Raw genomic sequence first — 70,532 nt, 5'->3', positions numbered from 1 at the left:
AGTCCGATGTTGAATCCATATTTCTTCAGTTTCAAACCTGCGTTGAAAAACACTTTGAACACAAAATTAAATCTGTCTAGTCAAACTGGGGCAATGAGTTTTGCCGTTTAAATAACTATTTTAAGCAAACTGGAATCAATCACAGACTTGCTTGCCCATATACTCATCAATAGAATGGTTCAATTGAGAGAAAACATCGACAAATAGTTGAAGTTAGTTTAAGCATGCTTGCTCACTCTAACTTACCTCTACTTTATTGGGAAGAAGCTTTTCAGACATCCATGTTTGTCATTAATAGACTCCCAACCCACTCTTGAAGCAAAAGCCACTATATGAAGTTCTATATAATCGTATGCCTCACTTTTCCTTTTTGCGTGTCATCGGTTGCACTTGTTGGCCTAATCTTCAAGCTTATAATCCAAACAAACAACTTCCGCTCCAAAACATGCATCTTCATTGGCTATAGTCTTTGTCATCATGGTTACAAGTGACTTGATCTTTCCACTGGCAAAATTTATGTCTCAAGGCATGTAATTTTTTATGAAAATTTCTTCCCCTACGTCAACACACATACTTCTTCTTCATTTAATCCGCCATTTGTCTCTCTTCCTTCCAATATATGTGTCTTGCCTCCAACCAGTTTTACTAACTTGCAACCTAACCACAAACACTCATTCAATGACAACAAGATCCAAGATTAATATCCACAAGCCATGCAAGCAATCAAATGATTATGTTAGGCATCCCCTACCTCGTGCATTACTGGCCCAAAGCTCTCCCGAGAACCCGGAGTCTAGTTGATTTACTGAAGCCTCAAAATCATCTCTGTGGTGTGAGGCTATGAACAAAGAATTTAATGCATTGCTTCAAAGTGGTACTTGGTCTCTGGTTCCACCCTCACCAGATAAGAATCTTGTGGGCTGTCGTTGGGTTTATCGAATAAAAAAAAAAGTTGATGGGACTATAAAGCGTTACAAAGCTCGCCTAGTCGTCAAAGGCTTCCATCAATAAGAGGGAGTTGAGTTTTTTGAAACCTTTAGCCCTGTTATTAAGCATGCTACAATTAGATTGATATTTTCAATTTCAGTCACTCATGATTGGCCTATTCAACAAATTGATGTACAAAATGCATTCTTGCATGGTGATTTGCATGTAGATGTGTTTATGACACAACCATAAGGTTACACTCATCCTCAATTTCCAAATTATGTTTGTAAGTTGAACAAGTCTCTATATGGTTTGCGGCAAGCTCCACGAGCTTGGTTTTCAAAGCTATCCGACAAGCTTAAGTCCCTCAATTTTCATGAAAGCAAAGCTGACACTTCATTATTTGTTCTCCAGTCCAAAACTGCAACTATTTATGTTTTAATCTATGTGGATGACATTTTAATTATTGGATCTAATTCAGCTCTTATCACCAACGTCATTCACAGCCTCAAGAAGGACTTTGCTGTCAAAGAATTGGGACATCTTTTTTCCTTGGTGTAGAAGCACTAAGATGCAGTGATGGAATTTAACTTACACAGAGAAAATACATTGTCAACTTGCTCAAGAAAAGCAACATGACTCAAGCTAAACCTTGTAGCAGCCCTATGGCTTCAACCTGCCATTTCACTTCCACGTCTAGCCAACCTTGTGTTGATGCCAACCTCTATCACAACATTATTGGTAGCATGCAATATCTTGCATTCACAAGACTAGACTTGGCCTTCGCAATTCACAAAGTTAGCAAGTTCATGCATAATCCTCTTGAAACACACTGGCAAGCCGTAAAGAGAATTCTACGCTATCTTAAGTTTTCGGTTTCAACAAAATTACTCATCTCCAAAGTAGCAAACTTTTAATTTCAAACTTTTTCAGACTTGGATTGGGCAACCAACAGAGATGATAGACGATTTGTAGGTGCTTATTACATCTATCAAGGTTCCAACTTGATCTCCTGGAGCTGTAAACAACAACCAACAGTTGCTCAAAGTAGCACAGAGGTTGAGTATAAGGCTCTGGCAGATACTGCAGCCACTATTTTAAGTTTTGTACTGTACCGGCTGGTACGGCCGATATTTGCCGTACCGACCACTAGGCCGGTACAGGTACTATATACGTTTTGTACCAGCCCAAATACCAGCCGGGCCTCAATTTCAGCATGTACCAGCCTATATTTCGACCTTCAATTTTGTTTTTTGTTTTTTTTTTTTCAAACTACAAGTTTATTTTTTGACCCTCAATTCAGTCTAGGCTATTTATAATTTATATATATATATATGTATTTATATATAATTTATTCATATATAGACTATTATTTTAGAATATAATTTATATATATATTTATATATATAATTTATTCATATATCGATTATCCCGAAACGGTACACGAAACGGTACCGATACCGAAATATTTCGTTTCAGTGCCTTGATCGGTTCGGCTTCCGGTATGGTATTTAAAACATTGACTGCAGCTAATCTAATATGGCTAAAGTCCCTCATCTCTGAACTTGGCATCTCTGTCAAGCAGCCACCTGTTCTCTGATGTGACAATATCGGTGCCACCTATCTAGCTTCATGCAAGAACAAAACACATCAAGATCGATTTTCACTTTGTTCGGGATCAAGTCTACCGTAAGGAACTCAAGGTTCAATTCATCTCCAGTCGTGACCAGTCAGCTGATGCACTAACAAAACCATTGCCACTAAAGCATTTTCAAACTATCAGAACCAATCTGAATGTCTGTAATCTACCCTTCCGATTGAGGGGGCATGTAGAAGATCAAGTGATTTCAAATGAAATCATTACTGAAGATCAGGAGCATGATCTTGCCGAAACTCAAGCAGATTGATCCTACTATAATAGATTTGCTGCAATCCATCAATACCAAAATTCAAGCTGAAACTCAGGAATGAGGAAGATACGATTATGAGGCCTTGATATTGTATAGCTATACATAGTTTAAATTACAAATTTAAATGTTGTTGATTTTTAGCAAATCAGTTTTAGATGCACTTATATATACTGCATGTATACCACAAGGGAAACATATGAAAAATAGAATTCTTTCAAACATCTTTATCTTCTATTTTCTACAGTACAAATCTCAAATAGACAAGCCATTGCCAAACTATGATTGTAAAAGAGTGGACCCCACATTGAAAAAGTATAAAAAAAAATCTTTCTTTTTTACAGAGGGTCTACACGGGATTTGTCTATTTGGAGCATATTATACCTAGCATTAGTACTCAAATATGAAAGACAGTACCAACAAATCACACATGGGACTCATATAAAGTTTGTAGATGGTCATAATAAGCAAATTTTAAAGATCTACGACTAGTAGAAACTAATAAATCAGGGCATGTAGCTAGGGGTGAGCATTGACTTAGTCGGAGTTAGACTCTTCTAAATCCAACTCTGACTTCGATTTTGTCAAATTCAGGGTCTGAGTAGAGTTGCAGCGAAGTCGGATTTGGGCTTTCAACTTTCAGTGTTCTTTTTAGCTTCATATTTAGCCAATTTAAAAATAAAATAAAATTTGCAGGCTTTCAAATTTCAATTTTTCGAAAAAATTAAAAACTAAAACTAAACTATTTACTGCTAATTTACTTTTATACTAATATCTATTTGATTTTTATACTAGATTTATACTATAGTGTCTAGTTACATGTTATCATAATATAGTACAACATATTATTTAGTGTTTAGTTACATCTTATTATAACTTATTATAATAACATATTTATTATATTAGTGTCTAACTTATTTATAACTTATTTCTACAATAGACTTATTTCTGTGTCTAATTACATGTTATTATACTTTAGTAAATTAGTATGTGTTATTAAGCGTTGATTTGGATTCAAAGATGAGAAGAGATGATTTTAGATAAAATATGAAAATTGAAAAAAAATATATTATTAGAATATTATTTTTTAATATTATTATTGTTTTAGAATTTGAAAATTTTGAATTGAGATTTGAAAAAGTTGAATTGTTTATTATATTTTGTGTGAGAATTTAAAAAAGTTGTAATGATGAGATGAGATGAGAGACTTTTTGAATCCATACAGGGCCTTATACTAGACTTATTTAAATATTAGTGTCTAACTTATTTATGCTTGATTGTGTATGGTAGTAATACTATGATATTTACATATACTAAACTATCATTAGTATAAGTATATTATTTTAGAGCTACTAGTATATTATTGAATTTAACTATATAAGTTCTAGTTATATAACTATATAACTATACTAGTATATATAATAAATATATAGATAAATACATATTTTATAACATCTATGCAATATTAGAGTCAGAGTTAGAGTCGGTCTAGCGACACTTTCGACTCCTACTCCGATTGAAAAACTTAAAAAAAAAAAAAAAAAAAAAAAAAAAAAAAAAAAAAAAAAAAAAAAAGAAGATCAGACTCTGTCGAAGCGGACTCAAATTTTCAAATTTTTACTTGTATGTAGCTGGCTGGGCTTGGAAACGGATGGCTCATAAGGCCTGGTGCTTGAGGCGACATGCATGTAAGAACGATGCACAACTGGTCTTGATCTGAAGATGGGTGGCCTTATAATTTGGTGGTGCGACACATGTATGTTACTCCGAGATGTCTAAAATGAAATAAATTGGAAATTTTTTATAATTTCTTTTATTTTAAATTTCATTATGCAGAATCATATTAGCTTTACTAATGTAACATGTTTTAAATAATTTTATTTGAGGCAACCACTTAAAAATAGCCAATTTTTTTTTTAAAGGAAGACGTTTTTATTCATCAAATCCTTTAGAGCAAGGAAACAATACACGAAGGACAATCATTCATATCCATTATTACTTCATATACATGTAAAGTAGATTTAGCTAAAGTATGAGCTACAATATTAGCCTTTCTTCTCACATGATGAGTAGCCCATCTTGAAAAACTCTGCAGCTTTGACTTGATATCACTGATAATCATCCCAGTGCTAGACAGATTCTCCTCCTCCTTAGAGATGTTTTTAATAACTTGTAGTGAATCACTCTCAAGAATGAACTAAGACCCAACACCAGCTTACCAAACAGAGTAGCATGTAGAGCTCGAAGTGCTTCTGCCAATAAAGGATCAGGAAGTAATGATCTTTTCATCCTCATAGCATCTAAGTTATTGCCTTCCATTTTCTGACTATAATTCCAATCCCAATAACACCTTGGTTCTTGTCTATCGCAATATTCCAATTAATTTTGAAAGAGTGCAAGGGGGAGGTTCCCATTTATATCCATGTTGCTAGAAGATGTTGGAGTGCTGCCCTTTTCGTATGAGCTTCCTTCATCTCCTTGAGAATCTCCTAAGATTGCTGAACTACAACAGTCGGATGGTTGGACTCTCTTTGAAAAACAAAATTATTCCTTCTTTGCCATACTCTCTTTACTACTATTGCTATCTCCTCCACAATTGTCATTTCAAAACCAGAACATATGTCTTCAAAGAGTTCAAGAAAAGTCTTCTTCTAGAAGGCACTCTTTTGGATTTGTTTGGAATATTGGCCCCAAATATTAGGGATGTGACCAGTCCAGTCCAGTCCAGTCCAGTCCAATTCAGTCCGGTCCGATTTTGGACAAAATTTAGGATCGAATTAGTATGTACTGGTTTTGTATTTTCGAAAACCGATTACATACTGCTTACTCTCCTAAACTGGTACCTCTGATTTTACCGGTTCGGTTCGGTTTTCTGGTTTTAATATTATTAATATTAGGGCATAAAATATAATTAATATACTAATATACATTAGTATACTAATGTATATTAATTAATTAAAGCAAAATATAATTAATATACTAATGTATGTTAGTATTATTAATGTATTATGTATTTATCAAAATGAATATGTTGAAAAATTGTTAGGCCATAAAATGTTATTAATATATATATATATATATTATGTTTAAAGCATATGATCAAATAAATTTTCATGTTTAAAATTAAAATTTTATGTTATAAATTATAATAACATTATTTTATATATAGTTATAATTTATATTATTATATATATAAATTATATATAATATTAAAAAAAATTAAATTAAAATATATAATATAGCGAACCAGTGCAATCCGGTTTGGTCCGATCCTAAAAAGTATAGAACCGATCCGGTCCTAAAAAGCATAGAATCGGAACCAGACCTATACCAGTCGGTTTTGGAACTAAGGGAACCTGTTCCGAACCGGACCAGTCTAAAATCAAACCGTTTCGGGCAGGTCTGATTCAGTTTTCCGATTTATCAGTTAATTTTTAGACCCCTACCAAATAGCTTATGATGTAGGACATGACCATAGTGCATGAACCACTAATTCCTCCATTTCAAAGCAAATAGAATAATTTGGACTTTCCACTACCTTCTTTTTAAATTCTATCAGCTTGCTGCCCACAAGCCCCAAATATCTTGTGGGCAGACCATCTTGACAAGCTCTCCATAGAAAAATTCTACCAACTAGAGGTATGTTCAGCTTCCATATAATTGACCGAACTGTACTTCGATTTCTATAGCATGAAGGTTGGCCCTTAGAGTGTTCTTGCATTTCTTTATGAAAGTGGTAGGCACTTCTCACTATCAATTGACCATTAGAAGAACCATTCCAAATTAATTTGTTTGGCCTATTGGAACAACTTATTGGTATCTTCAAAATAGCCTCAGCTTCCTCCATTGAGAAAATACCTGCAATAAGTGATGTTCTCTAGTGATTAGTATCATGATCAATAAGCTCATGTACTTTAGCATTTTCATCTAGACCCTTTAATGCACTTTGAATTTTGAAAGTAGTGGGTTTAGGAATGCACTTGTCCCTCCATATGTGAACTTCTCTTCCATTTCCAATTCTCCATGATGTGCCCTTCTCTAATAATGATCGTGCTGCAAGGATACTTCTCCAAATATATGAAGGTCTGTTACCAATCTTAGCTTGAAAGAAATGAACCTTTGGGAAGAATTTCAGTTTTAAAGCTTAGGAAGCTAATGAATGAGGGTGTTGAAGCAATCTCCATTCTTACTTAGCTAGCATAGCCAAGTTAAAATTCTCCAACTCTCTGAACCCCAGACCTCCCACTGCCTTAGAGACATTCCTTTTGTATTTCATGAGATCCAGTGTATTTTTATCTCCTTTTCTTGCTGTCCCCATAAAAAATTCTACATTACCTTATTAATCTCTGAGGAGATTGTAAGGGAGTTTAAAAACTCATGTACTGTATGTAGGCAATGTTTGCACAATTGATTTGAGGAGAATTTCTTTGCCTACCTAAGAGAGGGTCTTAACTTTAAAGTTGTTAATTCTATGTCTGAATTTATTCAAGATGCTTCCAAAAGACTTTGATCGAGCTCTTCCAACCAAGGCTGGCAAGCCAAGGTATTTCTCATAGGGCATGCTTGATCTAACTCCTATAATGCTCAAGATGATTGCTTGTGTTTCTCTCGAGGTATTCTTATTGAATTGAATAGAGATCTTCTCCTTATTAAGTCTTTAAAGGTATTTTCATAAATTTTAAGATATAAATCAATCTGCTCCATTCAAGAGAATTAGCTCTGCAAAAAAAAAAGATGTGATTGATGTGAATCTTGACTTTAACAAGTGGGACACCTGTGATAGAACCTGTCTTTTCTGCATTATTTAGTAGGGAGCTCAAGGCTTCAGCACATAAGATAAATAGGTAAGGTGATAAAGGATCACCTTGCCTAATCCCTCTCGAAGGTTTGAAAGCAGGTTGAGGAAGGCCATTAATCAGGATAGAGTAAGATATTGAATCAACACACTTCATCAATAACTCGATCCACTCTTGTGCAAAGCCCATCTTGCTAATGACAGCTCTTAAAAATTCACATTCAATATGATCATATGCCTTACTTGTATCAAGTTTCAAGGTCATAGAACTGATTCACCTGATAATTTGCTAGTCATAGTATGCATGGCTTCTTAAATTACAATGATATTATCCGAGATTAATCTCATAAGGACAAAAGCAGACTGATTAGGTGAAATAATATTTGGTAAGATTCTTTTCAATCTATTAGCTAGAGTTTTTGAAAATGATTTTGTAAAGAACATTGCAGAGACTAATTGGCCTGAAGTCAGACACCTTTGTGGGAGATTTTATCTTGGGACTAAGAGCAATATGAGTGTCATTGATATCAGTAACCAGCCCATCTAAGTTGAGAACAAACAAGGCAGCTTCACTAACCTCTTTTCCAATAGAATCCCAGTGAGTCTAATAAGATGCAGGTGGGAACCCATCTGGACCTGGGGAGCTAAGTGGGTTCATTTGAAACACAACCTCCTTCACTTCCAGAGCAGTGAACTTCTTGGTCAAAAAGATTTTCATATCTTCAGTTACTACAGAATTCATGGGGCTCAAACACTTTTCAATACCTTCTAGATGACCTGTTGCAAAAAAATCCTGGAATAACTTTTGGAACTATGCACTAATTGTTTCTAGATTGGTAGCCATATTACCGCAGTCATCAAAGATTTTGTTGATAATATTAGTTTTCCTTCTCTAATTTGCACATTGGTGGAAACACTTTGTCACCTTCCTTGAGCCATCTCTGCTTAGACTTTTGTTTCCATTTAATATCTTCCTTTTCAAGAAGTAGATCGACCTCCTTTTGTAAAGCTTTAATATTGTTCCCCCTCTCACCTTGGTTTGACTCTTGAAGTTTCGAGATCTAGGAATGTTTGGTGCTAATAATCATTTTAGAATTCCCAAAGTTCACCTTACTCCAATTAATCAACTTAGCTTTGCACCTCTAAAGGCCTTCTATAGCAATATTCATCTTATTATTAGACAACATAGGCTTCTTCCATTCTTAGTGATAATAATAGGCCTATGATCTGGGCTTTGAGCTGCCACTGTCTTAACAGTAGATAAAGCAAACAGTTCTTGCCATATTGAATTGCCAAATGCTCTATCTAGCCTTTCTTTAGTAAACTGTCCACCTTCCCTATTGTTGCTCCAAGTACACATATCTCCCATAAAGCCCAAGTCACTCAAACCACATTTCTCAACAGCTAATCTGAAATCTTCCATTTGACTATAAGGTCTCGTGGCTGCCCGATACTTTTCATGCTGATGTAAAATCTTATTAAAATCTCTCATACAAAGCCATGTCACACCATTTAGAGGTTTTAGAGCTTTTAGAAGCCTCCAACTATCAATTCTCTTAGAGGTCAATGGGTTTCCATAGAAACCAGTTAACATCCATGCATTTCTAACTACAGGATGAGTACTTAAAGAGATATACCATTTGGTGTATGATTCAAGACCAACAACCTCTCCACAAAAAAAAAAAAAAAGCAATTCCTCCACTTAGACCTTTGCTGTTAACAACAAAACTACGTTCAAAGCCTAACCTAGTTCTCACTTTCTCAACTTTTGGCCCGGTTTGGATTCAAGAATCACTCCAACTCATCTCATCTCATCATTAAAACTTTCACAAATCTTCACATAAAATATAATAAACAATTCAACTTTTTCATATCCCAAAATAATAATAATATTAAAAAATAATATTTTAACAATATTTTATTCAACTTTCATCTAAAACCATCTCATCTCATCTCACTATCCAAACCTCACCTAACTCTACTACACTTAGTTTCAATAAGAAAAATAAAATTTGGGCTCTTTTTCTTCACGAAATAGTGAAGATCGTGAACTGTCTGAGGGTATCCAAGCCCTCAGCAGTTCCAACTTATACAATTCATGGTTGTTGGTAGAGCGACCTAGCAGCCTCCACCATTCTTCCCTAGTTTAAGCTCTCTCCACCAGGATGGAGGTTAGAGGAACATCAGGACTGTAACTGACAGTCCTATCATATATAAGACATTGGACGAAAGACAAGATCTCACTTTTGAGATCTTAAAATATTTTTCTCTTTTCTCTTCTACCATTCAAAGACTTTGAGAAAGCTAGGAGTTTAGAGTTTTCATCAATAAGGAGACCGACGATTTCTAACACAACCACAACCACTAGCATGTAGTTGATGTTTAGGTAGGTTCACTCCTAGGAAGATACTATAAATGTGGGGTAAATATTTATGGGTTTATTCAAGAATTGCATATTCTGCTTGTCATTTGTTTCTCTCATGAAAGTGCATACGTTTCTCACTATATTAACTGCTTATTTTAATGATGTGATTTGAAGTGATATGCTTTCAATGTGCTTTATAGTCATAGGATCGAGTTGAAGATTTCTCGTACCATTCTTAGGCGGCACGTTATCTCGAGTTTTATAGAGGTAGATGGATTCTCCGTGATGATTGGGGTGCAACAATTCTGTTTGGTTTCACATGACAACGCCGGTAGAAAGAGTCTTCATGTTGATCAGATGGAGCGTTCCTTGTGATGTTTTGGTGAATGTGTCCCATGTGTTGGCCAGGTAGAAATTCCCCATGCTGGGTAGGTGGAGTGATTCCCCTTGTTTTGGTGGAGGTGTTCCACGTTTTGACCAAGTAGAGAGATTCCCTGTGTTGGATGGGTGGAGCGATTCTCAATAATAGATGACAAGTGTTATGTGTTTTTCATATATGTGTTTTGCTTAGATGGTGATTCCTTACTATTTCAATAAACATCTTTTGGTTTAGAGGGTGATTCTTCACCATGCTCAAGATATATGTATTATCAACTTAATTTACATGGCCTTATGCATGTATAATCATTGTCATTGTCTTTCATTATTAGTACTATCATGGATTTTTAACTTACTGGGGTTTCATTGAAATCTCACCGTGGTAATCCCATTATGGTTCCACTCCTTAGAACTCTAGACTTTGATGTAGATGTAGCCTAGGAGAATTACCATGAGTAAGAAAGACCAACCCAAGTAGAAGAATAGCCACGGGGGCCTGTCTTCGTTTAGCTTTAGTATTTTCTATAAATTTTAAGATGTTTATTTTAGTTAGGCAATGAACAGATTATGGCTCTTTATATTTTGATGTAAGTAATGAGCCGATGATGGTGTGTAATTATGTTTGGGATGAATGAATAGTGACATATGGATATTATTATTAATGATGGTGTATTTGTACACTTCCCTAGTATTACTAGATTACTATCCGACTAATCATCTTTACTCATTCCGTTGCAACTTTCTTTTCATTACATACTTGTGTTCGGCATGTGGGCACACAAGATTTTCTCATAGACGAAAAGGCGTAAATCCGGTTCCTTGAGAAATCATAGTCGGGGTCGCCATAATTGGGAGGCCGTGGCAGATGCTTTAGCGGTTGACAAAAAACACAAGCGTCAGAACCAAAACCCGTGTTCCGAATCACCCCCTGAGTGCATATGCCATTCCCAATCAGTTTCTCCATTGGATGGGATGAGCTTTACAGGGTGGGAGTTTGTAACAGAGCAATCTGTTTACGAAGCTATTCCGTGCTTGAGCGCTTCGTTCTAATCAAGTGATCCGAGATAAAGCTTGGTAACTAAGCAGCCCTCTTGGATCAAGATACTTTGATGGCATGATTATTGCATTTTAAAAAGTTATTATTTGTCAAACTGGATGTTTTGAAAAGCTTTGAAGTGTTTGCAAGCTCTAAATCCGAGCACTTTTTACCAATAATCTAATTCCGAGCACCTTCATAACTAGATTATCCCAGCTCAATCAAATATCTCCTGATCAGATTCTCTTGGTTCCTAACCAAATTATTCCGAGCAGCATTAAACTCTTCCTTCTTGGTAATCACAAACTAGAAATTCGTCATATTCAATATTCTTGAGCAAGGATTTTTTTTAGCCCGGTAGTTGCGATCCACAACTAAAAATTGGCCTTGCTTGGTGTTTCTGATCCAGAGCGTAATTTTTTCATGCTTGGTTGCAAAAAGTTGCATAAGTTTGTCCAAAACGGACCATAACTTTATGGCATGTTGGAAAGCAAGGGATTTGGGATGAGACAATTTGGTGATGAACGAGCTGGGAATGAGATGATCGGTATAAAGTGCTTAGTATTACCAAACTTGCTTGAATGTGGGGGTGGAAATAAGTGTATGCATCTGGAACAATCTTTGTCGCTTAAGAACTTAGAAACTGAAATAGTTATTAATTAATAGCTAATGCTATCGTGACTTGGAAAGAACTGCTCACTCTTAAGGGAGAGGGCACTTTTGATCATTATAATGCTCAGGTAAGAAGGAGACGGGCACTCTTGATCAACATAGTCCTTATCCGAAGTGAGCACTTGTAATGGCTCCTAGGACAAACATTTTTTCTCCATAGGAAACTTCATACGATTTCATGGTGCTCGGTGAGGGGCGAGCACTATTGCTCTTTGAAGGGGCAAGCCATGTTACTCCTCATGGTGCTCGCCTCAAGCTTGAGAACTTTCGCTTGCCTTGTGAGAGTTGTTGCCGCTCTCCCTAGTATTTGAGTTCCCTTTGCTTGCCTCAAGTTTGACCACTCGTTGCTTGCCTGGCGTATGATATCTTTTATCAGGGTCAACTATTCAATCAAATGATATTGAACACACACACACATATACATATATAATTATTATTTTATGTTGATTCACACATTATAATATTGTACAATCCATGTCATCTATTTATCCTTAAGCTAAACTGAGAGCTTTTTTAACATTTTTAAAGTGTTTTCTTAATATAAGATAGCCCCTTTAAAAGTGAACATGGGAAGTGAGATTTTATTTACATTTTTAAAATAGTTTATCTTAACTTAAAATATGGAGATGATTATCTATCTGTCTATATATATATATATATATATATATATATATTTGTATGTTTATGTTTCATCTTTTAATATTTTAATTTCTTATTTTTTTAAATTTTTAATTTATCTTATTTTTTCAATTTTTTACATCTTAAAATTACTCTTGAATCGTTTTATTTGGTTGTTGTCATGACACTAATATATCGATTTTTGATTGAGTTGTGTCTTGCAACTAGGGGTGCTACCTGCACTCCCGAGGTAGAAAGGAGCACCCCGCCCCCCAACATCCCCCACCCCATGGGAGTGGGGCTCCAGTTCAAGTGCAGGGGGCAGATCTTGACCCATGTTCTGTCTGCCTCCCTGTCTGGCCCAAATGGACCAGAACTTTTTTCTGGACCTAAAAATGGTCCATAACCTATTTCTGGGCCATTTTGGGCCTAGGTATTAAAAAAATTGCCTAAATTAAAATAAAAAAAAATAAAAACAATATTATACATAAAATGAAACAAAACTTATTAAAGCATAAAACATAAAAGTTGAAGTTCTAACTATTAAGTTAGTAACTTCTAAGTTGTAACTAATAATTCTAAACTACTATCATAATACAAATTAATCTAAAACCATTACAAATTAATCTAAAAGTATTACAATTTGTCAAATAATTTAAATGAATAATAATATTTCAATGAAATTACAAATTGTAGCAATGACTTTGACATTGACTGAGTCTTCAGATTGAAATCTGGGGGTGGTGGGCAAGTGAGACTGAGATTATAAAACATGAAATATTAATAGGAAAACAAATTAGAATTACAAACAGTATATACATATGTAAAAAAGTTAAAAACTTAAAACTGCAAGCACAAACCAAGGTGAGATCATAAGCTTCTAGTTGTACATCTTTCTATCAAGGATTCAAGATTATGTAAATTTAGCCGTATTTGTTGAAGTTGTCCCTACAACAATTAAATTTGAAATTAAAACTAGTCAAATGAATATAAATAATAACACAATATATTATAAGCAAAAGCAATATAATAGCAATATCAAAGATAAGAACGATTAGCGGATCCAAGCTAATCACCATCCGCGTCCACAAAGTCTACCACATTTGGAATACGATTTGGCTTCTCTTTGATCCAATTTCGAGTGCAAATCGATGCCTCAACAGTGGTAGGAGCCAATAAACGAACTCCAAAATGGATCCAATATGTGCCCTCCTATACTAAAAGCTAACTCTAAGGCTACGGTAGTAAAGGGATATTGAAAATACTGTGGGTTATGTCTCCAAGGATGAGATACTTGGCGACATTGACCTTCCACCAAGATAATATATCAAAACTCCAAGTAAATGGGTGCATCTCTGCTGTAAAGTATCTATCCAACTCTGACTGGCCATCTAAAGGCTAACAAAGTTTAGCAACCTACTCCAACCTCTCACTCCACCACAATCTATGCTTTTCACAATCCCAAGATCGGGAGGAGGGTTATGGGTAGGTGTAGGTGTAGGTGTAGGTGTAAATGCCAAACTATTACCATCCCTGAATGTGACAAACTTATCAAACAATATTTTAAGGGTTTCCCTAAAGCCCTTACCACAATATGATCTGCTCATGCCTTCCCGTTCACCAATCCTAAGCCATACACTATGCCATCAATTTTGTACTGTGGTCAAGAACAATAGCCACATATAGAAAAAAGTTTATCATACCCAAATCTCTCCAATACTTCTTATACTCTATCTGAATGCTCATTGTCATTTCCCTCAGCTTAGTTTGGTCACTCCTGTACATTTCATCTAATTATTTTTTCATCTAGCATACTTGTTGACAAAATTTATTGAATGTAACATATAGAGAATCGGAAATGGTGGTTGTGACCTTGTAAAATTTTACAAAAATCTCAACAACAACCCAATTATCATCATTAGGCTTGCCCAATCTCCCCCTAATCATTAAAATGGTTGACATATTGTATGTCCTCCTTACCCAATAAGTGAAAGACCTTTCTATACTCCTCGACTTTCTCCAACATCAAGAAAGCTGAGTTCAATCTTGAAGGACCATCAAGATACAACTCCTTATTGCATTTAATACTTACAACCCTTACAACAACCTTGAATTTATCAAGTCTAGTAGGTGAAGATTTCACAAATCTCACTATACTTCTAGCCCTTGCAGCCGAATCATTCACATCTTTCAAATTGTCAGTCACAATAAGATTTAGAAGATGTGTAGCACATCTCACATGTAAACACTCACCACTCATGATTGTCTTATTGTCCTCTCTAATCTTATTCTAAGATACCCCAAAGTGATATCGTTAGAAGAAACATTGTCAACTGTTATTGTCACAACCTGCTTTACCCTTCACTAATTTATTGTGGCCTCTAAGGCATTTCTAATGGTTTCACCCTTGTAATTAACAATTAAACAAAACTTGAGTCTTCTTGTTTAATTGCTAATCAAAATCGACAAAATGTGCTATCAAAGACATAATTATAATTAGGAAAATATCATAGATACAAAGGAATACCACAAAGGGATCCCACACACTTATATGGCACACCGTCACATCTCCCATTTCTTTTATTCCTTTTTTTTTTCTTCCTTCCTCCCCCCCCCCCTCTCTCCCTCTCTTTCTTCCCCCTCCTTGTGCCCACCATGGTGGTCGGGGACCACCTTAGGGTGGGCAGAAGCCGTCGGCAGTCTAAGCAGCATCATTGGCGGGGACATGGAACTCATGGCAATGCCATGAGCTTATCGTGCACGTTTTGTACACTATGCCATGGTCGACGACCACTGTCAGTTGATTGGGGTGGTCAAGGCTTGCGTGACCAACAGCTGCCGTCCGTTGGTTGGGGTGGTCGAGAACCACTCCAGAGGGCAAACAACACTGACGAGGGAAAGGAAGAGGGAAAGGGGAGGAAGGGAAAAAAAGAGAAATGTGGCACATTTGTCATTATTTGTGCACCACATCAGTGTGTGTAATTCTTTTGTGAGATTTTTTTATGTTTCTAGCAGCCCTCTTATAGTTAATCTACAAGTACTTGTAGCACTAGAAAACTAACACGAGACAAATAAAATACCTTAAGTGAAATTTTGTTAGGCTCCATTTAAGTAATGATATATTTATAATTATCTTATAATCTTAAAACTAATTATCTAAAATTAAAAAAGTTCAAATAGAAAAGCTTTAATATTTTTAGTAAACTAACAGTGAACATTTTTTTAATAAATCAAATTAGATTAGATAAATACTTTATTAAGTGTAATATTTTTGTCAATTTATAAATAAATTTTTTAATTGGTATTGAGTTTTCGAAAATAAAATTTCTACTAATCTTAAGATATATAGGATCTGGACACAACGATAAAAATAAAAAATAAAAATAAAAACTCAAAATTGCAATGTTGAAAGTCTGAGGTGAGTTTGAATAGTGAATTGAGGTGAAAGTTAAAAGTTGAATAAATTATTATTAAAATATTACTTTTTAATATTATTATTATTTTAGATTTGAAAATTTTGAATTATTTATTATATTTTGTATGAAATTTGAGAAACTTATAATGATGATATGAGATTAAACATTTTCACTATCGGACTTGAAATGGATATAAAAAAAAAAAAAAAAAAAAAAAAAAAAAAAAAAAAAAAAGGGAGTAATACAAAATTTTTATTTAAAAAAAAAAAAAAAAAAAAAAAACGTAACAAAGAAGAAAGAGGCAGAAACGGAATTAATGATGAAACCACCACCGAGGGTTTAAGAAACGGAGGGCCTGGAGCACTACACTGCTGCGAAAACTTCTCATTTCAATCTCTCTCGCTCTAGTCTTTCGATGGAGAGCGTGCGGGTTCGTTTAGATTTCAAGCACCGGGATGTTCTGAACAAGTCGCAGTTGATGGAGGGACTGATGCGAAGCTGGCTTCTCCTCAAACCGGAAATGGAGACCATCTCCGGCCTCGCCGCTTATCTCCTTCACACATTCGACCTCTACGATTCTTGCCCCCGCGGCCTCATCCTCTCCGTAAGACAATCTCTCTCTCTCTTGCTTTCTTCATGCCCTAATTTGCAGCTCAAAACAAACTGTATTGGATGTGGAGAAAGTTCACGAAATGCAGAAAAAAATGATTTAAGTTTTGAGAACTAATTTTTGGTGTCGATATGGTGCGTGAAATTTAATTATTGATTTGCATATTGACAATTGGAAGTGTTGTACCTTGATAGAGAGTCTTGCACAAGATATCTTTTCTTTTCTATGATAGGCTGTTTCCTTCTTTATCTACATTTTATCAATAATCAGTCAAAACACTGCGGTCAGATTTTGTGAAACGAATGGTGGAATCAATATCATAACAAGAAATACTTGCTACTACTTGTGCCATACGGCTGTGCTGATTTGCCTGTACATCGTTGTAAACAATGCAATGCACAACATGAAAATGTTCCAGACTGGAACTCTAGTCTTGTTACTGCTTTTGTTGCATTGTTTGTCTCTTGTACTCATGCCATTATTCAATAATCTTCAATTTACAGCAGCGTGATTTTTCTTGCAGATGGATGGCTTTGTGTTACCACCTTTTGAGTCAACTTGTATTTTAAAGGATAAAGATATAGTGTGGTCAGTCTGAGTACAATTTTAGTTTGTTTAGCATATTATTTACTGATGTTCTCTAAAAAGGATTGTAGACTTTATTTTTTTTATCCTTCTTTTAAACAGTGTGAAAAGGAAAGGGGATTCAGTGGTGGATACTATCCAGGCAGGTGAAGGACTGGACTCTCTCGAGGTAGATGAGAATGTGGAGAAGCAATCTTTGCTTGAAGGTCTGAAGCTTTTGGCAAATGAGGAATTTGAAAAGGAACATAATGAAAATGATGACAGTGTACAGGAGTACATGGTTACCAGAAAAAGGAAGGCATCCAAGAAACTTCAGGGCTCAAGGTATATTCCGTTTAATTTGTGATTTAATTGTTATCTTGCTACTTGTCCTGTAGTTTACAATCATTTTCATTATTTTGAACTAGTTTCTAATTTAATGTTTCATTATATCACAGATTGAGTCAGAAAACTGAACTCAACTAAACTTCCAGTTAAATTGGGGTTGGCACAAGGTGATTTTGGAAACAAAAAAGAGAATTAATTCCCCCCAATTCAATTTTTGTTTTAGGAAGTCATGCTTTTGACTCACATGTGATTATTGCAATAGGAAAATTCTATATACTACACCATCATCCCACTATAATGAGGTGGCATTGCCCATAAACCTGTGGTTTATTTTTAAAGAAAATTAAGAGATGATCTAAGGGTGATGGAAAGTGCCACATTTACAAAGTGGGATGAAAGTGGAATAGGAGTGTAATCTATAGTATTACTCATTGTGATAGCCTATAGTCATCAATTTTTTAACTTTTCTATCACGTTGATAAGATTCAAATTGTTAATCTGTTTTTTTTTTTTTTTTTTTTTTTTTTTTCCCAATCATCCAGCACATTTCAGATAAGAAGAGATTTCATATAAAATCTTTGTGCAGTCTGAAATGCTGGACAGTAAGTCTCTAAGTATTTATTTTATAAGAGAAAAAGGATGTCTAGCAGTGCATTGTTAACCCAAATATAATTTACAATCTCATCTGATTTACAGAAGCTCACTGGAAGTGATGTCATGGACATGGTCTTTTAGATGTTTTTAATCTTGTCTTGTGGGCATTAACATGAATCTGATTAAATCATAAGAAATTGCCCTTTTACATTGCATCTACATGTAAAAGGTCGGGTATGGTCATGTATCTGGGTTGGGTTGACTACTGAGGGGTTGGTTGGAACTTGGAAGGGCCCTGCCAATCGTAGGTTCCACATCATTAACACAAAAAAAAAAAAAAAAAAAGATTGCATCTGCTTGTTCAATTTAAGAACTTTTTCTCTGAGTATTACCTTGCAGCGAGTTTTCTAATGCTATTTTGGACGTTGATTTTTATTTTGTTAATGTTAGTTCTGAAAGTTTCAGGTATCCTTTATTTGCTTCCTAAATATTTGTTTCCTTTTACCAATGGTTGCATTATTATTTTTTTGAGCTATTCTTTTTGCGCTCTGTTATGTTTGCATCTGGCTGTTTTGGGATGTTGATAAGCAATGTTTGGGTACGTAGCTCAAATTTTTAACCCTAAACTACAGGAGGAAGAAAAATAAGGTAGCTACTACTGGCAAATGTTCAGTTGTTTTAGAAGATGATCAGAAAGACATCCATGCAGAGGAGAATGGAAGCCTTCATCAATGTGGAGTCCTCCCCAAAAAGAGTGTCAAGAAGGATAAGTTATTCAGATTACCTGTTGAACAGGATAAGTCAAGTGTCCCGGAAAGTGATAAAAGAAGTAATGACACTACTAAATCTGCACCCAGTGCAAAGAGGTGGCATACAAGTACATACATGTATACATACATACATACATACATACATGTATAACAACAAACCCATTTTCTTCCATTTAAAAATTCGTCACACTTTATTTATTTATTTATTTTGCACTTTATCGTTTTGTTTTACTTATAAAAAAAAATTATTTATTTTTTGCAGTTTCATTGGTGGCTTAGTTTATCTTAAACTAAAAGATACTATCTCATGTTTGGTATAATATGAGTAATAATTTTCACTACATCAAATATTCTAGTATTTTATTTGGTGATATGCTGACATGTAGATGGAAAAACTTGTTCCTGTTGCATTGTTGCTAAACTATGCATGCATCTTTGCATATATGCAACCATTTCTATATCTTCTAGTGTCTTCAATTACTCTGTGGTGTGCTCCCTTTTTTCTTACAAATATTATTTCTCTCATTTCTATTCTTAGGTTCTGCCAGCTTGAAGAAAATGGTGAAGAAAGTGTCGATGCATCCCATAAGCCTTGTGAAACTAAAAAGGTTGTTGAATGACATCATTGTTTGGTTTGGATGTCGTGTTTACTTCCAAACATGTTTAATATTTCCAAGATATGAGGACAACTAATGCATATAGCTGTAATTATGATATTTTTTTACTTAGTATTATCTCCATGTATGAAGTATACTTTTGCCTGATCAACAAAAGCAAGTATATCTGGGTTACAGTTCTATGCCCAGGTATTTGGTAATTTAAGTAATGAAAATTAAGAGTATAATAGACTTCTCAAACTTGCCCCATTTCGGGTCAGGTCAGGGAGGAACACATGGTTGAACTGTTGAACCATAATTTCATCCCTAATCATATAAGTTATGTATTCTAATTCTAATTTAAAAGAAATGTTGTTTGCATTTTTTTTTCTGCTATCAATCCATTAGAAATTCGTTTGATCTGATTGGAGATTTTGTTAATATCCCTCTAGGGCTAATTATGTCATACTTTTTTTTTTGGTAGTTGTGTTCTATATATATTGAAGTTTGCTACTTCAATGTGTTTTCCTTTTTTGGATGTGAAATTCATGCAGGATGTTTGGTGATTCCCAATATATTATAACAGTACGGTTGAGAAAGTCGCACACTTATCGCTAAAGATTTTACTTATAAAGAAAACAGTTGAGACAGTCAAAATTTTATAAAATTATTGAGGGAAATAAGAAAAAAAGTACCATATTAGAAACCCATTTTAGTCATCTCCTGTAGTAAGGGTATTGACCATGTGAGTATGACCAATGAGCCCAAACTTGTGCAGCTATCCTGAATGCAAGGAACCTTACCTTGTGAGATAGGTAGATGCTCTATGTTCCAGGATCTTGGAATTTTATCTTTCACCTCTCTGTATGTGTTATATCACCACAACTAAATCAGTTAACTCGTAATACTTGGTTCTCTCTTTTAGATCAACTCTAAGGTCTAACTCTTGAAAAGCCTTCTTTTATTTTGGTTAGATCCCTAGTAGGAGTGCTCGGCGTAAAAAGGCAAAGCGGCTATGGTTGAGGGAACAAGACAATGCCGAGAAGAAAAAGGTATTGTTTTTTTTTCTTGATAAGTAAAAAAGGTACTTGGGTTTAAAATGATGCTTTTGGGATTACCATTAGCAGTCTTACACAGTTTAGTTTTAGACATAGCCACACACACATACAGACACTCTCTGACTCTCACTCAGTGAGAAATGTTGATAACATATAAAGAGTTGTCAACTCAGATTGTATACGTTATTTGTAACTACAAGGGGCAGCTCAAAGGCTAGGCAACTTGGGTGCTTGCCTAAGGCCCCTAGATTCACTTCATCTTTCCCTCCGAAAAACATCCAAAAAAGTAGGGGAAAGGTCTCTGCATTCTTTTTTTTAAAAAAAGTCCATGTAAAAAAGAGGGAAATCGTGTATACTTCCTGTGTACTTGGGCTATGCCTCATTTCAATCAATAAAATTTTATTCTTATAAAAAAAAAAGAGGGAAAAAACTAGTGTTTGTAATGAAAACACCTAATATATTTTCGGACTCTGGTTTGTAAGCTCTATTTTTGTTTAAATTATTACTTTAAAAAAAAAAGATCTATAAAAAGAAAAAAAGTGTCATATCAAAGAAGGGCTGCATGACATAAGTGTAGTTGTTGACACATGGCATAATGTTAGTAGACTTTTTTTTTTTTTTTTTTTTGTGATAATGATTTGAAAAAAGATTGTCTTAACATTGAGAATTTTCTCAAACTTGGGTTTATACTCTGATAAGTAACTGAATAATTTGTGAGAAAACAAAAAAGACAGCCCAAGGATGTAGGAAGTATACAAGAGGATATTTCAAATTTTGAAGGATTAAAAGAAGTTATACGTACAGAAACTAATGCCTCGCTTGTTTTCGCATATGAGATGAAATGAGTTGAGATAAAAGTTGAAAGTTGAATAAAATATTGTTAGAATATATTTTTTTTAATATTATTTTTGTTTTTGGGATTTGAAAAAGTTGAATTATTTATTTTATTTTGTGTGAGAATTTGGAAAAGTTGTAATAATTAGATGAGATGAGATGAGAATGGTTGTGAAAATAAACGAGGCCTAATACTCCTATATTTTCTTCCCAAATGCATTAATTGTCTATAGAATATGATTGCAAATACCCATAATAATTACTACTAAGTAAAGAAGTTTTTCAAAATGATCAACTGTGGCACAAGAGAAATTAAATAAATTTTACACATTTTGATTAATAATTTTGCATCATATAAAGGTATCATTTAAAGTGCCTCATTTTGACTTTTCCCCTTGTGTATGATCTGCTCGTATGTGTAATTGTGTTTATCTTTTGATCTGCATGCCAAACCAATGAATGCAGTGATGTAAGGTTGGGATTATTGATCAGTGTTCTGAAGTACCTATATGCCTTTAATGGACATTAATCCATTGATAACTGTGTTTTACTGAATTGTAAAGCTACATCAAGGGCAAACACTCAAAAGAGATGATGAGCAATCACCTGTCAAAGATAATCAGAAATTATTTGAAGAACCTCAACAACCAGATGAAAATAGTGAGGAAGAGGATGAGGTTGTCCCAGTAGTAATTAGGCCAGGACATATTCGATTTGAGCGTCTTGATAAAGGTCTCTCTCTCTCTCTCTCTCTCTCCATCAATTGAGGGTAAATGGATGGCTGTATTTTTCTCGAATTTCATTTTAAAGTGATGTTACACCACATATATGGTATTGTTAAATAAAGGCCTCGTTATTACAAAGTATCTGATATTGTTTTTGGTCTCGTGGATACAGTTAGAGATGTCCAGCAATATCAAACTCCAATGGTATGCCCTATTTATATTTCTAATTTGTTCACTAGTACCCCGCCTTTTGATTTACTTTCTTGTTGAATGCATGTTTGAATTTATATATATATATATATATATGTTTTTTTGCATCTTCGTCTTTTTTCTGTATGGGGGATGGGGAACAAATTAGAGAGAGAGAGAGAGTTTACAAGCATGTTTTGTAATTTTTTTTAGGGTTAGGGAGCTATATTGATTAATGATATTTGTATTATAGAAGTTATATACTTTATTGAGTTAGCCATTTCCTTGTTTATTTTCATTTGAAATGCCCTGAAACCGATAAAAAAAAAGGTTGGGTGTTCCCTATTGTATACTTCCAATGTACTTGGGTTGCAACCCTATGTGCTTCAGTTAGCTCATGGTACAGTGGTAGGGACAAAGAAGGGTATGGGGTTTGGTGAGGAGAAGTCAATGTCTCTTGACTCTACATCGGAGTCAGAGGACGCAGACTACACTTTCCAGATGTTGTATAAGGAGGCTGAGGTGGATCCAGAGTCATTATGTATATTGTCTTTGCTGCTTGCAATGGGAGGTTCACCATTGGATTGGGTGACTCAGAAAGTGAAGGATATTTATGATTGTGTGGGGATTCCCTGTGAAGGGTTTGAGGAGCAATTTAGGCCAGTACTCGTCGCTATTAAGGCGGGTTGATTTCAATCCCCTAGATCTACTTCTAGGAAAAAGAGGAAGTTGAAGTGTCTCACTTGTTCGATTAATTATGATGGATGGGAGGGGAGTACCAGCAAAGGAAGATCTAAGGGGAAGGATGTTTCTTCCCAGGAAGCCTACAATTCTTTCTTGGAACATTCGAGGTCTCAATGATCCCAATAAGCGTCTTTGGGTTAAGAATCTCTTACGTCACTGGAAATTGCATATTGTTTGTTTGCAGGAAACCAAGATCAAATTCATTGATCGAAGCATCATCACTAGTATTTGGGCATGTCCATATGTGAGATGGGCGTATCTTGCTTATGAGGGAGCGTCCGGGGATATTCTTATCATGTGGGATTCATGAGGGTAAGAGATACTTTAAGTTTGAAATTATGTGACTCGAAGTCGATGGTTTTGTGGAGAAAGTTAGGGTGTGGTGGTTCTCGTATCCTTTAGAGGGCTCACGAAGTTTCAGATTGGTCGGGAAGTTGAAAGCATTGTAGAGGGATTTGAAGATGTGGAATATAGAAGTCTTTGGACATATAGATAAGTGGATCGTTGTACTAAATTTTTCCATTGGGTGGCTAACTCTTGTCGTAGGAATAATGCAATCGAGATGCTCCAGGTTGATGGACAAGTCTGTTCTGATCTTGATACCATTAAGAAACACATTATTAACTTTTACAAAGATCACTTTTATGAAAAACTTGATGGCATGCCTTTTGAATCTATCGATCAGCCAAGTTCGATGTGGCTGGAAAGACCTTTTGAAGCAGATGAGGTTCTTCAGGTGATTTGTGGGATGGCTAAGGATAACGCCCCGGGTCTGGATGGGTTCCCTATGGCCTTCTACCATGATTGTTGGGATGTGGTTGGGGAGGATATTATACAGGTGTTAAATTTGATAAAGGCATTAATGCGTCTTTTATTATTCTTATCCCCCCAAGAAAGTTGGGGTAGTGGAGGTGAGATTTTCGGCCTATTAGTCTCATTAATAGGGTGTTTAAGATTATTTTTAAGGTGCTTGCTAATTGCATGAGTGCTGTCATGAATAGTATTATTTCAAAATCCCAAAATGCTTTTGTGAAGGAGAGTCAAATATTGGATTTGGTTTTGATTGCCAATGAATGCTTAGATTGCATAATCAAGGAGGGTACGCCCGGACTCTTGTGCAATATAGACATGGAGAAGGCTTATGACCATGTTAATTGTTTTGTGCTATTTACTTGGGAGATGCGGTTTTTGGGGAGAGATGGATTTCTTGGATTAGGCATTGTATATCTACTGTCCGCTACTCAGTTTTGGTGAATGGTGCGCCGGAAGGCTTTTAACAGCTCTAGGGGATTAAAAGAAAGGGATCCCCTCTCCCCTTTGTTGTTTGTCATGGTTATGGAAACATTGAGTTGCATGTTTGGAGCGGCTGTTAATAGAGGTTTCCTTGCTGGATTTTTAGTGGGCGGTGTTAATATATCTCACATTCCCTTGTTGATGATACTCTACTTTTTTGTGAGCCGTACAGAGATCATATGTAGGCCTGCTACCCGCATGGTGCGGGGCGGGGGGTGCCCTTCCCCGCACCCCGCCCCGCACCATGCGGGGTTGGGGATTTTCCCTCCGCCCCCCCCCCCCCCCGGGAGGCGGGGGCGGGGTCCCCAGCCCCGGTGCCGGGGGCGGGGGAAAAACCCCCATCCGCCCAGCCCCCCGCCATTATGTTAAAAAAAAAAAATTTTTTGGTCTAAAAATATTTTTTTAGACCAAAATTATAATATATTTTAAATAATAAATTAAAATTTATAAATATAAAAAAATTTAAACTCATTAGAGTTAGATTTTGGATTGATTTGGCCTCCTAGGCCAATCTTTATATAGGAGGCCAAGGCAATACAATAGTCATCCTTAAGCAATGTGGGACTTAAGGATGACTATTGTATTGCCTTGGCCTCCTATATAAAGATTGGCCTAGGAGGCCAAAACAATCCAATGACTTGAATATAATTTTAAGTCTTTTATAAATTGTGTATATCTATATACAATATATTTATTTAATATATATAAATAAATTTTTTTTTTTTAATGTGGGGCGGGGGCGGGGGCGGGGCGGGGCCCCGCTGGGGTCATCCCGCCCCCACTATACCCTCTCTATGCGGGGCTGGGGACCCCGCCCCCGCATGGGCGGAGCGGGTTAGCCCGCCCGCCCATGCGGGGGCGGGGCGGAAGCCGGGCGGGGCAGCGGGGGCGGGGCCCCGCTGCCCACCCCTAATCATATGCAATATTTGAGGGCTGTACTACTTTGCTTTGAAGCTGTTTTAGGCCTGAAAGTAAATCACTCGAAGTCTGAAATGGTTCCTGTGGGTAATGTGAATAATATTCAGGGCTTGGCAAAGATCTTGGGCTGTAAGGTTGCTGCTGCCCTTGAAATTCCTTGGCCTTCCGTTGGGGGCTACCTTCAAGGCAAAATTTATTTGGGATGGTGTGTTAGAAAAAATTGAAAGAAGATTGACTGGTTGGAAACGAGTTTATTTGTCCAAGGGTGGCAAATTAACTCTCATAAAGAGCACATTATCTAACCTCCATACTTAATTGTCTATCCCTATTTCCGTTACCTGCAAGTGTGACCTCTCGTATTGAGAAAACCTTTTGTAACTTTCTTTGGGGAGGTGGTATAGGGGAGGAAACTAAGTTCCATCTTGTTGGTTGGGATAAAGTTTGCTCACCGATGCCTTGCAGTGGGTGGGGGGTGCGTAATTTTAGGGTCTTCAATAAAGCACTTTTGGGAAAATGATTGTGGAGATATCATAGGGAAGGGAAGAGTTTGTGGAGAGAAGTAATAGAGTTTGAGTCTAAATATGGGAGTATCCGGGGGGGTTTTTGGGGGGGGGGGGGGTGTGGGCTGATGTTCTAAAGAAGTTAGGGGAACATATGGTGTGGAGTTGTGGAAAAATATTCGAGCTGCAGGGTGTAAATAATCCTTTGGGGCCATACCCCCTGGTGAAAAGCCAGCAATTTAACCAGTTTCGTATAGGAAAACTTCCGAGAGTGCGGTGCACGGGACCAGGGTTTATTCTGCAAGGGTGGGTCCAAAGGGCCTTGCCTAAAAAAGAGATTAAGTTTTTAAGTTTCGCAATTGGAAGAGGTCATGATGTTTATTTTTGGCACATTGTCTGGTGTGGTGAAAGAGCTCTAAAGCAGGTGTTTCCCATGTTCTATCAAATTTCTAGTGACAAGGAGGCTGTTGTGGCTGATCTATTGGTGTTTTCTGATGGTACTATCCATTGGAATGTTAGTTTTTCAAGAGCAGCTCAAGATTGGGAAATGGATACGTTTGCTGCTTTCTTTGACTCGTTGTATGCTATATCGATTGACAATGAGATGGAGGATAAGATGATTTGGAATCTTGGAGAAAATAAAAAGTTCTCGGTGCGCTCCTTCTATAAGGCTCTCTTGGGATTGTCTAATGATCCTTGTTTTCCTTGGAAGGCTATTTGGAACTGCAAGGTACCTCCTAAGATTGCTTTCTTTATATGGATTGCAACTCTATGGAGGATTCTCACCTCGGATAATTTGAGGAAACATGGTATTACGATTTTAGATTGGTGCTGTTTGTGCAAGAAAGATGGGGAATCAATGGATCACCTTTTGTTACAATGTGAAGTGGCCCGGGGTTTATGAAATGAGATCCTTAATCGGACCGGGGTGGCATGGGTTATCCCTGGAAGAGTTAGGGATATCTTAAAGAGCTGGATAGGTATTAGGGGAAATGCCCACATTGTTGCTGTGTGGAGAATGATCCTCCATTGCATTATGTGGTGTTTGTGGATGGAGAGAAACAAGAGGTGCTTTGAAGACATGGAGCATTCTTTGGAGGAGTTGAAGCGATTTTTTTACACTTCCTTACTCTCCTGGGCTTCGGCCATTATTTGTAATGCAGATAATCTCCATGATTTGCTTGTATCTCTCACTAGTGCTTAGTTATAATTAGGCTTGATTGATGTACACTCCCGGTGTACTTGGGCTATGCCTTTATCATCTATAAAATTTTACTTATAAGAATATTTTTTTTTTTTTTTTTTTTTTTATTGGTGAAAAAAAATGTGCCTTGCTTAACAGAAAAAATAAAAATAAAAATACACAAGGGGAATACCAGACCCAGCAATACATAGAAACCTGACAATGGTAAAGCAATATGGGCCTTGCTTCTTTTGAAGGAGTGACAAAGTTACTTAAATTATTAGATGGAAGTGAGACAATTAGATTGGTAGGGTTATTTAGTCCATGCTTTGTCCTAAGACATAAAAGAACTGGATTGTCCCATAGATACTGCAGTGACTTGATAGTCTTTTCATTTCCTTACAAAGGATACAAAACGAGACACAAATCACTCCATAGCTTTACCTTTTAGTTCATATATTTTTTATAAGTAGAAGTAAAGTTTTATTAATATGAAAGGCACTGGCCAAGTACACCAGTAGTATACAACGAACATGCCTAGTTACTATTAAACACTAGCTTTTAGTTCATATTCATTAATTACCCTCCTAATGTATCTGATTCCCTATGTTTCATATATTCCCTTCTTGTCTTTAAATTCACTAGTGCCATTTTATCATCTCGGGCCATTCTTCAGGAGAGTTTGCAGTGGAATGGAATAACCAGCAAAAGAAAGGGTCAAAAATGGGGTTTGGAGAAAGTTGCTTATTACAAAAGGAATGATCATGTGAGTTCAAATGAAGAGATTGCTGAAATGGTTACTGCTGAAGAAGCACCTGCAAAAAATCCCACAGATTTTGATAAGCTTAAACCTTATACTAGCTCACCTAAGGTTTGTTTTCTTTTTCATTTCATCTGTCTTTGCTTGCAATAGTGCCATTTTATCATCTTGGGCCATTCTTCAGGAGAGTTTGCAGTGGAATGGAATAACCAGCAAAAGGAAGGATAAAAAATGGGGTTTGGAGAAATTTGCTTATTACGAAAGGAATGATCAAGTGATTTCAAATGAAGAGATTGCTGAAATGGTTACTGCAGAAGAAGCACCTGCAAAAAATCCCATAGATTTTGATAAGCTTAAACCTTATACTAGCTCACCTAAGGTTTGTTTTCTTTTTCATTTCATCTGTCTTTGCTTGCAATATGCTTTATATTATAAGACTACTTTTCTGCTTACACTTCCTCTAGATATATTGGATTTTTTCTGTGGAGAATATATTATTGTGCCTCATCAAACCTTGAGTTCCTTTCTCATTTTACTTGGATCAACTAAAGTCTGTGCTCTTAATTTATTGCAGAAAGGTGATGTAGTTGCGTATCGCTTGATTGAGTTATCATCATCATGGACCCCCGAGCTTTCCTCCTTCCGGGTACGATTCTTCTCCTATTAAATAAACTGTACAAGTCATTTTAAACATGGATATAATCTGCCATATTCTTTTTCCTGTAGGTAGGAAAAATATCATGGTATAACCCTGAATCCAATTGGATTTTGCTGGTTACAGTTCCAGAATATCCAATTGATTTTGAGAAGATAACTGAGGAGCCATCTGCAGCACAACCTGATACATCCCTTTATGGGGAAGATGGGTCTTTAAAGGTACTCAGGCTGTTCATTTCATTTTATTTTTCATTACTTTTCCCCACATTTTGACACTCAAGTGGGTGAATTATGTGTTCTGAAAGAGACTTCAACCAGTTTTGGCGGTACCTCAACAGGCTTAACCATAGGGCCAGTCCAAATCTTCTATTATCTCATGAATTTAAATGTATTACTTATTCATATGCTTTCATCTTAAGCAGTAGGTATATATGGAGGGGAATGGCGGACTTGAACCATTCTATTTTTCTAGGTCCTAAAACTGATTGAGGTTGATATTTTCTGTATGTTTCAGTCTACTGATTCATCGATTCATTTTGGGTTGATCTGGTCTTAAATTAATGTTGAAAAAGCTGAAGCTTTATAACTACAATATTATAAAAAACTGCTTAGCTGATTGATTATGACCTAATCTTGACATATATTTAGGTGCTCGACCTGTAAATTGTTCTGGTTATCTTCTTGTAAGGGTTCACTTTTCTTTGCATTGAGCTTGTACAGATGGCTTAACATCTGTACTTGGGATCCTTGGTTCAGTAAAAAAAAAAACTGAAACTTTTTAATCAAGCAAACAAATGCAGATTATTTTTGTTTGCAAAAGCTGACAATTGAAGCTCTTCACAGATAAATTATTCCTCTCTCGTCGATATCCGCATTGTCAAATATGGGAACTTGGATACAACAGAAGTCACTGGTGAGGTTATTGAAGTTCCTGCGGGTAATCAAATTCCAGTATCATGTGTCGCGGCCAGCACCCCCGTCCAAGCCCCTATCCCGGCACGAGGTATCTACTGTCAGTTGTATTCATGCTAAGAGTCTGGTACTTTCATGGGCTGAATCTCATGATGTGTTGTATCTTTGTAGAAAATGGAGAAGTAAATGCATGGGATGAAATTGGTCAAGCTTTGAATGCAAAGAAGGTCCAGCTATCTGAGGAGGATGGTTGGAGGAAGGAAGAGAGTTCAGGCAAGAGTGGGTGGTCCTATAGGGCCTTGAGAAGCAGTGCACTGGGCCCAACAATGGCACGTTTGAGAGCGCAAAATGGACTATGAGATTCAGCTGTTGTTTCCTGTCAATGAGATTCAGCTGGCCGCGTGGTTTGGAAAATTTCAATGGAAGGAAAAGAATATCATATCTGGTTTTGAGTAAATTAGAGGCAGTGAGGGCTATTGAAGACTAGCCGCTATGTATAGAAAGGTGTTCAATTTTAACGATAGTCTCAAGTGGAGGCGACTGTGGGAACTTACATTCGTACATATTTTTTTTTTTTCTCGGCTTTTTGGTCTTTTTCAAAGTCCGAAGTTTTATTTTATCTTTTGTACACAAGTGATCGTGTTGTCAGACAGACAATGGATTGATTTGAGCAATTCTTCCGTCGGAAGATCTCTGATTTAAGTTGAGTCCAAATTAGGGTGTCGAATTATCAAATTGAAGCAGTCGTTGATAAAATAGAGAGAGGCATGAGACGTTCCCATCTGAATTTTCAAGTAATTACTACTGCCCTTGTAATTTGCCACTCGGCTGATATGCTGTGCCACTCACTTCCTAGCGCAGAAAGTTCACTCTTTATCAGGTGCGTGTCAACCAGGGACACTTTAATTAAACAATTGCAATTTCTTCTTTAATTAAACTATTGCAACGTATTTCTTTCTTTCTATTTTTCCCTCTTTTTTTAATAGAATGGTCACATCCATATTAGCTATAAATTGCTTATTACCGTACCTTGCACTTTGTATAAATTGCTTCCAGAATGGTCAAATACATATTGCTTATTACTCGAGGGAAAGAAGTCTTCTATCTAGGAACTTTCTTCATCAAAAGAATGCCCAAGCATGAACGCGCAGAAGATTAATAATTAAAAAAACTTCTTGTAGTTCTTCAAATATTTGTTTTAATTATTACAAAAAAAAAAAAAAAAAAAACCACCTACCCAGTCTCCCGCACTGCCCAAGTGTGCGACTCTTAATGAAAACTTCATTCCCTTCTGCTCGCTATCCGTTTACACGGTTCTCGAAGCAGAGGAGGAAAGGTGGGCAAAAGGTATCACGAGCCCTTTGTTCCACACATCACCTATCTAGAAGTAAGTGCAGTTCACCGATTCCACCGAATGCTCCCGGTTGATTGAGATTTTTTTCTCATTGGTCACTATCCCACGCTATATTTTATGAAAATATTCCTATACTCTATAAAAAAAAATTATAAGTGTGGAGTGTAGAAATAAATAGTGACTTATGAGTAGAATTCTTCCGGTTGACTACATGACATAAATTGATTTGATACTAAATCAATGAACCCTTTCTTTTGTTGAAGTAAATACAAATAGTGTGATTCAAAATTTCCTGCTAATTGATTTAGTAAAATCTTATATTTTACAAATCATTCTTTTATTCAATCAATCTCATGTAGGAGAGCCTAAATCGGAAACTCAATTGTGATAATTCTGTCAGACGTCCCGGCCTGGGAGCCCCGTTAGCCCTTGGTACTTTAGTAAATCTTTAAAAAGAAAAAGCACTACTTCTATGCAGCCTTAACTACAACTACTGAACTGGAAGCGACATCCGAAGGGTGAGATTCTGCAATTAGCTTTTAGAACTAGATAAATATAATAGGCATTTTGCATTTTGTGATGGAAGTAGGCAAGCAAATGGAAGGAAGCATTTCGAGCCGACAACAAAAAGCAAAGCTTCGTAGACTCCACAAGTAGGGCAGAGTAAAAATATGAAAATCTGACTCCAACTTTACCCTCCGACTCCACTTCCGATATTGCACATATATTATAAAAAAAATATGTATTTTTCTATACATTCCTCATATATATTTTATATTACTATAACTTATATAGTTAGTTAAATTTAATAATAGTATGAGCTAATTATTATAAAATAATATACTTATACTATAATATAAATTTACTAAATTGACTAATAATAGTTTAGTATATGAAATATGTAAACATCATACTATTACCACCATGTAACACTAATGTATAATAACATGTTATACTAATGTATAAAGACTAATATAAAATTACATGTAATACTAATGTATAAAGACTAATATATAGTAAGATGTAATACTAATGTATAATAACTAATGTATAATAACATGTAATATTAATGTATAAAGACTAATATATAACATGCAATACTAATGTATAATAACTAATGTATAATAACATTTAATACTAATGTATAAACATTAATCTATAAATTTATAATAACACTAGTATAATAACAAATAATACTAAGTCTAGTATATAATTAAGTTATAAACTAATATAGTAATGAATAATTAATCACTATAGTACTAGTACGCGTCTATAGATTATAATAGGAATAAGTTAGAGTCTTAGACACTAGTATAATAAAAGTATAATGAGTTAATAACATGTAATATTATAGTATAATAATAGTAATTGTTATTAATCAATACAATACAAGTCGATTTAAATAGTAATTGTTATTAATCAATACTAATAATTAAATTGAGTGATGAAAAATATTATAAAAACCATAAATAGAATGATAACATATAATTAGAAAATAGACACTATAGTATGATAAAATGTTAAAAGTATAATTTTATAATATGATAGCATATAATTAAACACTAGTGAATTAATATCTAATAATAATCCATATATGAACAATTATAAAAACCATAAATAAAAAAATTTAGGATTAAAAGTCTAAATCAAAGATTAAGATTAAAATTAAATTTAGGGTTAAAAAAAGGATTTAGGGAAAAAAAAAAGTCCAAAGTAGATGGAAAATGTGAGACTCGGCCCAAAATGCGAGACCCAGCCCAAGATTCAGGCAAAACGGCACCGTTTGCCTCTAAAAACGGTGTCCTTTTTGCTGCAAGGGGTTGATGTTTCTACTGTCCCCAAGAAAAATGACGTCGTTTTCATAGGAAGACACCGCCATTTTGACTAAATATATAGAAATTCCCCCGTGTCTCACCCTCACTCCCTCAGTTTCACTTTCCTTGAATTCATTCAGTTCTCACTTGAAAACCCTAGGTCCCGTTGTTGCTAGCCCATCGCTGTCAATGTCCTCTTGATCTCTTCCCCTGCAGTACAGATGTTGTCCCTCAACCCCCCCCCCTCACCTCTTGATCTCTTCCACTCTCAGTCGTGTAGAAGTCGGTAAGTTTCCCTATCCGTTACCCAAGGCTATTTTCTTCAATCAAATATTTGAGGTTGGTAATGCTAGCAAATATCCTTAAAACTCGTACACACAACAAAATAAAGTTTTGCACATACCCGTGATTGCTGATTTTTTCTATGGTTATTTCCATATTTGGCTTATGATAGTGTGTCTTCCAGATTTTGGTTCATCACACTCACCACAGTAAGTCCCTAGACTGCCCCTTGTTGATTTGGCGTTGATTTTTATTATGGGTCTAATAAAATAGTAGTGTAATTGAAAAAGGATGTAAAGATGAATGTAAATGAACAAAGAGTTAGTGAAGAAGAGGATGGATGAGAATCACGGCAATTTCATAAACTTGGATTTTTGAAGAATCCAAAACCTCCCAAGAACAAAGATCGCAAATATTCAAGATTCTAGAATGATCCTCTTTTTTCACTTCTTGCCACATAATCTACATGACCCTAACAAACTTAACATAAAAATTACTAAAACACCTTTACAACGGATTGTTGTTGAACACAACATTTTAATTGAAAGTAGTAACAAAACTACATCGTTTAAACTATCACTTTGCCTACTAGATCAAACGACGTCGTAGCCTCCCCTTACAAACTGCATCATTTCATGACCCTAAAATCCCTCTTTCAACCTTCACAAACTTCATTTTTCCCTAACCCTCTCTCTCTCTCTCTCTCTTCGTCTTCAACCTCAAAGCCAAGGTCCTTCCTTTCTCTTCTGCCTTGCTTCGATCTCCTTCTTTGAGCACCCTAACAATCTTCCCCTCTTATAAGACCTTGCCCACTAGGTGTAGGTATGCGGTCCTTAACCTCCACAAGCTCTCCCAGGTGTTGTCCTCCGCGAGAGCCCCAACCCATTTGACCAAAAGTTCAGTCACGGCACGGTGGCCTTGCTACTTCATGCAGCGCTCCAAGATCACCTTTGGCTCAGGTATCATTTCTCTTGACTCATTTGTGGGTGGTAAAATAGGAATGAGTTGAATACTCTCACTGGTCTTCTTCTTTAAGCAAGAGACGTGAAAAACGGAATGGATCTTGGACGTGGGTGGAAGATCCAATCGGTAAACGAAAGATCCTAGCCATTGGACCACCTTGAATGGCCTATAAAAACGGGGAGCCAGCTTCAAGTTGTGGCGCATGACCATTGACTTCTATCTGTACGGCTGAAGTCATAGGTAAACCTAGTCTCCCTCTTTAAACTCTCTTTTGGTTCTCTTCCTGTCTGCATACATTTTCATTCGGTTTTGAGTTGCCTTGAGATTATTCTTCAAAAGCTCCAAAAGCTGGCTTCTATTTCTCATTATTTGATCAACTCTGTCATTGTTTGAAGTGTCGGGTATGTAAGTAATTAGCCTTAGGGGTGGATATCAGTATAGAGCCTCGAAAGGCGACAACTTTGTAGAGTTGTGATAGCTACTGTTATACCACAACTCTGTGAGTGGTAACCACTGTCCCCATGTCTTAGGCTTTTGACCTGCATAGCTTCTCAAGTAACCCTCTAGACTTTTATTCAAGGCCTCAGTCTGACCATCACTCTGGGGATGGTAGGCTAAGCTAAATTTTAGTGTAGTTCCCTAGAGGGTAAACAGACTCTTTCAAAATGAGTTGAGGAACACAAGGTCACGGTTCGACACAATAGTTCTTGGGAACCCATGAAATTTAAACATTGAGGATAGAAACATCTAAGCCACGTCCTAGGTTGTGTACGGGTGGGCCAGAGCCATAAAATAGCCATATTCGTGAACCTGTCCACTACCACAAAGATCACAGTAGCTCCCTTCGAATTTGGAAGACCCTCTATGAAATCCATAGAATTGTCAATCCATGCTTGTTGGGGTACGGTTAGTGGTTGAAGTAGACTAGCTTGAGGGATAGCTTTGTATTTAACAGCTTGACACACTTCACATTCTTGCTCACCCACCTTTTAATGTCCTTTTTCATTCCAAACCAGTAAAAGTCCCCTTTGGCTCTCTAATAAGTCCTAAGGTAACATGAATTACCAGCCATCGGATTAGTGTATATGTAATGGAGAACCTTTTTAATAAAAGGAGACCTTGGTACTAACATTAAGCTTCCCTTCTTCACAAGCAGCCCTTGCACAATAGAAATTCAACTTCGTGCGGTTCCCCTACCTTAGCCAACCAATTTGAAATCTTCTTAGACAACTGGTAACTCATCTTTAATTCCTCCACCCAATCAGGTTTTGGAAAGGTGATTTGTGCCAAGACCCCTTCCTTGAAATAGTCTTCTTCCCCTTTTCGCGAAAGAGCATCAACAACTCTGTTCTCCTGCCCTTTCTTATATTCTATCTTAAATGCATATCCCATCAATTTAGTGAGCCATTTTTGCTGTGCTTCCTTGCCTACCCTCTACTTTAGCATAAACTTCAAGACTTGCTGATCTATTTTCCTTATGAACAATTGTCCCAATAAATAGGGGCGCCACTTCTGGACAGCTGTTACCAAGGCTAGTAATTCCCTCTCATAAGTGGAGAGGAGAAGCGCCTTACCCTTCAACATTTTGCTTAGAAATGCTAAAGTTGCCCGGACTACATCAATACAACCCCAATGCCCTTCCCGCTAGCGTCGCACTCAATGGTGAATGGACATATAAAATTCGGGAGTTTCAGTACAGGGGGCTGGGTAACCACTTCCTTTAGCTTCACAAAAAGTTGCTCAACTTCTTTGCTCCATAAGAACCCATTTTTCTTCAAGAGACTTGATAGTGGGCTGCCAGTATATTATACCTCTTAATGAACTTCTTGCTAAATAACCCGTTAAGCCTAGGAATCCTATCAAGACCTTGGTATTTTTAGGAGTGGGTCATTCTAGCATCGAAGCAATCTTATTAGTATCTGTCTTTACTCCCTTGACAGAAATAATGTGACCGAGATAATTTACTTCCTCCACCCCGAACTTACACTTGGACAGCTTTGCGTAAAGTTTGTGATCTTGCAACAAGTCCAGCACCTGTTTCAAGTGAACCAAGTGTTCCTTCCAGCTACCACCGTATACTAAAATATCATCGGAAAATACCAACACAAATTTATGCAAATATAGCTTAAAAACATGGTTCATCAGCCCCTGAAAAGTGGAAGGGGAATTAGTGAGCCCAAAGGGCATCATTAAGAACTCATAATGCCATTCATGAGTTCTAAACGCGGTCTTTGCTATATCCTCGGGTACCATTCTTATCTAATGATAACCCAATCTCAGATCTAGTTTTGAAAATATTGTTGCACCACACAACTTATCTAGTAACTCATCTATTACTGGAATGAGAAATTTATCTTTCACTGTTTGCCGGTTTAGCGCTCGATAGTCAACACACATTCGCCAACTCCCATCCGCCTTGCGCACTAACAATACCAGTGAAGAGTAGGGGCTGGAACTGGGTTTGATTACCCTAGATTTTAGTAAGTCAGCAACTACCTCTCTATTTCAGATTTCTGATAATAGGGATAACGATAAGGTCGGTTAGAAATGGGTGTAGTGCCATCCTTTAGGATTATTTTATGGTCATGGCTTTTTGGAAGGGGTAATCCCTGAGGTTTCTCGAAAAATTCTTTAAACTATCCCAACAACTCTTTAATTTCTGTGTTGCCTGTAGCACTGTTTTCCCCTTTTCCACCAATTGAATTTGTAACACAAACCCCTTTCCTTTGGTCACCGAGGCCAATATGGCTTTACTACTTACCTCAAGGGACAAGGGCTAAGGTTCCAACCCTTAAGTTCCACACTTCTACCTTCATTCATAAATTATTTAGATAGTTTGGAGAAATCCCAAACAATGGGCCCAAGGGTCTCTAACTAGTTCACCCCCAACACAACATCACATCCGCCCAACTCAAGAACATAAAGAGAAGGAGAAAACTGAGTACCTTGCATTTTAAGAGAACTGAATCACAATGTCCCTCACTCTGAATTACTGCTCCATTTGCCACCCTTACAACCAATTTTGTGGACTGGTTTACCTTTAATCTGGCCCTTTTTGCTTTTTCTTGCGCTTATAAGATACTCCTCCTGTATTTTGGCCAATCTGAAGGCCGCATTTAAACTGACTAGATTAAATATCTTCAATGACAGGCAAATTTCATCCCTTAACCTGTAATGAAGCATCTGAGTTTGTGCACATCTGAAAGTCCCTTGAGCCTGTCAGATAGTGCTTCAAACTATGTTTTGTAAGCAGCCATTGTCGAGGTTTGTTTTAGCTTCGTCAAGTTCTCCATCAGGTCATCGTAAGTTGTAGGGCCGAATTGGATTTGGAGAACTCGAGTAAAGGTCTCCCAAAAGGTGAAGTGCCCACTATCCCATGCATCCTAATACCAGATAAGTGTCTCCCCATGCATGTGATATGCAGCCATTAATAGACGTTGTGTTGGATGTGTTTGATGAAATTCGAAATAATAATTTGCCTTGAATACCCAACTTGCTAGGTTGTCCCCATCGAACTAGGGGTGTTCAACTGGGTACCGGACCAGGTATCCGGGTATACCCAGCCCGGATAAGGCGCTTCTCCTAAAAGTCCATATTTCAGTTTAAAAGCCTAATTTTTTTTAAATGCCTATATTATATTAAAGACTTTTCAAGAAAAATCCATGTTGAAGAGCATAATTCCCTTTATGTAAAAGCCTAAAAGCCTATATTTATTAAAAAAAATGTTGAAAATCATAATTTTTTATAAAAGCCTATATTTTATGAAAAAAATTTCTAAGTCAAGTTAAAAAGCATAATACTAACATTGTCCAAAATAATAAAAATATATAAAAATAAAAAACAAAAATGCATGCAATCCACTACATATTACATTATTTGTTATTTATACATTACATTACAAAATACAAAATTACAAGATATGAATTACAAAATCATCATCATGGTCTTCCATCAATGATTTAATCTCACACCGAGTAGCAACTTCAAGTGATCTGACTGACTGAAAAAGATCCTGCAAAAAACAAAAGTTTTGAATACTTAGAAAAGCTATGTAGTCTTTTAATCTCACACCAAAATTGTAACGCCAAAATTGTTAATGAGAACAAAACTCACCTTGAGATAAATTCCAATTCTTCTCTTTATGGAACAGCAAGATAAATTACATTTTCAAGCTATGTTCCTCATAGTTCATAACAAAAAGAATGACAAGTCAACAGCATGTCCCAACACTTCATCAGAAACACTAGATAACATAGAACTTCCCAAGACTAGTTTTGGTGGAATACACAAAAGTGAACTTTTTGTAACATACTTGAATTTTAACATAACCTTGAGTTTAGCAAGGGTGATAATAAGTATATGAAGCACTTAAAACAATTAGAGAGGGAAAGAATGCAACAGAGATGCAATATGTAATGTAGGGGTGTCAAATCGTGTTAACGGGTCATGTTCGTGTTGTGTCAAGATATGTATATTATACTATATAGGTCAACCCTAACCCGACCCGTTAAGCTTATCGTGTCAAAATCTCAAACCCTAACACGACCCATTAACATAACGGGTCGTGTCGTGTCAACCTATTTTGACCCGTTTATGTAAATGGATTGAAACAGACCCAAAATTAACCCATTTTATCTAGTTAAGTTTAGCATGATTTTATATAAATATTAAAATCACAATATCTATAAAAAATATAAAACTAACTACAAGTCCAAAATTACAATCCAAACAATAAAAATATCGAAATTAAAATCTCAACAATTTTATTTTTTAGGTATAAGGGTATAATTGTAACTTTAACTTTCTTAACGGGTCATAACAGGTTGACCCGTTATCAACCCGTTAAGCTATCGTGTCTTAACAGGTTAACTCGTTTTGACCCTAACCCGCTTTTATCGTGTCATGTTCGTGTTGGATTAACGGGTCGTGTCACATATTGCCACCCCTAATGTAATGCCATTTATCCAAACCTCACATGATCCACCAAGAAGTATAATGTAATATTGTTGTATTGGGCAATCACAAATAATTTATTAAGAAAATATTCAGTCTATATGATTATGATAAGATGGATGAGTGGTGACACAATGAATATGCAACATTTAATAAGAAAATTTATTTTTTTCGTTGTTGGGTTTCTTTTGGAATGAGAACTTAGAAAATTTTTATTGTAATAGTTGGAAGGAAATTTTTTATGATGGAGGATGGATGTCGATGATTGGTGTGAATGGTTTTAATTTTTTTCTAATTTTTCGAAGCATGTAAGTATGTTGTTTATATTTAGTTCTATTTTTTGTTATGTTTTTAATAAAGTTGTGAAGTAAAAGTGAATTATTTAGTTTATATTCTAATTTAAAAAAAAATTAAAATTTGAAAGTCCACACTAATTATTTTTTTTAAAAAAAAAAGTGGGCCAAATATGAAATTTCAAAAACAAAAACTCAAAATTTAACTCCACTCCGACAAGTCGAAATCAAAATTGAAGCGGAAGATGTACATTTCGGAGTCGGAGGTCAAATTCAACCTCTAGCAAAATCAAAGTCGGAAGTAGGATATACCAACTCCGACTTGGGCGGTGCTCAGTCCTATCCATAAGTCAGTTATAGAATGCCGACTACTAAGACTTTCCACTTTATTTAATAAGTGAATGGGGAGGGAAGCTTTGCTTCACGAGCTTTATAAGGCCGTCCACTACATAAAGCTGTGGCGAAGAAAGCTCAAAGAGTTCCCCTTCATCCGTTGCTAAGCCAAGGTCCCAAGTCTCCGAGTCAGCTTGCGCTTTTTCAAATGTTCACAACTGATATAAAAGGGAATAATAAAAATATTCCCTGCTTTTCATTTTTTAATTTTTTTTAAGACTCAGAATCTATCCCGAGATATTTTGAGTCCCTTGATTCACTTTACACAACTGATACTATTTACTTGTAATTCCTAAGTGTACAGCAGGTTTGTTCTATGCACAAGCTTTGCTATAACAATAACTCACATCCTTACCATACATCACACAAGCAGATAATGTTCAGTTATGCTGCCCGGGATGCCAACTCACATTACGGATCTGCAAGCAAAATCCTTTCTGACATTCCAAACAAGGGCTAAAATTGACCATGAATCAAATTCTTGGAAATATTGCCATCTCTGCAAACAAGTCTCAACTGTGGCTGCTGTCCTCTGTTTTCTGAAATGATAAACAGCTGAGATGGCTCAGAAACTCCTGTGGCTCTTTACCTTCTCTTATTATCTGCACACACCATATATATCCTGTTAACAAAGGAATACGACCATCCCATCCAACCAAGCAGCAAACATGTTTTCTTATGTAATTTCTAAAATAAATAACCATGAGTCATGGGGGAAGGAGATAGGGGCTTGAAAGAGAGGGGCTAGTTAAATGCGGATACACAATAAGTTTGGCTTGCTTTTCAATAAACAAACCATGACAGGCAGATATACCACAGTTTTACTTGCTCTTCAATAACAAATCCTGAATTTCATATTTAGCCTCTCTCTCCAATAAACGAAAGACAGCTCAAATAGCTAATTTATCTTTAAAATTACTTCTAGACTGGACAGTAACCGCTGTTAGCCGCTTACTGCTCAAATAACTAATATCTTTAGCAAGAGAACTTTTTTTTTTAAGATGGGGAATTTTGGAGACCACGAAAACTCAACATGTCTTTTACTGATGGGACCTGAGGGAGTTATTATAGCACAATCAATTCAACATAAATTCATTGTGACATCAAGAAACTTGCAATCCTCTCACTAATGTCTAAACCTCCAAGCCTTATCCATATGACAGACTTTTTGATCAATTGGATCGTTGCAAAAAATCTTGGAAAGTCTTCTAGTGCCTTACACCTCAGTAAGTTGCATTTCTCACACACATAACGTTCTTTTTCCTTTCTTTCTATTGATCAGATAGTGAAAGTTAATGCCCTATAGGCGACAATGTCCAACTACAATCCAATTATTATGATGTATATGCTGTATTCATGCCAACTTTTCCCTTACCTACTAGCACAAAAGAGGAAACCCTACCAACCACACACACCCACGCATACCCCTCTGCTAGGGTATAAAAGCAAAAGATTTAGTTGTCATTTCCTGTTAGAAATAACTTTTATGATGCTAGTGTTAGTCACCATGCTGTGAATTCATACGCTTATAACTTCACCATCATATTTCTAACTAATAGAAAATATAATCAATCCCTCAAGATATCAACAATATTAAAGCTATGTGATAAAACGAGCACATATAATTTGTTTTATATAAGAAATACAAGCACATAAAATATGTTTTTTATAAGAAAGAAAAGCACATCAATGAAGATAGTGTAAAATATCACCTGTACAGTGGCATCCATTGGCAAACACATTTGATTAAGGAAGTTGCGGCCAACTGTCTCCCAGTAAGGATGATTAATATCACATTCCCCATCTGTGTTAATCATCTGACTCTGCCTCTTCTCATCCAAGAATCCACTTCCCAGCCAGACATATAAGATTACATGACTATTGCTATCCAAACTCGCATCCGGAGCCAACAAAATGTATACGGATCTAGAATTAAGAATACAAAAGGGATGCACCTCCACTTTATTCATAGAAGGCCACTGTAACAAAACTGGGGTCGTAACTTGTTCAACCTTGTCGATCATATCACCTGAAATTTTATTTCCATCCTCTTTCTTATTTTCACTCTCACATGGCAATTCAAATCCAGCATCGAGCATAAGCTCTTCTCTATCGCCTTCATGCTCTGATTGGTTGCAGTCAACATCCTTCATCAAATCATCCTCTAAGTCAGGTAAAGAGAAGGACCATGATCTTATCAGATTCTTCGGGACTTGAGGTAGCTCATCAACTGAGGGTAACATCATTCGAGGAGGAGGATTACTCCCTCTGCGCTCTGCAATAGAGGGGGATGTTCCTTTATATGGCAAAGAAATATTTTCCATTCTCAAAGTATGATTACCAGAAAGCTGCTCTGCAGCCAGAGGAGTTTCTTTGTAAGGTAAACAAGAATTGAAAGAAGCATTCTTACGAGCAAATGGATCTGTTGGCTCCCAGCCAGAAGGCGAAGGCTGCTGCGAAGACAAGTATGACAAGTCAGACCAATTGGAAGATGATGGTGAAAAGGTGAATGAACTGGAGTGATCAGATGTTGAAGGTGAGAGTGTTGGGGACTTGGAACTGAACTTTGGGCTGATGGGAGGAAAACAAGAAAAAGAATCTGGTGAGCCGCAAGTAGGTGTGGGTGAAAAGCAATGATCAGTGGGAGTCGCAGAACAAGAAAATGAATCTGGCGAACCACAAGGTGAGGTTGATAAGAAAGGATCATTAAAAGAAACAGAGTGTTCCACTACTTTAGAAGTTTCCCTAATCCTATCAGGGCTCGTATTTGGGAAACAATCAAAGGAATCTGGTGAACCACACAGATTGGTGGATGGAGACAATGGTGGCGAAGTTTCAATCGCACAAACAGGGTGCTCTACTTCTTTCTGTGTATCTATAATCATATTTGATACAAGATTGGATGGAATACTGTTACTGTTCGGTTTGGAGAGGGTGACAAATTCTTTCATGATACCATTGGAAAACTTTCGTCTTAGTCTCCCCCATCCATTTTCTCTAGCAGGGAGACAAGTTTCTGATCTAGTATTTGATACTGAGAATGGTGGAACAACCCCACCATCAAGTGCCTTGTGAAAAATTTCAAAATCCAAATTATAGTCATCAACCTTCCTTTCTCCAACCTCATCTTCATTTGCTGCAGCATCCAAATCATTTCTGGAAGACAAGTTCCCTTCCTTTTTGACCTTCACATTCTCGCAATCATCTGCTAAGTGTTGCCCATTGGCAAGAGCATCCCAAAATTCAGATGGCTCTTCACCTTCTTTAATACTCACAATTGGTCCCTGAGCTCTTTCATATCGTACTACTTGAAAGGCAGCTGCCATAGCACTATTTGATAAAGCCAAGTTGCAATTTTTCCCAGTCCAGATATATATAGCAGAAGGAACATGCACAATAAACGCTCCACGAGAGTCAAGTCCTTGCACCCCTGATTGGTTTAACATTTTTGGTACAAGATGAAGAGGATCATACGATGAGTGAGGAGCCATCCGATACATCCGAATCACAGAATTCGGGCTTGCAGGCACAGCGTGCACTCGCTTCTGGCACTGCAAAAGTTGGCAAGCAAATCCCATATTTGGATTAGTCACTCCCCGTGCTGCCTTCACATATTGAAAGGCATCTTCGAAGCTCTGGCCCTCCCTCCACATGAGATATGCAATAACCAGAGAGGTCGATCGTGACACTCCCTGGCAACAATGCACAAGAACTCGCCCACCTTGCTCCCGAACATCTTCAAAGTAATCAAACACATCATAGAGGATACTTGTAATATCCTCTGATGGGCTATCCTGTAACCAAAGGGTCTTATACACAAGATCACTCTTGAAATACTCGGGAGAAACAAACCCAACACAGTTTAGCACGTGGGTGATCCCATTTTGCCTCAAAATTTCACGATTCTTTGCCACAGCATCACTTCCTAAATATATATGATCAGCAATTCTTGAGCATTCCTTATCAAAAAATGCGAGCTTATCTCTCTTAAACTGAAATTCTCTCACAGGCTGTTCCGAGTTTGAACTCTCAAGGGGTCTAGCTTCTCCTCCTGGGGTTTGCGGGGGATTGGGCCAAATGCCAAGATCATCGGACCCCGCCTTGGGCCACTCCTCGACATTCCGGCGGGCGATAGAAAGAGGCTGAAGCGGCGGCAAGCACGAACGTGCTTTGCTATTTGGCTGCGGTCTAGGGTTAGGGTTCAGGTTTTGGTTAGGCTCAGATGGAGACCGGTCAGTCCATGAAACCGACCGCAAATACGGTCTCCGGGTACCACCGCCGGCAACCGGGTCTCTATCTTCTTCTCCTAACATACCCAAAACAAACTATTGCAAGATCTCTACAAATTTAATCTATACCCATTAAAGGATTGTTCCTGGAAAGCTCACGGAAACAAGCAAAATGGGGTTCTGAAATAAATAGCTGATATTGAAAATTTCAGTCTGCCATCGCACTTTTCTCACCTAAACCGTTTGACCCTCTATCTCTCACTAAAATCCCTATCTTTCTATCTAGATGGACAGAGCAGAGAAAAATTCAAACACGAAAATATGGCCCGGTAAAAACCTCAATTGAATATGGTCGAGATTGTTGAAGATAGACTTACATGCAGAATCTCTCTCTTTCAAGTGGAAGAGTCGCTTCGTGTGTGTAGCAGACTTTTGAAATCCTGGAGGAGAGGAAAGAGGGAACAAAGCAGAAGCAGCTGGCTTTGGAAACAAGCATTTAGTTATTTACTCGGTCTTTACGAAGCATATCGAACATAATAATTAAGTATTGAGTAAAAGATCCGGGGGAGGTGACAACCGAAAATGTAAAAGAAAAGAAAAGAAAAAAAAAAAAAAAAGATAAAAGAATATTAAAAATAATAATATTTGTAATCGTGGTACAAATTTTGGCGAAATTTCTTTACAAAAAATAAATTAATATAATAATAAATTAATTTTTTAATAATAAATTTTAATACTTTTAAAAACGATTATGCAGTATTTCTTCATTTTACACATCATTATTCAAAAATATAAAAGGTCAAGAAAGGTGGGCAATGAGGAAGAGGGCAGATGGCATTATTCTCTCATAGATGGCCCCCCATTTGCTCCATTTGGCCAAGTCTTCAGTCAGACTAGTCTAACAAAAGGGTCAAGAAAGGTGGGCGAAGAAGAAGGGAGACAGACATCACATTAGCATTTTTTTCTCCCATGGTCGATGGCCTCGCCCAACCCCACTTGCCAAGTCCTCTCACACAGTATAGTCTTTCTGTCTAATCTTTTCGAAGGTGTCAGCACACGAGACAAAAAAGATGATAATAATACATACGTTCAAGCTGACCAAACGCGGTGGAATATCCCACCCCCACTACAATGAAAAATAAAACCAAGTTGGTGTCCATCCTACTGTAATGCTGTAGGGACTGATTAGACGGTGCTGGTGCCGTGTCAAGACAAGTTATGGATATCCGATTATATAAATTAATTTAAATACTATTTATTATATTTAGTGATTCAGATTTTCAAATCTTTAATATAATTTATTTAAATAATAGATCATATCATGTTATTTGATTTGATCTGTTTAATAATTAATTAAAAATAAATCAATATAATACAATTCATTTCAAACTATTTTATATAAATATGTTGAACTAACTTGCATAATTTATTTGACTTGATTAATATAATTTTACATAAAAATTAAATTTTATATTTATTAGTAGTCACAATATCAAAAAAAATAAAAAATAAAACTACATACTAATAAAAAAATATCAATATTTTTCAGATTTTAATATATAATAAAACCAATATTACAAATTCAACAATAACAAATATGAGCATATGTCCAAAATTACAATCTCAATAATAAAAAATATAAGCGTATTGAGAAATACTCAATATTACAACCCAACAATAATAAAATTGTAATTTTGAAATAAGATTTAAACGGATTCTTGCGTATTGATTTCAGATTAAGTGGGTTGATCCATTATTAATCCGGTTATTAATTGTGCCTTAACAGATCAACCCAAACTCTATTTATCCATTAAGTTTAATAAGTAGAACTTCAAACTCTAACACAATCTATTTAAATAACAAGTCAGGTTTTGTCGTATTATCCGTTTTAATTCGTTTAATAATTAACTAGAAATGTATTAACACGACACGATTTATTTGAACTCATTTTATGTAAATGAGTTGAACTAAGTCGCATAATTCTCTGGATCTGATTAACATAATTTCACAAAGAGTTAAAATATATATTTATTAGTAGTCACAATATCTCAAAAAAAAAAACTACCTACTAATAAAAAGTCAATATTTTTCAAATTTTAACTTATAATAAAACCAATATTACAAACTCAACAGTAACAAAATGATCATAGGTCTAAAATTACAATCTTAACAATAAAAATATAAGCATATTCAGAAATACAAATATGACAATTCAACAATAATAAAATTATAATTTTGAAGTAAAATTTAAATAAATTATTGTGGATTGATTTTAAGTTAAGCAAGTTGACTCTTTATTGCTTTGTTTATTAATAGTATCTTACTGTATCATCCTGTACGCATATTAATCCGAATCCATTTATATCGAACTCAAACTTGCAAATTTAGATCCATGGATCGTGTGAGGTACTGCCACCCGCAACTCTATTTAGTTAAAAACATAAAGCAATCCAAATGCTCGCATCACCCTTTTAGGCTTAGGCTTTTAAAGAGGTGGGCGGGAATGCTTTTTCATATTCAATTGAACAAAAATATCCCTTTTAACTTGTCTATTTTATTAACTTAAAAGGATAGTGTTTATTTTTAGAAAAATAATAATTACAGTTGTGAGTATGCAAGTGTTGTACAGTTATTTTAAAAATAAATAAATAAATACAGAACTTATATAAAAAAATTAATTTTTTAATAATAGACTTCACTCTTTTTCAAAATAACTACATAGCATTTAGACACTCCAAGATTATATGTAGCATTACTTTTATTTTTATGTAGTTTACCGGCTGCCTAGTAGACTCATAGACTTGAGAAGGGTTCTTTAGTACTTCTTGTTAACTTTCTAGTTTGTTCTCGTTAACCTCTTTTTAAGCTTTCTTTTTTATAATAGTTGTTTACCGATCAAAAAAAAAGAAAAAAAAAGCTTTATTTTTTGTAATTAGTCAAGCAATTCACAGGGTGTTGGTTCGTCATTGATTCTGAATGCTTGGAAACTTGAATGACAGTTTAATTCTCATTTTTCGAGTTTTGGCATTGCTTGCAGCTGTGATTTTGATGCAAGAATGTGACAGAAGTACAGTAAATTACTACTTCTCTTCCTTCTCATTTCACTTCTAAAGCACCTCATTTTTTTGGAGAAGCTAGCTGTCACAAAGATCTTTCTTCGTCTCCCTTAACACTGTAATTAGCAAAAAGAAGAAGCTAAAGAATATTGGTGAACCCTTATCCCGGATGGGTTAAGTAGTGGGGAACCACATGCAAGTCACGTCTCTAATTTTTCCATGCATAAAATGTGATATATCTCAAATAAATAGAGAGATTTTATGGAAAAAAAAATGTGAAAAATCACTAAAAAATAGTAAAATTAGCTTAATATATTAAACCGAGTTTGTTTGGATTCAGAGAGTGTTTCATCTCATCTCATCATTACAGCTTTATCAAATTTTCGTATAAAATATAATAAACAATTCTATTTTTTTAAATCTCAATTCAACTTTTTCAAATTTTAAAATAATAATAATATTAAAAAATAATATTATAATAATATTTTATTCAACTTTCATCTGAGATCATTTTATCTCATTTTTTAATCCAAACCAATCCTAAATCTAGCCCAAAGTTAGATTGGGTGGCTATGATGAGATACAAGTTTTTAGGCTTATCAATGTCGTCATCATTGTTTAAGGATTATTTAGTACTTGTATTGCAGCTTGTGCTACTGCATTTGTACATTATCTTGTAGCTCGCATATGTTAGGTTCATTTGTACATCATCAATGTAATTTCTAGTTAGAAAATTATTTTATGGAATAATACTTCTAATTTATAGTTAGAAATAATAATATAATCTTTAGAGTTTTCTAGTATTCTTTTTCATTTTTAGAAATAATAAATTTATTTTAACAATGTGGATATAAGTGTTATTATTTTTATTTTTATTAAAATATTTAAAATTAAATTAATTTTCTAGACCCACAGCAGCAGCGCCATGAGTATGTGATTTGGTTTCATGGACCAATGGCTATATCGTGGGTCCATTTCTCATATACCCTCTTACCTAAAATTTTTAAATTTTAGGTAAGAATTTCGGAAGCCTAGATACGGCTTTTTATGGAGTTTGTTTTGCTAAGTTGAACAACATTTGCTGAAAAAGAGAAATTTGCAATGAGTAAATATACAAATATTCGATTTGAGTAGTATTATTTAAAAGTCTTTATACTGCACACCATAAATATAATATAATTTAATAAGAAATAATACTTATCGTCCTCATACTAAATACCAACATGTAATTTATCATTTTTATTCTTCTATTTAAATATACATATTTATACATCAATATGTGTGTTTAAATATAAAGACAAAAATGATAAATTACATATTGATATGTGGTGGAGGAGATGATAAGTAGATTTTTTTTTTAGTTATTCTGAATTTTATAAAAAAAATTCTATTTTTTAAATTGTTCTTAATAAGTATTCCACGTGTCATGTTCTAATTGATCGGTTGTTAAACGAATTGGCAAGAAGATGGATGGAGGGATCTAATTCTAAAAAGAGAATTGTTATAACTACAAGGAAATTCCACAAATTGATATCGTTTCGTATGATATATTATATCTACTTTACAATCTAACGTACAACATCAAGTTGCATTAATTTTATAAGTTTACTTTTACGTAATCTCTTTGTCGCTAAAATATTTCCCTACCAGAAATTTGCGTGCCAAGAGACTAATTGTCAGAAAATAAAACTGAAAAAATGATTTGCAAGAGGGCAAAAACTCAAGTACTGATTTTATAATGGATAATGATAGGGTTATTACTCTCCTATTACCTATTTACTACTTATTTTGTATTTTATTTAATAGTTAAGGAATTGACTATTAGTAACATTTTATTTTTTTAAAATTTTTATTAATGATTAAGGATGTTAAAAAAATACTTAAAAGAAAATGATAAAAAAATAAAAAACTTTAAATGCACTATAAGTAGTAAATGAATAATAAGAGAGTAGTAATCATATCACTACCCTTTTATAATTAGTCTCTTGTATAAGTAAAGCAGCCTTAAAATACTCAAATAGGGTTAAGAATCGAAATCAAAATCATATTATAAAAATAACACTCTACAAACGTCTTCAAAACTCCGTATTTGGCTCGCTCGACATGTCCTCGATCGAGCTGCCTACAATCACATGAAGCGTGCGAGTTTTTAATTTTCTCTTCCATTATGAATTCAACTTCTTGCCTTCGACTTCTTTCGAGATTTTCCATAAATCCGTTGAGCTGGTCAGCATCAAAATGGACGAAGCCTTAGCAAAGTTAGATCAAGATTTCTTTCAATTTTCTAACTTAAATAGATTCTACAATTTAGAGAAATAGACGTCACACAACATGTAAAGCTAATGGCATAATTTATAATAGTACTATTTAAAAATTTTTACACCACACACTATCCACATGACATAATTTTTTTTATAAGATTTAAATTTTAAAATTTCTTTTCCAAATCAAATTATGTTATTTGGGTGGTGTGTGGTGTAAATGTCTCCAAATATAATTTTTCTTGTATTTAATGTTAATCATGGACAACATGTACTATAGTAGGATTCACATGTCGTGTCTCTGTTTTTGAGTTATAAAACGTGTTTGAATAAAAAATTGTAAGAAAACTCAATCCTCACATATTAGCCATATATAAGGCACTACAAGAGATTTAGTTTTTGAAGATAAAAAATTGTCTCAAAAAACCCAAATTTCATCCAAAAATATTTTTAGAGATGAAAAAATTTCATCTATTTTGTCTCGAAAAGACCGTCTCAAAATATCATTTTTAGGGATGAAATTGGGTGGAACCAATCGAAATTGTTCGACAGGTAAGTTTTTTTTAGACGAAAACTTTTCATCTAAAAAATAAGTTCGAATGGCATAATATTAGTTTGAACCGACACTTACTGTTCGAACTATAAGAAATGTTCATTCGAACGAATAACCATATTTGATCATGTTCAAATAGACGGAGTGTTTGAACAGATTTTATGCGTTCAAACCAATAAATTTTTCAAATGACTTGTGTTCGAACATAAATTATGTCCATTCGAACTGATTTTTTATTTTTTAAATTATTTTCCTTCGAACGGTGTTTTGAATATTAATGTTATTTGAACCAATATTTTATTGTTCGAATGGCCATACGAACTATATTTCTCGATTGTCGTTCGAATGGGTTAATTTTTATTCGAATGAGTCTGTTTTTATTCGAATGGATTTATAAATGGTAATTTATAGTTCGAACGGTATTAATTATACAAAATAGAATTTAATTAATAATATCATACTAATATTACACAAATTGTGATTCAAACATCAATTATTCAAATGTTTTGGAACATCATAATATAAAGACAATTAAAGAAAAAATAAATTTTAAGATTGTGGTAGTGACATAGAGTTTTGAGACATTATTTACTGCAAATGTTCAAACACAACTTTTTGTACCTCCATCCCTAGTCTCTTCTGCATGTTCTCTTCTAATCTCACATCTAAATCCATTGCTTGATCTAATCGGGTTAGCAACTCTTTTTTCTTAGACCTCAATTGTTCTATCTCAAGTGTTACTTCCTCCAATTCCTTAGTCTTGTTGTCATTTGATCTGGCTAGAGAAGATGATGATGATGTTGATGACAGCTTTACGCAACGTCCTAGGCCCCTCAAATATCTAGAATGTGATCAAAGAACTTGAGAAATGATCTGAGCATCGTTGATAAATGATTCATCAGATGGATCCGCAACAGTTTTCTTAAAAGATATCATCTTGTCCTGCAAAAACAAAAATATTAAAGTTATTATAAGTAACAAAAATATTATTAGACAATGAAATTAAAGAAATTTAAACTTACATAATTTATCTCTGCTTCGAGACTACTCCAACCACCATCACGATTATTATATGATTTAGCATATAATTGGGTCAGATCATAGTCAGCAGGACTTTTTTCTTCTTGCAAAAAGAAAATCTATATTAGAACTTAAATTAGAAAAATGTATTATATGTTACTATTTAACGGGGATGAGAATAACTTACCATCTTTTAACTCTTACTTCTAATTAAGTATTAATAAGTCTTATATTTCTGATTTTTTAAGTATTAATTATAATTCAAATTTACTTATTTTTTAATTATACCTTATAGTTTTTAACAAATTATCTTTTAAGTATGAAATTTGAGTTTAAGTATTACAATATAGGAGTACACTCATTCGAACACTTCAAGATCTATTCGAACAGGATAACGCGTTTGAACGGGAAATCATTGAGGTCGAACGGTTGCAACCCAGATTCCAGACACGAAACAAAGACAAACACAATCTCAAAGAACACATTCATGGGATAAACACAAATTCGTAACATGCATAATTCACAAACATTGTACAAACACAAATATATTTTCAGATTCCCACATCCAAACACAAAAATATTTTCATAGTTGTTTAAAAACACAAATATATTTCCACATTCAAACACAAATATACTTACATATTTCTCACATCCAAAGACAAATATATTCTTCTAACCTTAATCTTTTATGCAAAAACAGAAGAGAAAAGAACTAATTTGAGTTTAAGAGAACATAAATTTGAGTTTTTTAATAAAAAAAATTCATGAAAATAGAATATCAAAGTAAAAAGAACTTACCAAATTGAAGAGAAAGAAATAATTGATGTCCAGCACGAGCACGGTCTCTCTATCTCCCAATGCTCATGGTCTCTCTCTTTCTCTCGCTCTCTGTATCTCAAGATCAGTTTTCCCAAATTTCCAGTGCATTTGTGCTTCTGAACATCTTATTTTTTATTTTCTCGTTCGAACGTAATTTACTAACCATTCGAACTTGAAAACAGGGAAGCAGGAAACAATTCCTGCCTGGATCAATTTAGCTCACATCGGTTCAAACGTCAACTATAGACGTTTGAACGGATAATTGAAAGTGCAATATGGTGCAAATTGATCCCGCCACAACTTATCAATGGCGCCAACATACTATATATGTTCGAACGCTATAAATTTCTATTCGAACACGTAATTAAACCGTTCAAATAGTAATAATAGACAATTCGAATGTACAATATATATATATATATATAATTTTATTACTATATATATAAAAGTATAGGTATATAGAACACTTAATATTTATGTTAAGAATATATATAAGTCTAAATATATAGTAGAAGATAAGGATATAGTAGTGTACAAGACTATATACTTATATAGTACACCCATATAAGTATTATAAGTATATTATATAAGACTATATTATATAAGTATATTAAATATATAAGTATAATATATCGTAGTATATAAGTAGATATAGTTGTATATCTAACTATAATATAGGTGAACAAATATATACAAGCATAACTATATAAGTATATTATATATATAGTAGTATATAATTATATAGTAGTATATATATATAACTATAAATGTAAGTATAACTATATATAAGTATAGTTATATCTTCTTATTAGTCCAAGTATAAGTATATATATTGATCTTATACTTTTATGTTTTGTTTGAACAAGGTTTAAAAAAATCACAGCCAATTTTAATTTAATTTCCCACCAAATGTTTCGTTTGAATGCATAAATGTTGTGTCCGAACGAGCTTACAATCTTCATGCCAAATTTTCCCACCAAATCTTTCCCTTTCGAACGAACCAATTTCTGTTCGAACGGATTTGAACTTTCTCTACCAAAATAAATGACTTCTCCGCTAAGATTACTATTTGAATAAATTATAAACCATTCGAACAAACATTAATTCCAGGTTCAAACGTATTTTTTATCATTCGAACGGTTTTGACATTTTAAGTCATCATTTTTTAAGACAAAATCTTCAATGATTATTTTTAGGGACAAAATTTAGTTCATCTGTAAATAATTTCGCCCATAAAATTAAAATTTCTTGTAGTAAGGTTAGAACACATACAGAAAAGTTGTAAGACTATTTATAGACACAAAATTTAGAGTTGAATTAACAAGTAATACTCAATTTGAGTGGAAAAGATGCATTCATAATTGCCACTTAATTACTACTACTCATATTATAGAAAGAATAATGCTATTTTATCCTCTCATTTTGTCTCTTCATTTTGGCCGTTCATGTATTTAATTTTTTTTACTTATTGATTAAAGAAGTAGCTATTAGTGTATTGATATTTTTTTAAAAAAAATATTTAAAGATATTAAAAAATATAAAAATAAAAAAAATAAAAAAGATCAGTTTTGCATGTTTCAACTGAGACAGAAATATAAAATATATTTTATAACACTTATTAATCTCCGTATAAATATTTTGAATTACATTAATTAAATAATAGATACGTTAAAACACATTTTATATACTCATAGTACTTGAGGTCCTCGAGTAAAAAACACGAGAGAAACCCACGTACTTTTATGAGAGGAAAATTACCTTTAATGGAAGAAAAATTCTAAATGTATTTAAGAAAAATTTAAAAAAAAATTTACTTCTACATATGTCATATATTAATATGTTAAAAATTATAAAATTTAAAATTTGAAATTTAAATTAAAAAAAAAAACTAACAAAATGTCATATATTAATATGTTAAAAATTATAAAATTTGAAATTTGAAATTTAAATTAAAAAAAAAAAACTAACAAAATGAGTTTTTTAAGTAAAATTATAAATACATGTATCACTACTCTTAATGAAATGATAAGAACACGAAATCGGAGAATTGTATTATTTTTTTTTTCAAGTGGAATCTTTATTTGGATAAATATTATTCATCATTTTTATATCATATATTAATATATAATTTGATATTTACTGATTAGTATATGTATATTTAAATAAAAAGATAAAAATAATAAATTATATATTAATATATAGCTTAAAGAATGAAGAGTAAATTGTTTCAATATTTTGTGCAGCCAACGTGTCAATGGAAGCAGAAAATGCATCAGCTCCACTGACACGTAGCAGTAACTTGTAGTGGTTTCAGCTTGACCACTAGCCTTTTAATTTCAGAAGATCAGAATGGCCCAAACGGCATGCACAAAATACAAAACTTGCACGAACAAATATCGGACGCTGGTTGCGTGAGTTTGACGTAAACTCCGTGGAGAAGCTGGTGGAGGAGGAAGCGTGTTCTCTCCAATATTCGAATTTCGGTTTCCATCCCCTTCTTCTGCTTTTGCGTATATTTCACGTTGAATCTCGACGTAAACAAGGATCTGTTCTCAAGTATCTTCTTTTAAATATCACTTAAATATAAAATATTTTCAATTTTTAATCTTTAATTTTTTTCATCTAATTATTATTTAATAATTACAATCTTTTCAAATTTTTAAATAAAACACAAGAAAAAAATATTATTATTTTTTCAAGTTTTAAAATAAAAATTATATTAATTTTTTTTAACTTATAATATTTTTATTCAATTTTTTATCTCATATTTTCTAAAATTCAATAAAATTAATATTTTAACTCAAATCATTTTATTATTATTTATATATATATATATATATGAATTGGCTATATTTAGAACATAAATACATCTCAATCTATCTCAAACTAATTATCGATAGGATCCAACTACATTTTTTACGAAAAAGTTAACTCATCCCAATTTATTACGTACATTTAAACACGCATAGATCTCAACTTATTTATATTCAAATATGTACATTTCAATAGGATTCACAAGATATTATTATTAACAGATCAACATAGATAATTTAATATCAATATCTCAATATCCAAACCCAGTCAAGTCTCTCTAGCTGTTTTTTTTTTCCGTCTCTCGAGCATGCCTAAGTACCTGCGATTGTGATGTTGCTGGAGAATTTATTTCACTCACTATGTCATTATATTTTTAAAAAATAAAATTGAAATAATATATGGCGCCATTACGTTAAGATTTCTGGATAAAATTTATATGTAATTAAATTGTTAATTTCTTAAAATTAAACTCATTAAATGAAAAATATTGATATATATAGTTAATTAAATTATAAATGAATTGTTTTAATTCTCATAACTCCAGTGTCTTTTTAATTTTAGAAACTAATTATCTTGTGTTTCTTTTTAATTTTGTGAAAAATGTTCACAAAGAGGCCAGGCTTCTTGTTTTTTTTTTTTTTTTGTTGTTTTTTAACTGCATGTAGATGGTATAAAACGAATTTAAAGTGTTGTTTTAATTTTTTTTTTTAAATAAATGCATATATAATTTTTAATTAAATATTTTAAATTGAATGCAGCGTAGACTTTAACAAAACGATAAATAAAATTGATTGAGGAATTGGAGTAATATATATACCAACAGGAGCCACACATGAATGTTTGCAAATTGGCGGTGGTTTTGGCCAAGAGCCGATCGATCGAGCTCTCATGTTACAATATAGCCGAAAGTATTACGTATTATGATCACCCTGCAGCCAGATGGGGACAATGATAAAAAGGACAAGATTGTTGCCCATGCAATCTGCAATTGAGTGACTCTGATTATTATTTATTTATATGTGAAGAACAGTTCTAGATCAGGAAGCTAGCTATCTAACTAGCTGAGTGCACATAGAAGTCAAACTTAACTCATTAATGGCTGATCTTTATGCCATACCCACGTGTATTGCTCTTCTGCTGTTCATGAAAAGGAAGATGGATGCTCGAAGTCCAACGCAAAACATGCAGCCTCCACCAAGCCCACCAAAGCTTCCCGTCATAGGTAACTTGCACCAACTTGGTGAATTGCCTCACCAATCTTTGTGGCGACTCTCAAAAAAATATGGCCCCGTGATGCTCCTTCAACTCGGAGGCATCCCTAGTGTTATTCTATCTTCTGCTGAGGCTGCAAGAGAGGCCTTAAAAGTCCATGATCTTGACTGTTGCAGTAGACCTCCCTCGGAGAGCTCTAAAAGACTTGTACACAACTATCGAGACATGGCTTTTGCACCTTATGGCCAATATTGGAGAGAGATAAGAAAAATATGCGTTCTTGAGGTTTTTAGCATGAAGAGGGTGCAAGGATACCGGTTCATTAGGGAAGAAGAAGTCGCCATGCTTATCAATGGAATATCTCATGACTCTTCGTCTTCTGCAACCCCTGTTGATCTTTCTAAGAAGCTGTTTGCTCTCATTGCAAATATAACTTGTAGGACTGCTTTTGGTAAGAGTTTCCGTGGGAGTGATTTAGATAACGAAAGGTTTTAAGAAGTGGGTCGTGAGGCTGAATCCATATTGGGAAGCTTCAGTGCCTCTGAATGTTTTCCATACGTGGGATGGATTATGGACAGTCTCTCTGGTAGACTTCGAAGGATTGAAAGGATTTTCCGTGACTTGGATCATTTTTTCCAACAGGTGATTGATCTTCATCTCATGCGCCCCGAGAGGGCAATTACGGTGAATCAGCATTGTTCGAACGTAACTTGTAGGGTTCAAACGGTACTTATATATTTTTGTTTTAGAGAATTATATTTATATTAACTAGTAATTATAAGAAATTTATCAATTAAATAATAAGAATAATATAAATCAATAATTAGTTCAGAAAATATAAAAATAATACTAATTCATAATTAAATACTAAATTTACAAAATACTAAATTTTGTCCATTTTAAAAACAAAAAAAAAAAAAAATAAATAAATAAAATATAGAAAGTACTAAGACTCTAACTCTTTGCACACTTCCTCGACTATAGCTAAGCGTTCCTCTATCTGTATCAGTCAAGTATTGATGGTGACCAGTCGTGGACATGGTATCAAGCTTCGTACGTAACTCAGAGATGCTAGAAGTAATCTTTGTATGAAACTCAGACATAGCAGAACGGACCTCCATACGCACTGCATCGATCACCGCTGATGTCTGTTCGCTGATTGTTGCACGCATAATCTCGACCATGTCCTCACGAGTAGCACTGTGACTGATGCCTCGGCCTGTCTGGATGTCTTAGCAGCCGATACTTCATGATCTCCAAGCTGTGCATCTCTCTGAGGATCAACCGGGTCTGGAACATGTCCACGAAGACACAGTCTCAAGTGTCTCGTGCTGCGTGAGGGGGTGGTGCTGTTGATCGGTCCCATCGGTTCCCGTTTACTCTCGACCACAACAGGCACGACACTGGCAAATAGCAGAAATCGGGTGATCAGGATCCCGAATGGCAGTATATTCGTCGAAATGTATCGGGACTTTGATTGAATCCCATCGAATGTATACCTCACCAGGTCTAGAGGAATGTCACGAGCAACCCGTATCATAAATTTCGTCCAATCAATACCAACCTTTGTCTTGTGCTGCCGATGGTCAATATTGTTGGCGATTATCAAATTAAGGATCTTGAAGAAAGAAGATAGATCTGCCTGCTTTATGCTATTCATCCCGTCATAAGGGGGAGCATCTAGACCAACAACCAAATCCTCACCTCATGATTAGCAAGGGCATCAACCTCATATGTATAAATTGGTGCCTCCTCCTTAGCTGTCTTCGCCTCAACTGAATGATCAGACTCTCTAGGCACCACGTTCGGATATGCATCTGGCAACGTAGGAATACCAAGATGCTCAGTGAGTCCGTCCCATGAAAATACAACTGGAACTTCTCAGACAGAGATCCTGTATGCCCCTCCGTCATCTGGGCTGGTACCATCGAGCTCTTTATAGAACTCAGCAACAATGTCAATATAGCAGGCGGTCTCCCATGATTCCTCCCGCTCATCTAAGATAGGTCCCTAACCACGATTGCTGAAAACTGATGGCAGAGAATGACCCCCCTAGACAAGACTCTGAATATCAGAAAGCTTCATTTGTCGCTCTAGTGAAACAGTCCTCTCCCTGACTGGACTGATACTACTCTCAGCTGGATTGCGTCGCTTACGTCCCGCCCTAGAAGAAGACATTATAATCAATCTGAAATTTATAATTAAAGAGCTTATCAATACAATATTAATGATAAAAATATAATAAATAACTAATAACTAAATTATATACTAATAGTAATTTAATAAAGTGAGACATTGTGAACAACAAAATTTTATAAAAATAATATCACACTATTTAATATTAATTAGATTAATTTTAAGAGAAATTAAATATTTAATAAAATGTGATAAATTTCTATATTAATTTAATTATAATATAATATATATTCTTGTTAGGATTTAATAGAACTACAATATGGAATAAAAATAACGATTCACTAATACTACTAAATTTAATTATACCGTTCGAACACCTAAAATAGTGTTCGAACGGTATGCAAACCTGTTTGGCTCATATAGTTCGAACGTATAAAACAAAGGTCAAACGGAGTATCGTTCGAATATCTAAAACAACATTCGAACAGTTAATTAATAAACATGTTTGGTTCGTGCCATTTGAACGCCCTACTCAGCATTCAAACGGTATGCGAATGGAACTCGATAACGAAACTGAGTTGACTCAGCCATCGAAATCCATGGAATCCTTCGATTCCATGGATTTTTCAACAAAGTAATATAAAGAGATTTAAATAAACATTCCTACAATAGATTTAAGCAAATCTACGGTGAGTATTAATGGATAAATTGTTTTATCCTAATTTAAACAAATAATCTATCAAAAACCTAAATTTAAACGGTAAAATTGTTAGAAAAATAGCATACCGGTGCTTAGAGGAAGAGGCTTCGACTGGGTACTGTTCGGGGTGGCGACGACGGCTTTAAACGGCGGAGATGGACAGTTATGTTGGAGAAAATGACGTTTTGTGAGTGGTTCGGCGTCCTTGAAAATGACTGTCTGCGACAACTTATTTATGCAAGACAGTTCGAATGGTTAAATACATTCGAAGGGTTTACTTCAATACACTTAAATCGATAACATATTAACATATTATATACTATACTAATATATTAACATATTATATTTTAGTTATAGTCTAATTAAATGACACTCTATATGATACTATATATATATATATATATATATATATATATATATCTTATCTATAGTCTAATATATTAACATATTATATTTTAGTTATGATCTAATTAGATGACACTATATATGCTAGTACTATAGATGACACTATATATGATACTATATATATGTTATATACAGTCTAATATATTAACATAATATATTTTAGTTATAATCCAATTAGATGACACTATATATGATACTATATATATGTTATCTATAGTCTAATATATTAACATATTATATTTTAGTTATAGTCTAATTAGATAACACTATATATATATATATATATATTTTATAATAAGGGATCACATTTCATTCATAAAAGAGGACATACAACTTTGACTTAAACAAGTCAGTTACATACGTTAATAGCTCCCCAGCACACTTTCGTGGTTGACATGGTCTAGCCCAGACGACAGAACTCTAAAGACCTAAGTCTAAGAGATCCGTTGTGCATATCTCTGTCCTTGACAGAGTAAATAGTAACCAGGTGACAGAACCCTTACCCCGACTATTCGAAGTAGGGTGCACCAACCCCATATACCGCCTAAGCGGAGAGGGGGGATCACACCTATCGGACCAAGGTCTGAAGGGACAAAATTTATGGATTTTTTTTTTATTTACAGGACACGAAAATTACAAAAGAAAACAACTGTAACAACAGAAAAAGACAAAGCTCCAAGCGGCTGCAGAGGCGCGTGCAGTACACGCGCCACCCTGGGAGAAAACTGACGACCGATCTAGGAGGTTCCAAACTCAAACCCCAGCGCCGCCGCTCGTGGCGCCAGTAGAGGGCCTCCCGAAGGCGCCACTCGCCGAACACCTACGATTCTTTTGGCCGCGCGTGCGAGCAACTCGCCGCTCCGTTTGACGCTGCCTTCTGAAGACCTGAAGATCGGCGGCTGGGCAACGCCATGGAGAGGCGCATGCTGATCTATGGTCGCTGGAAGTACCAGATCCACGATTCTCCCTTATTTAGCCTGCAAAACACAAAAATAAAAATGGAGCTCTACACAGAGGGGACGGGGGTGGGAAGAGAAGGAGAGAGGGGGAGGAGCTGAAGCTCCCACCCCCCGAGCCAAAACAGTAACGAGAGCTTTGAGGGAGACGGGTTCGAGAGCTTTCGGGGAGAGCTTTTCGGGGAGCAATCGATCATTAATGGACCACGAATAATCGATAACACTATATATGATACTATATATATGTTATCTCTAGTCTAATATATTAACATATTATATTTTAGTTATAGTTCAATTAGATGACACTATATATGTTAGTACTATAGATGACACTATATATGATACTATATATATATTATATATAGTCTAATATTTTAACATAATATATTTTAGGTATAGTCCAATTAGATGACAATATATATGCTAGTACTATAAATGAGACAATATGTTGATACTATATTTATGTTACTTATAATTTAATTAGTATGATATTATATATTCATATATACTTTACTATAATATAATATATAATATGCTCGATATTATAATATGATATTAACATGTTACTGAACTATAATATCATCTAATATGTCTATATATATATTAATGTTGTTCTTTTATTTAAAGGTATAGTGTAAAAAAAACATTATTAAACATGTACCAAATTGTTAATTATAAGCGTTTGAACGTTTATAAACCAGAGTGGGAATGCATCTCTTAACATTCAAACCTATTATTTATCCGTTCGAACAGGAAACTTTAGGAGGGAAATTTTTGCCGCTTCATAGTTTCACTTTCGAATGGTTAGTAAATAACCGTTCGAATAGGAAATGTTCTGCAAATACACGACAGAACCTCACAATCTTGCTCTCCTCCCGCCACTCTTTGTCCTTCACGAACCAGAGCTCCTTCGCAAACCAGCGCCATTCTCCCTCAATCCAGCCCCCAAATGCTACTAGTTTTCATCTCACTCAATTATTCTCATATTAATTCATTATTTTTACTACTTTTTGGGGAGCTCCTTCTCATTGGGTACATGGCATATAGTCTATTATCCTTGCTTTTTCATCTCCCAAAACTTAGGTATACTTTTTATATTCTCATTTTAGTTTGAATATGATATTTTGCAATGTTGAAAATTTATTTGCTCTTGATATTGTTGTTTGTGTTGTTGTGAGTTCATGATTAATGGCGTTTTCGTTGTTGAAGAGGACTGGAATCTGGAATGAACCTGTTCGAATGATTTAGGCTTACCGTTCAAACAGGTATGTTATGTTCGAACATAGTTTAGCACCGTTCGAACAGAAACTATACATCAATGTACTTACAATTAGAAATTAGAATATATAAGGATAGTTGTCCATAATGAAGTATTTAAATTAAAATACTATTAAATCTTTAAATTAAAATACAAATAGTTAAGATTTAATAATAGTTAAATAGTTAATTCTAAATTAATAAAAAAAATGAATAAACGCAAATAAAAGCCTTCGAACGGTTGGAGATTTCCAAATAACTTTCCGTTTTTACCCTTTTTTCTCTCTAAGGGTGAATAGGGTTTTTGTTTTCTCCAACCGCTCGTATTGGTCCTTCCCAAGAGGCTGCATGGCAGCCGCTGAGGGTGGCGCAAGTCGGCCTTCTTTTGTCGACCTGGTGGCTGCTGTTCTGTAATCCCTGAGATGGTGTTGCCATCACGTCCTCCGAAGATGGTAGACGGTGAGGTCTTGTAACGACCCGATCTTATATTTTTATTTTTTTAGGAATAAATTACGAATAATTTTGTTAAACTCAATAAATGAGTTAAAGCCCATTAGAGAATTTATCGGATAGGTTATTTTTTTTTAAAAAATTAAGGCTCCATTATTATTATTATTATTATTATTATTTTCTCTCCAAGCTCATCAGTCATTTTTCATAATAAAACTCCTCCCTACCCGATTTTTCTTCTATGAATTTCAAACAATCCACTCACATGCACATGCACGTCTCTCCCCTTTGTTTTCTCTAGGGTTTTCCACCATGTTTTTTATATACATACGAGAACTTTCTTATTGATTGTTATCAAACTATGGTTGCCGCAATAGCCCTCCATCTCCTAGACTCCTCACCTTGGTAGATTTCTCTTCATGCACGGTTTAGTTGCTGTCCATCTATCACTGCATACACGGCTCCATCGTACCGCTTCCTCCGCATACACATTTATCACCTCTAGAGTTTTTTTTTTTTTTTTTTTCTCTTTTGTTTCTCATCCACCTATATTTATAAAAAATGCTTTAGCCCTCAAAGAATAGCCACTGCCACCCAAGCTATTTCCTCTCCGTGATTACCATGGGAAACCAAACCCACGCACCCACACAGCACCAACCAGCACGCACGACCAATGCGCCCCAACTCCTCTCATCTGCTTTAACCCCACGGTAACGGATCATTGTCACCGTCCAGCTTCCACAAACTGCACCGTGAGCCATCTCACGTCCATCCAACAACACCACGTTTGCTCCCCAACCCCATGAAGACCGCACCGCAGCACTTGGTCAGTCCACATCCTATGCAGAAGCCATGAAACCGCCAACCCACTGCCCAGCCAACGCGTAATCGAGAACCACCAACTTTCCCACACGCAACAACCATAGCTCTTCCCTCCACCACCGTCGCCCAGCCGTTGAGAAACCACACCACAAAATACTCTGTTTTACTGCACCAAAATAGAGGAAATATCCTTCTCCACCGTGAGCCACAAGCCAGCAACCCACGTCACGGCCACAGCTCGATTGTGCTACCTCAACGCCACCATCGCCTCAGACCACCCTGTCCCTCACGGTGAGCCATCGCCGAACGACCCCACTGCTTCTCCGTCTCTCCCCGTAATCTCTCTCTCTCACTCTCAATTGTGTAGCCGCCACTCGTCGGGTTGCCATCGTGCCCAGCCACCAGACCCACCGTGGCTGCTGCCTTATTCCTCTCAGTGAGTATTGCATGTCTCTCTCCCTCCCGAGCCTTCTGTTTCTCTACAAAATATATTTACTTTAGGTTTTAGTTTAGTAGTGCAGATTTTGAGAAGATTACAAAAATGCCCCTCTATATTGTTTTCCCAAAATGCCCATGTCTAGTATGTTGTTTTCCAAAAACATCCATGCTTATTTAAAACTAACAAGTAAGGATATTTTAGTGTTAAGAAGTATTTAGGTTTAGGAAATATAGACTATTTTAGTAGTTTAGGTTTTAAATAAAGTCATAGACTCACAGGTTTAATTAGAAATTTATGAAAATTTCGTGTTTATTTTTATAGGCGACAGACTACACGCTGAAAATAGTAGATTAGCGTTGCAAGGTAAGTAGTATGATCATACCCTTACCCGTATGTACAATAAACTGCTTGTCTTTTTATAAAAAAATATTATGCATGTATGCCCTTCATTGGAAGTCTTTTTTTTATGTACCTAAATGCATGATTTTGTGTGAGAGTTATTTCATAAAATTAATTATGAAATGCATGATTTTATGTGAGAGTTATGCATAAAATTATTTTATGTGAGAGTTATGCATAAAATTATCTATGAAAAGTCATGAATTTATGTGAGGGAACATGTATCATGATATTTATGAAAGAATGCGATTCCATTTGAAATCTATGATATGATATGACAAGTATGTATGTGATTTCTTTTGAAATCTAGGAAATAACAAGTATGCAAGTATGATGATGATAAAATATGTAACGGCCTATGTTATGATATGAAGACAGTACCTACATTATGGGCATATTGCATTGCCAGGTCGTGTATGCTGGTAGTGCACCCAGTATGTCTTCCTTATGTATGGATTCCACAACCTGAGGCCACGGGTGAAATCAGAATCTATTTAGATTCGCTAACCCTAACTCACGGGGGTCAACAGTGGGTAACGGCCTATGATAAGTGAAAAGATAGTCTATGTTCATGTTCATGTTAATTACATATGTATTTGTGAGTATGCACGTTTTTCAAGAAACTTCATGTTTATTATGTTTACTGTATGATGTGTTGCTTATTGAGTATTCGACTCGTTTTAATTTATTTTTATGTTTTTAAACAATCCCAGGTGATGACATTTATGAGGGTAAGACTGCAGGACAAGACTTGACCCCTGGAGGCGAGGCAGAGGCCTAGACAGATTATGCTATGATTATTTCTATGGTTTATAGTTTAAATAAACTATTTTGATAAGCATATGAGACTTCTGTATTTTTTTTAAATAAGTACTTCCGCAGACTTTATTTTGAATTTTCAGTATTTATTAAAGTTTGTTATTTATGGAAATCTTTCTCATTTGACGCTTTGTTAAAAAGAAAAGTTTTTAAGTTTAAGTTTAGTAGTAGCACACTGCCCCCCCGGAAATTTTAAAATGTTTTTTTGGGAAGCGGGGTGTTACAGGTCTACTTTCAGTTTACCAAAGAGGAAATCGAACGTTCTGCCGAGCCTTTCCGTTACTCTGTGGTCCTCAAGTTCTTGAAGCAAAGCCCTTCTGTGGATGTCGTGCGTGCATTCATCCACACCGTTGGGGTCTTTCTACTATACCAGTGGTTTCATCCATGCGGCGTCCTCGGAACGTGTTCATGAAAATGGTGAATGAAGCTGATTTTACAAAGGCCTTATCGAGGGACAGGAAATTAATGGGAGTTTCTACCGTGCTTTTCGTTGGTCTCCAGAATTTAATGAAGATGATGAGCCGTCAAGGGTACCGGTATGGCTTTCTCTTTTGGGTCTTCCTCCAAATTTCTATCGTGAAGCTTTTCTAAAAATTCTCATGGCACCTATTGGGATGTTCATAAGTCTGGACAATCTGACTCGCTGTGCAATGAGAACTGATGGAGCACGGCTATGTGTGGAAGTGGATGCTGCTAAAACGCCCTTGACTCATTTTTGGATAGGGGCTCCCAGTTTGCCTACTAGCTGTAAACAGGAAGTTGTATACGAGATTCTTTCGGCCTACTGTGTTACGTCCAAGATGCAGGGGCATAAATCACGAACATGTAGAGGAGGAAAAACTGAGAAGAATGGGCAGTCTCGGGTTGGGAAGAAAGATCAGCAAGAGGTTGTCAAGGCTATTGAAGAACCTGGGCCAGAATCGGTGCAAACTGTACTTGTCAATGTGGATAAGACTGTTACAGCTACGGAAGAAACATTGGTGACGAACTTGGAAGCAGGGGGTGTTGTGGTTGAAGAGTTGGTTTCGTCTGATGCAGTTTGTCCGTTTGAGTCAATGGGTGGTGTTGCGGTGCTTCTTGAGAATGCAGGTGCTTCGGTTTTGTTGTTAACAGAGGGAGAGGCTACGCTAGGGGGTGAAGTTGTTCCCCATGGTGTTAGCATGTCTTTTGTTGAAACAGTGGTTACTGAAACAGAAAAAATTCTACATGTTCATGATGAGAATGCTACGGGTGATAGCATGGGGGAAAATCCATTGGTGGGCTGTGCGCAATCATCTTTTAAAAATATGATGATAATGCCAAGGGGGGAACTGTTTGCAACAGAGGAGTGTTTGCAACAGGGGAGTTGTGCGTCGTGCGGAATAATTCATTGGAACCTGAATCAGTTTTTCTGGGTCATGTGGAGGAGGAGCATGAGGGGGGTTTCTGGGGTGGAGATGCTTGTGTTGGAAAATAATGTATCAGAACCTAAACCAAATTTTCAACCAGAGATCTTTCTGCAGGATAAAAAGTATCTTACGGAGTCTGAGGCTAATGAAGGTAAGAAGAAATATAAGAAAAAGATGTTTGTTAAAATGTGAAGTTCCTCTTGGGTTCATGCCTGACTTTCAAATCTTTTTTAATGATTGATTCCATTTTAGTATGGAATATTAGAGGGATTGGAACTTCCAGGAGTAGAGTAAAGAAGTTGATTGGTAAGTTGAAACTGAAAGTTGTTGCCCTATTAGAACCTTTTCAAAATTTAGAAGAAACTCGTAAATTGGCGCGTTGTTTGAATTTTGATAGCTTCATTTCTAATGAGGATGAAGGGGGAAAAATCTGGATATTCTAGAATAGTTCCTATATGGTGCATGTGGTTCGGATGGGAATGCAATTTATATCTATGTTAGTAGGTGAAGGGATTGAGCTGTTCTGTCTCACTGTGGTTTATGCTAAATGTACCATGGCGGAGAGAAGACTCCTTTGGGACGATCTCAGTTCTCAAAATTTGGGATCATATCCTTGTGTGTTTGTGGGTGATTTTAATATTATCCGTAATGATTCAGAAAGGAGGAGAGGTAGGCCTCGACCTAGCATGGCAATGGAGGATTTTAATAATTGGATTCACCAAGGAGGTTTGCTGGAAATGGCTTCAAAAGGAAGTATGTTTACATGGTGTAACGGGCAATCGGGGCTTGCTCGGTCATGGGCCCATCTTGATCGTGCTCTTATGGATAGTTCTTTCTTTGCTCTGTTTCCTAATGCTACTTGTTCATATTTGCCACGTTCTACTTCAGATCATGCTCCCATGTTTATTAAACTCAAGAAAGATCTGTTTGTCTATGGCCCAGCCCCTTTTCGTTTCCAACAAATGTGGGTGGACCATCATAGCGTTTTGGATTATGTTCGGATGGGTTGGGATTTACGGATGGAGGGTTCGGCCATTCAAATTTTGACTAGAAAATTAAAGCAGACTAAGGTGATGTTAAGGGAGTGGAATAAAAGGGTTTTTAGTCTTACATTGGGTCGTATTGATGCGTTGGAATTACAGGTTGAGGAGATTGAGCAACAACTTCTAGTTAATTGGGAGGAAAATTTGGAAAAGGAACTACATATGATAGTCTCGGATTTGACAAGCTGGCGGCGACGGGAACAGGTTCGTTTGGCACAAATGGCAAAATTAAAATGGAAGGTGGATGATGATAGAAACTCTAAATGTTTTCATGCTTGCCTTGCTAATAAGAGGAGAAAAAGAGTGCTAGAAATGAGATCGAATGTGGCGGTTTATGAGACGCCGGAAAGCATACATCAAGGGGGCAGTGGAGTATTTTTCTTCTTTCCTTCAAGGGGAGCCATTGGTTGAGCCATCTAGACTGGAACAACTCATTGATCCAGTCATCTTAGATGAAGAAAATATCTCACTTCTTCATGCACCTTCTATAGAGGAAGTTTTTGAGGCATTGTCTTCCTTCCGTCTCAAAGTGCTCCAGGTCCTGATGGTTTTGGATCGAGATTCTATAAAAGTTGTTGGGAGGTGGTTAAAATTGATGTGTGGAATGCAGTTTTGGAATTCTTTATGTCTAAGCAACTTCCAAGGTTCTTCACGGCCTCATATTTGGTTTTAATACCAAAGGTGGATTCGCCTACAGGTTTTGATAAATTTCGCCATATTAGTTTGTGCTCTGTTTTTTACAGAATTTGCTCCTAGATTATTGTGAATAGATTAACAGGCCTCATTCCCCGCCTGATATCTCCGGAGCAAGGAGCCTTTATTCTTGGAAGGAGTATTTTTGAGAATATTAGCCTCACCCAGGAAATTGTTCATTCTATTAACAAATGCACTCATGGGGGTAATATTATGTTGCAAGTGGATATGGCGAAAGCTTATGATCGTGTGGATTAGGCCTTTTTTATTATAGTTTTGCGCAGGTTTGGCTTCTCTTCTGAATTCTGTGATTTAGTGCAGTGTTGTATCTCAAGTCCTTGGTATTCAGTTATGATGAATGGTACGATCAAGGGCTTCTTTCCGGGGGATCAGGGTCTTCGCCAAGGGGATCATTTGTCACCTTATTTGTTTATTATTCAACAAGAGGTTCTATCCAGGATGATTCATGCCAATGAAAGAGAAAATAAATTCGGCAAATTTTATCAAGCCTGAGGTACGCCAATTTTGTCTCATTTGATGTATGCTGATGATATAATGATTTTTTCTAATGGAAGCCAGAGATCGGTCTGACCGATTCAAAATATTCTAAGTCAATATGAGAGATGGTTGGAGCAGGCTATCAACATTTAGAAATCAACGCTGTATTGTTCGAATAATATTTCATCTATACGTAAGCATCGTCTCTTACGTCGTACGGGGTTCATGGAGGGAATTTTCCCTTTCAAATATCTAGGAGTGCCGATAATTTTGGGGCGTCTAAAGCAATCTCATCTGGAGGGCATGGTGAATAAAGTGAGGCAAAAAATTAGTGGTTGGAAAATGAGGCTACTTTCTACTGGTGGTAAACTAGTTCTATTAAGGCTTTGCTGTTTTACAGGTCCTTCAAGCTATTATTAATAAGATTCATAGATTGATGAGCTCCTTCTTTTGAGAAGAATTTGAGGGACGAGCAAAAAAGAAATGGGTGGCTTGGAAACATGTTTGCAAACCTGTGGAAGAAGGAGGTCTTGGATTACGACATCTTCATGACATGCAGAAAGCTTTACACATGCGTTTTGCTTGGAATCTTATACAAGGTAATTCCTTATGGGCTAATTTTTTCAAAGCAAAATATGTTGGTTCGAAACCTTGGGCTTTGATAGAGGCCACAAAAGGTTCTAGATTCTGAAAAATGGTTGCTAATTGTATTCTATGTTTGTTGAATAATTCAAAATGGAGGATTAGAGATGGGGACATTTTTTTTTCTGGTATGACAATTGGAGGGGTAATGGTCCACTTATTAATAAAATGCCAGTAGTGGGTTCACCCCTGCAAAAAGTTAAAGACTGTCGATTGTTGGATAGTTGGAATGTGGAGTTTCTAGAGAATTTGGTAGGGGAGGAGAAGGTGGATGAGATTTTAGTCTATTTATCCGGGACTAATTCCGGAAAAGACGTTCTAGTTTGGACACCTATGGAGACAGGTATGTTCTCTACAAAATCTGCTTGGCATTGTATTCATATTAGAGGTTCTCCTCTTGACTAGCATAATTGGATTTGGCATAATAGTCTTCTTTTAAAAATGTCTATTCATTTTTGGAGGGCTTGGCATATGGCTTTGAGTGTGGATGATCGCTTGTGCCGTTTTGGTATCCCCTTTGTTTCCAAATGTGACTGTTATAATGTAGGCCATATTGAAAATATTAACCATGTACTCTTTGAGGGTGAGTTTCCTCATAAAGTATGGTCTATTTTTGGTACTCTGTTTGGTATTCCTCTTGGCAGATCTTGGAAGCAAAATTTTGGAATTTGGTTTAGGCGTGCTAGCTGCTCTTCTCAGGTGGGTTTTATAGTTGGCATCATTCCCATAATTGTTACTTGGCGATTATGGAGGAGAAGATGCCTTGCTCTAATGGAAGGTATTCGGGAATCTTATGAAGTTGTTATTCATTCTATTTGTGTGTGGCTTGGTTCCCTTGGTTGGTAAAGAATCCTAAGTATTTGTCTCATCAGGATGGTAAGATTTTAGAGGCTTTGCGGATTAAACCAATTGTGCCTAAAGCTCCTTGTTGCAAATTGGTTAAGTGGTTTAAGCCACCGTCGGGATGGTACAAATTGAACACGGATGGTAGTAGTCTCGGAAATTCGGGATCTTGTGGCATTGGTGGTGTTATTCGAAGTGATTCAGGAGGTGTTGTCCAGGCTTATGCCTCTCATATTGGTATCGGTTCCAACAACAAAGCGGAACTTTTGGCACTTCTTCAAGGTTTGAAATTTTGCAAGGCTTTACATATTTGTAATGTGATAATTGAAATGAATTCGATGGTGGTGTTATCGTGGTGGTTAAGAGGGCGTTGTGGTGTGTGGTACCTAGAGGATTTTTGGGAAGAAATTATTGTGGTACCTAGGGCATTGCCGGTTTCAACATGTGTTTTGTGAGGGTAATATGGTGGCGAATTGATTAGCCAAGGAAGGCACCTTAGGCGTCGACTTGGCTTTTTCTAATAATTATGTTTTGCCGCGGACTCTTCGGGGCTTGTTCCGTTTGGATTTCTTAGGCTTTCCATCTTTAAGAGTTTAGTTTTTATTTTGATTTTTGTGGTTATTGTTTAATAGTCAACAAATAAGTTTGTCCTAGATTTGTTATTCTTGGTTGTGGGCCCGATGGGTTTTCCCATGTCCTTTCTTGTCACCACGGTATTCTTTCGCCATAAGTGAGGGCATTATTAATAAATTTGAGAGTGGTCACTATTAGATATGTGACTTCCTGCTTTTTTTTTAAAAAAAAAATAAATTAATAAAATGAAGTATTTTAATTAAAATACCACTAAATCTTTAAATTAAAATACAATAGTTAATATTTAATAATACTTAAATAGTTAATTCTAAATTAATAAAATGAAGTATTTAAATTAAAATACTACTAAATCTTTAAATTAAAATAAAAATTGTTGATGCAACAATTGAGGAAAATATTAAATCATTTGAAGTATCTACAGATGATGAGAGCGAATTGTCAAATGAAATTGATACAGATTATGATTGACCAATTATGTGTTAACATTACACTTGATGATAAATATTTTACTTATTGAATGTATCAGTGGTTTGAAATTATGCTACCGAAAAGGAAGGAAGTTCGCAATCTATCTTCACCTGTTCCTAGCTCTCCTTCAGACTCACTATTAGAGATTGACTCTATAGAATAAGGTAAAAATATAATACTCATAAAAATTATTAATTAAGGACATATAATAGAGATTGATTACAATATTATATTTTATAAAGTCTACAGTACAATCTCGTCAAGGTCAAAGCACCACTAGAGGCGTGACATTAGAAAAATATCGTAAAGTGGATAAGATCAAGGTTAACATTCCTGACTAACATACCGAAGTTGAAGGATAACCAGTAGCTTAACTTGCATCACATGTGGGTATTCTTACATGAACTTATGCACCTTTGGCAACGACTTCATAAAAGAAAGTCCCCCAACATGTTAAAGAGGTTATCAAGAAGTTTTTGTTTGGTAATGTTTAAAATATTGATTTAGTAGAATAAATTTCTATATTTTACTTAAATTTAGAATATTATAAATGATAATATGCTTGTGACTATTTTTTTTAAAAATGATTTCGAAT

At 35.4% G+C, this 70,532-nt stretch overlaps 2 protein-coding genes and 1 pseudogene across 6 annotated transcripts; 2 read left to right on the top strand and 1 right to left on the bottom strand.

Annotated features, from left to right (window-relative positions):
* Nucleotides 1-16,403: 16,403 nt before the first annotated feature.
* LOC121256468 (coilin-like) lies at nt 16,404-29,729 on the top strand. Of its 4 annotated transcripts, XM_041157273.1 has the most exons (14): nt 16,405-16,718; nt 17,248-17,312; nt 17,412-17,633; nt 18,863-19,096; nt 19,539-19,608; nt 20,571-20,648; nt 22,052-22,220; nt 22,386-22,417; nt 27,717-27,911; nt 27,985-28,179; nt 28,375-28,446; nt 28,527-28,676; nt 29,301-29,460; nt 29,541-29,729. In XM_041157273.1, exons 1-14 carry the CDS (start codon nt 16,530-16,532, stop codon nt 29,726-29,728), a joined length of 2,019 nt encoding a protein of 672 aa, XP_041013207.1. In that variant the 5' UTR covers nt 16,405-16,529; the 3' UTR covers nt 29,729. The 4 variants fall into 4 exon arrangements, 3 of the variants coding, with proteins under 3 accessions (XP_041013209.1, XP_041013207.1, XP_041013208.1); XM_041157275.1 differs by lacking the exon at nt 27,717-27,911 and having other exon boundaries at nt 16,404-16,718; XR_005939004.1 differs by lacking the exon at nt 29,541-29,729 and having other exon boundaries at nt 28,582-28,676.
* Nucleotides 29,730-39,580: 9,851 nt separating this feature from the next.
* Nucleotides 39,581-44,187, bottom strand: LOC121256467 (protein-tyrosine-phosphatase MKP1-like). Of its 2 annotated transcripts, XM_041157272.1 has the most exons (3): nt 41,832-44,187; nt 41,134-41,696; nt 39,581-40,023 (listed from the first exon to the last, which is right to left on the bottom strand). In XM_041157272.1, the coding sequence occupies exons 1-3, from the start codon at nt 43,732-43,734 to the stop codon at nt 39,934-39,936; spliced, it is 2,556 nt and encodes an 851-aa protein (XP_041013206.1). In that variant the 5' UTR covers nt 43,735-44,187; the 3' UTR covers nt 39,581-39,933. The 2 variants fall into 2 exon arrangements, with proteins under 2 accessions (XP_041013206.1, XP_041013205.1); XM_041157271.1 differs by having other exon boundaries at nt 41,134-44,187.
* An 11,081-nt stretch (nt 44,188-55,268) lies between these two features.
* On the top strand, nt 55,269-56,460 carry LOC121255155 (annotated as a pseudogene).
* Nucleotides 56,461-70,532: the final 14,072 nt, after the last annotated feature.

The sequence above is a fragment of the Juglans microcarpa x Juglans regia genome, chromosome 3D (assembly GCF_004785595.1).
Source record: "Juglans microcarpa x Juglans regia isolate MS1-56 chromosome 3D, Jm3101_v1.0, whole genome shotgun sequence".
Classification (NCBI taxonomy): domain Eukaryota; kingdom Viridiplantae; phylum Streptophyta; class Magnoliopsida; order Fagales; family Juglandaceae; genus Juglans; species Juglans microcarpa x Juglans regia.
The sequence above is the reverse complement of the archived record's forward strand: the minus strand, read 5'-3'. Positions and strand labels throughout refer to the sequence as shown.

Excerpts from the sequence above, each read along its gene's own strand:
- LOC121256467 (XM_041157271.1), bottom strand. The coding sequence starts at position 43,734 with ATGTTAGGAGAAGAAGATAGAGACCCGGTTGCCGGCGGTGGTACCCGG. Across the intron at positions 40,024-41,133 it reads CAATGGATGCCACTGTACAG|ATAATAAGAGAAGGTAAAGA; the intron begins GTGATATTTTAC and ends TGGTGTGTGCAG.
- LOC121256468 (XM_041157273.1), top strand. The coding sequence starts at position 16,530 with ATGGAGAGCGTGCGGGTTCGTTTAGATTTCAAGCACCGGGATGTTCTG. Across the intron at positions 17,313-17,411 it reads AAGGATAAAGATATAGTGTG|TGTGAAAAGGAAAGGGGATT; the intron begins GTCAGTCTGAGT and ends TCTTTTAAACAG. Across the intron at positions 28,447-28,526 it reads CCGAGCTTTCCTCCTTCCGG|GTAGGAAAAATATCATGGTA; the intron begins GTACGATTCTTC and ends TTTTTCCTGTAG.